The sequence below is a fragment of the Mercenaria mercenaria genome, chromosome 10 (genome assembly GCF_021730395.1).
Source record: "Mercenaria mercenaria strain notata chromosome 10, MADL_Memer_1, whole genome shotgun sequence".
NCBI classification, from domain to species: domain Eukaryota; kingdom Metazoa; phylum Mollusca; class Bivalvia; order Venerida; family Veneridae; genus Mercenaria; species Mercenaria mercenaria.
Genome location: NC_069370.1, coordinates 46726120 through 46798208, shown reverse-complemented (window position 1 = coordinate 46798208; position 72089 = coordinate 46726120). Strand labels below are relative to the sequence as shown.

The 72089-nt window shown below is 33.5% G+C and overlaps 1 protein-coding gene and 1 long non-coding RNA gene across 2 annotated transcripts; one reads left to right on the top strand and one right to left on the bottom strand.

The window, feature by feature from the left end:
• Positions 1–23036: 23036 nt before the first annotated feature.
• Positions 23037–71884, bottom strand: LOC123561701 (protein quiver-like). The gene is made up of 4 exons (XM_045354246.2): positions 70278–71884; positions 31652–31702; positions 26976–27125; positions 23037–26597 (listed from the first exon to the last, which is right to left on the bottom strand). Exons 1-4 carry the CDS (start codon positions 70333–70335, stop codon positions 26389–26391), a joined length of 468 nt encoding a protein of 155 aa, XP_045210181.1. The 5' UTR covers positions 70336–71884; the 3' UTR covers positions 23037–26388.
• On the top strand, positions 37166–42689 carry LOC123561702 (uncharacterized). The gene is made up of 3 exons (XR_006688490.2): positions 37166–37228; positions 38399–38447; positions 39266–42689. It is a non-coding gene; the product is annotated as an uncharacterized LOC123561702 (long non-coding RNA).
• Positions 71885–72089: the final 205 nt, after the last annotated feature.

The window sequence follows — 72089 nt, the reverse complement described above, 5'->3', positions numbered from 1 at the left end:
GTTGATATCCTCATTTAATCGATTAATTGATGTCATATGATGGTCATTGTATGTTTGTAGGTTTTCTCTGCCTATCTATTTTCTCTGTCTGATCTATTTTGTAATAATGTATGACTCGACATCTAACACTCACTGAACCTCAGGATTTGCATTTTACTTTCACATTGGCCCAAATATACCAGAAAATCTCCTTAAATGGTACCACATGCCTGTATCATTTCAATTCTTTCTTAATACATTTAATTTTATATTTTTATTGGGTTTAATGTCGCACCGACACAATTGTAGGTCATATGGCGACTTTCCAGCTTTAATGGTGGAGGAAGGCCACAGGTACCCCGCTGTGCATCATGTTTCCACGGGTGTGCACCCGGGTAAAACCACCGACCTTCTGTAAACTAGCTAGAACATGTATAATTCGACTCGAATCCACATCGGTGAGGGGCAAGTGATTTGAAATCAGCAACATTGATCATTTGGCCCTGAGGCCCCCTTGACACATTTATAAATCATAAATATTGAAGTTATGTAATGATAAAGGAACTTTTATATCTGATCTGAAATGCACGCTCTTTGAATGCCAGGAAAAAATAGGACTATCCTAGTGAATTTAAAGGTAGATACATGTAATATATATCAAGCAAAAATAAATACATTCTGACAATAAAGTAAAGAAGTTGTTTTACATATTCTTTACAAAGTTGTATTTTACAAACACCATTTATATATTTTTTTTTCAATCACTTAATTCATTTTTCATGACTTTCTAAACTTAACATTCGCATGTCCTATTAATGCTATAAGGTTAAATTTTATATTTTCAATGCCATAATCAAGCGTTTAATTGTCAATATCTACATTCTCTATGTGATTTGTATGAAAAGAAATGACTGTTTATTTCCGTAAAAACAACATTCAGTTTGGTGCAATAGTATCAAGAGCGGTCCTTTCCATTCAAAAAAATAAACATTACCAATATGGAGACACCAAAATTCTGATCATAAAGTATCTCATATGACACGTTATGTACACATCAGTTATCATCCATAGTCATAATTATAGTCTCTATCATATGGAGATTAGACTACGCAGACGGCCAGAGTGATAATCGGTTGTTATTCTGCCCAATTCATATAAATATGTAGAGAAATATCTCATAAATATAGTAGCCAGCAGAAACGTCTTTGAATTTATATTGCATTTAGAATCCCGAAAAGATTTATACGACAGTAGAGCTATATACCAATGGAGTTATCTTCATGAGTTCATAAATATATCAGTATACTGGTTCGAGTCGTAAATTCGGCCAGGTCGTAAATATTCGGCCACCCACTTTAAAGCTTTTATACGAGACAGATGCTTGAGAACGCATCTGTGTCATCACAAGCACTTGCGTTAGCAACAAAGTCGGCAAGAAACAACAAGTTCAGGTGAGTAGAAAAAAACTTGTCTTGTCTGTGTACTCCAAATAGCAAATATTTTGTCTCGCGGGTCGCGTGACGTCGTTGCACGCGCTCGATTATGCTGAGGCCCGGCAAGAGTTAATTCAAATCTAAACTTTATAACACAAAAAGAACATGCGCTAACTACCATAAAACGCGTTAAAACCAAGAAAATGAATATATTGTCCCTCACAGTCATTGAATTTCCATGTCTTCGTTGTTTTTCACGTTGACGTCTTTTCCTTTTGAATTATCCGTTTTGGAGCCGTAAGACGTTTATACTTAACCACGGAACGCGCATATATAAAAAGGTGTTATAATATCACGTGAGCGAGAGATTCTCTTTACTCTCCTGTTTAAACACCCCCGAAAAATGACGAGAACAGCTGTCTGTAGAATGTGTGGTAAACAGTGACGTAAAAATTAAACTACGTCATGCTGGTGTGAAAAGGATGACAGGCACTTTTTAAATCTCTGTTGGCAAATATTTCCAACGAAGTATGCTATTGAAAATTGATTGCAGTTTGTTGAAAAAAGAACAATTTTGGCTGTGGCATCGATTTATTTCCAAGAAAATGTTGAAAATGCATCCAACTTTATGTTAAAAATGTGGCCGAATATTTACAACCTCTAGAAGGTAAAATGTTGATGCTAAACCGGTCTTTTATTTTAAACGCGGTTGTATTGTTTACCATACTGTAACGGCCATTAATGATAACAATCAATGTTGCTTGTCTTAAAGCACATATGGTAGAAACTTTGTACACATCAAATGTAAAACGAAAGAAATATTTATGAAAAACTGCAAAAATGACCGAATTTACGACTCGAACCAGTATGTCTGTCGTGTCAAAATCCACTGCAACAAACACAACGTTAGGAAAATTTTGCTTAAATCACGTTTTACTAGATAACAATGAACGAGTGGTTTTAGATACGGGCATAATAATAGTAATACTTTCACCTCATGCAGTCTCTGACACCCATTCCCCACTTCAAGCGTCATCATGGACGCTGTAAATAAACAAATGAAATAGTAAATTGTTTTCGCAGAATATGTTCTAAGGTCTATAGTTGGATTTTATACCAATATATTTGACCAAATATACAGCTTAATATGTTTAAACATTATTTAGCGAGGACAAAAATTCAAAAGGTACGACCACGTCCAAAGAATTCAATCTCATTCAATGCAGCCATGTAGCATTGCATGTATGTCTATGTACAAGATGTATATGTGTATGCAAAAATAAATAGACTAGTAGACAAGCGGACTGTTAATGCATGCTATAACAAAACTCGATGGTAAAAGAAATGTACATGTACTTGGAAATAATTTATGGTTACATATATTTGAATTACTTAGAAATATTACCTTGACATCTGTTAGTAACTATTGACTGGAAACTGGTCCTCTTCCTTTGTATTTTGCATTAATTGTTCCATATCTTCATTTAACAGTTTTAAGTAGTTTAAGTGAAGTGGCATTATTTATATAGCATGATCTAAATGTTTACGCATTTATTATTATGTTCATAGTTCCTCAATATGATATATGTTCGTCTTTTAAGAAAGACATTTTTTTGACATACTATAGAATCTGGTAAATAAGCGCATATTCGAATATAAGCGCATATCAAAAGTAAGAGCATACGGCCTTACCGTTATTCCATATGGGATAATAAGCGCATGTAATGCCCTTACCATAATTTTGTCTCGAAAGTAGGCGCATATCCGATTACTTGTAAACAAAAAACAGATGCAGTAAAAAGACGTTATTAACGGTATTATACCGCGATAATTGTTTATGATGAATAGAGGTGACAAGTGTTCTTACCTGTTGAATAGCCGATGGGCGTTAAAAGATTTTAACGTCTATTGTCTGATAAAACGATAATTGTTTACGATAATCATGCTTTTAGAATAGGAAATGTTTTCAGTAAATGAAAGTAAAAGTTTGAATACCAGAAAAGTTGTTTGCGTTGTAATAACAGTTTGTCATTCTTTTGTAAATCTGTGAAAAGAATATGGATAAAATGCTACAATCTTAGTGTTGAACAATTATTGAATGGTCCGAGAGATTGAACATTATTTGCAAATTATTTAATTCATTATGTATAAATACTGTACACCTATGCAATAAAAGGAAGTAGTTCACTGCGCACGTCCATGGCCATGTTTTACTTTCGTTTTTTCAACCAAGGTAAGCACTGTTAATGTTCCTAATATATTAAAAACAGGCGCACACGGCGTGTCTATAAGCGCATATCAAAAATAAGCGCATAGTTTTGGCTTAAGTATAAGCGAATATCAAAATTAGGCGCATAAAAGAGTCACTAAAATTATTATAAGCGTATACGTTTATTTACCAGATTTTACAGTATAATACTTTCAATATCATTTTTGATAATAACTAGTTATGTCCATCATTTAGTTCAGTACAGAGAGCGCGGTTACTGTGGGATCATGAGTACGATACCTTGGCGATCGTTTGTATTCTGTGACGATTTGATACAAGACAGTGCGTCTGACATCATTCAACTCCACCTCTTATTCATGTATAGTTAGTATCGGTACAGGATCTAGGAACACTGCTTAGGTTAACTTAGACTACTGCCGTTACATAAATGAAATACGACGCTATGCCACAGTCCTCCAGGGTCTACTATGTTTACGTTAAGACATAACAATAGTTCTATCGTAAGGAAAATTGTTTTCCCCAGTTTGTGAATTAGGTACTTCAGCAGAACCCTGAAGCGAAGTAATTGTAATTATGCCAAACTGTTTCTTGAAGTATGCTTGTGGAAACATAGTAAATTACAAAACATCTTCTAATATTGTGTAGGCTTTTGATAAAACGCATGTGGAGATACCCGATATACAACCGTCAAGTAGTGTTTGTTAGCATTTCAAACTGTTGTTATACTTTTGTTTTATTTCTTGTCAGATATACTGATTGTAATTTAACAGAAACAGTCTACGTGCCTGTGATTAAATGCTGACACTTATCATTGTGTATAGCTAGACGGAACGCCTACTTAACTTTCTCAATCAATTAATCAAACGTTTTCCGGCTAGGTTATTTGCGAATTTTAAATAATATTAAAGTATGTATCAAACGGTTGCTGTACTTTCGTGTAATTTCTTGCCAGACAGTCAGAGTGTTATATAACAGGAACATTCTGTGCGCTTGTCATTAAACATTGGCATTTATCATTGTGTATAGTTATGTGAAACACCTACTCAGCTTTCTCTCCAATCAGAAGTTTTTAGGATAGCAAATGATATACACAACAAATTTAAACTCAGTCGGACTTGACTCTATTCGTCAAAGGAACGTGTAGTGTTCTTTTTGAAAATTACTGTTAATACAGGAAGTGTACATAGTGACGTAATTTGTTTTGTGTTTTCTGTTAGAAATCAGTGCCGTAAATATTATATCTTTTGGAAGCATAGAACTCTGTTAAGCAAAATAATAGCAGACTCTGTTTGACTGAGTCTGTTCATAACAAATAAAGAAGTGTGCAACACTTCTCATCCTCTCCCTCTGTCGATGTTTGTCTGCATTTCTTATACTGACAAAGTTTCTCTTCTCAAACTTCTATATTGCCTTGAATTTATTAATTACTTGAATGCCAAACAAACGAAACTCTGCGTTAGTCTTGTTCAGTCGATTACTAAAGTGTAGGTAATAAACCTGAAGTGATATCTGTTGAAAAAGAACACCATATACATCACTGGCTTTTAATCGCTATAACTGTGCAGAGCCTTGTTCTTTTTCTTAAGTAGCTCAGCTAAAGACTTTTGTTTGCTGAATTTAAAATTGTTCTTTCCAAATCGTATTACCTATTTACAAACATATCTCCTAAGCACATGTAGTAAGCCCATCAATAAATGGTTTCATTTACCTTTCTTGTAGTGACAAACCTTTTGTTTACATATGTCATGTGAAAAGTTATGTCCAAATGCGTAGCTATTCATATTCGTCTATACTTCAAAAAATGTGTATGGCAGTGCTAAAATTTCATAAGATTCTGAAAACTTGATAGAACACTGTTTAAATGTACTACATAGTATGCCTTTAAGTCTAATTTCCGCGAGAGATTTCCCGAAAAAAAAACTAATTTTATCTTTTAAATATTTAACATAAAAATACATAACAAAAACTTCTTGAAAAATGCCAACTTCCACAGAGATTTTGCAGAATCTTATCGCTTGGTTTTGTGTGTGTGCAGATGGGTAAGTTATTTTTGTTAGCTAGGCATAACAATAAAGTAGCCAAACTCCTTTGTACATATATCGCTTTTCGTTGTGACATATATTTGGATTACGTGAACAATAGAATATGTAATTAGTGATAACCAAGACATACATAAGCTAGAATGACATTGACCTTCTTTCCCTGCTTTATACTGCCTAGTTAAAATAAATCTAATTATAACAATACACTATGTAATGTAGTGATAACCAAGACATGCATAAGCTAGAATGACATTGACCTTCTTGTTTTGTGTGTTTGTGTGTTTTTGTTGGGTTTTTTGGGGTTTTTTTTGGGGGGGGGGGGGTTGTTGTTGTTGTTTGTTTTTTTTTTTTTTTTTTGCTTTATACTACCTAGTTGGAATAAATATGATTACAACAATACAGTACGTAATGTAGCGATAACCAAGACATGCATAAGCTAGAATGACATTGACCTTCTTGTTTGTTTGGTTTTTTTGCTTTATACTACCTAGTTCAAATAAATATAATCATAACAATGCAGTATATAATGTAGTGATAACCAAGACATGCATAAGCTAGAATAGCATTGACCTTCTTTCTTTGCTTTATACTAGCTAGTTCAAAATCTAATCATAACAATACAGTACGTAATGTACAAACAGTCAAACCTGTGTAAAGACCACTTCTGAACAGAGACCAACTGGCTCTAAAGACCACATGTTTTGTTTCCCATTTTAACATTTACAGTGTATTTTAACTTGTGAATAAAGACCACATTTTGGCTCTCTCAAGGATGGTCTTTATAGACAGGTTTGTCTGTGGAATGACATTGACCTCCTTTCTTGGCTTTATACTACCTAGTTCAAATAAATCTAATTATAACAATACAATATGTAGTATAATGATAACGTAGACATTCATAAGCTAGAATGACATTGATATTCTGTTTTACTAAATACTACCTAGTTCATATAAACCTTATTATAGGTTACATTTGTCTACTCTGGTGGTAAATATTTGTTTCCCATTTTTATATTATATATTAAATTTAGACATAGTTTGTGGTTTAAGATCCCAGAAATTCCACATTGATTCCGCAATATCGTGGGAAAATTGTATAATACATTATATAAATAAGTTATGATACAAATAATTGGTAAAGTAAACAAATGTCGTAGCAATTTTTAGGCTGGCGATATTCGCCAGACTATTATAACCATATATCGAGTTTCTGTAAAGTTCAACAGGTGCTGAGACTGACAACATAAAATATAATTTCATGCGCAATTCAAATAGTCCGCCACGTTAATCAGTTTTGCCATAGAGTTGTATAAAGATTGTTAAACTTACCTATTTCAATAGATCTACTTGCGCAAACATGTTATTATAATGTTTTATTTTTCTAACGGTAAACACTTGAAAGATAACATTAGAAAACATTACATAATGATGGTAAATTAATTCGCCTCCATGAATGAAATTTCCGTATGAATGGAACTAACTCAACGTTGACCGCTTCGTTATGGATAATGACCTCCGTCTATAAGGAGCTAAGTAAACAAACGCTGGTTCCGAGAAACAATCATCGATATGAATTATACTGCGCATTATTCGACGACCTGACATAACGTGGAAAATAAGAAATATGAAATATCAATTAAAATGAACTTATAGTGATATGAGTTATGTCAGGTCTTATATTTAGGGCTTAAGTTTTAAGAAACTATTCTTTCAGATCATTTGCTGTAGGTACTAAGGGACGTAATCGCTGCGTGATTGCCCCAGTAACGTGATAAGAAACAAAGACCACATTATACCTGTTTTAGGCTATTTTTATACTAAATTCGTTTTAAACATTCTGACGAATACTGAAAGATATAATGTAAAAAGCGCTTTGTCACCAATTTGCTTTAAGGGTGGGGTGAAGATGTAGCGAGTTTTGTTTAAACACACGTTTTCAACTTTTTCAGGTTATATTAAGATAGTGGACCCGTATTGGTAATGTTTAACAATTGCACTAACTTGATACAGTTTCTGAAGTTAACATATTTCGCGCTGTGATTCATTTTTAAATGACTTTTACCGTGTCGTTGTTGTTTGCTTGTTCGTTTTTATTTGATAAGTTATGTCTTTTTTCCTCCAGCTGAAACAAAGACAAATTTCAAAGTGATAGCCATTGTGCAAAACGATCACAGAGAATTCATTTTACCAAATTTTTTCTAAATGAAACCTCAAAATATTGCGTAACAATTATAAAACACAAAATAAAATTGGCGATAACAATTTTTCTGGGAGCCTCGAGTAAAAGGATTTAATCGGAAAGAAATTAAGCTCCAACTTTTGAAAATTATGACCTTGCTCTATGCATAAAGAACCATAGGGCAGAATAAAACCTACCTATATACGTTTAGTCAAAACTTTGTAAAAATAAATGCAAAATCAAGAACTTTTACAAATGTAATTAAGTAATTTTTAAAGATGTCTAAACATTCACCTTTCAGGTCAAATTCATGTGAAACAGCAAGAATGACTAATCGAATAAAACATTTCCGCTTTTGTACGACAGATCAATGATAATATGTCTTAAAAAAACAACAGTTCATCTTACTCGAAAAAAAGTTTGGTCCTAGTAGGATTTGAACCTACGCCCTCCTGAAAAATAGTTAAAGTAATCTCATGGTAGGAATTGAATACTCTTTAAAAAAAATACATTATTACGGGTACGTCAATTTTCCTAACCATCGTATTAAGGAAGCAACATGACTAGACAATAATCATTAACAGTCTGATTTATAGCAGGGTTCGAGCCCAAAATTTCCCTCATACCGACAAGAAAACCGCCCCATTTAATCAATGTTCATACATTCACACATAATGTGTGTGTTGGGTGGGGGATTGCATATCGAAATATAGATGTTGTGTTTGTTACCTGTATATTTTATCTGATATTATGTCCCTCAATGTTGATTATCGCTTCGTAAGAAACATATATAAACGGTTATGGCACGCCAATTGTCCAATAATAACATTAACCCAGGTTTACAGTAAAAAAAAGTAGAATTAACAATTACAGATAAACAAAGGTTTTCGAACGTAAAACCAGGTTTTTCTAATACTTACCCATATTTTCGGGCGAAAACACGCTCGTGAACCCAGGTTTCAACTAGGTTTTTCAATTGAACTTTGAATTTCGGCCGTAATTTTAAGTTCACGAGCGTGAACCTATGTTTATGGGAGTAAACCAGGGTTCTCGGGTGTAAACCATAGCTTACTAACGTGAACATATGTTAACGATCAAGAACTCAGGTTTACGACCGTGAACATGGGTTTACAATCGTAAACATAGGTTAACGCTGGTGAACATAGGATAATGATCAAAAATCATAGTTTTGTTCGAGAAACCAAGTTTTTCGAACTTAAGCCTACGTTTACGTTCATAAACTATGGTTCACGCTCGTAAACCCAAGTTCATGGTCGTAAACATAGGTTCACGTCCGTATAAAATGGTTCTCGGCAATCAAATTATCCAACAATTTCATTCTTTGTCGAAAAATTATGATTATCGAATACTAACATAATTTTTCGAGCGAACACACAGTATAACGGGCTTAAACTATAGTTTACTCTCTTAGACCCATGTTTACGTCCGATAAACTAGGTTTCTCGATTGAACTTTAACTTGGATGCACAAGTTAATCAAGATCACAACAATAACCTATGCTCGCCTTAGTTTAAAATGGAAAACCCATAATATCTAAGATTTTGCAAACATCTTTCCCGCACAGTTTCCATTCAGTGTTTTGTGGTAGCCAGCCTTTCTGTACTTTCAGTACTTTGATTGGGTAATGGAAGATTGTACTTGTAACTTAAACAGTAAAAACTTATTTGTACCTTTAACTTAGAAATATATTTTGAATTTCAATTAAACTTTAATTTTCATCTATTTCTTTTAATGTTTTACAAGGTTTTGAACCTGAACGATTCACATGCATAAAAAATGACAAAGTGCTTAAGAAAATTGATTTTGTTCGTATGGCAAGTAGTAAAGGAATGAAGATAGAAAATGCATGTAGTTAAAGATAAGCTCGAGAAAACGGTGTTCCACATTTTAAGTTCTATAAAAGTTTTCTACAGAAATATATACACATGTATTTCGCTATCATTGCATGTAATAAAATAACCTAAACAATTATATATAGCCACAATGCCGTCTTTTAACATATTAAAAGGATTTAGATTAAAATGAATTCGATTGAGATTTCATTAATTTAATCCTACTGTTTGAAGTTTTAAATACCATTATATATAAATATTAATTTAACTATACAAATTGTGTTAATTTGTATCCTATTAAGTTGCTTACGCATTCTTAGTGTGCCATGAATGTGACATTTAAACACAAAGGGAAATAGCGGTTAGACTTGCTTATGCTATAAATATTCTCATCTGTCGTCGGAGCTAAGAATGTGGCCATATCATAGTAGATGTGGCTTTAAAACCATAAACACTCATGAAAAATGTAACGGGCGGCAGCTTTTATTCTGGTAAGACGCACGGACGTTCCATAAATCATGAGCTTTAAGACGTGTATGATATAATTACCAGCAACTTTTGTTCTGGTAAGACGCAAGGATGTTCCATAAACCATGATCTTTAAGACTTGTATGATACAATTACCAGCAACATTTGTTCTGGTAAGACACAAGGATATTCCATAAATCATTTATGATATAATTACCAGCAACTTTTGTTCTGGTAAGACGCAAGGATATTCCATAAACCATGATCTTTAAGACGTGTATGATATAATTACCAGCAAGTTTTGTTCTGGTAAGACGCAAGGATATTCCATAAACCATGATCTTTACGACGTGTATGATATAATTACCAGCAACTTTTGTTCTGGTAAGACGCAAGATATCCATAACCATGATCTTTAAGACTTGTATGATATAATTACCAGCAAGTTTTGTTCTGGTAAGACGCAAGGATGTTCCATAAACCATGATCTTCAAGACGTATGATGAAACAGAAACAAATTAACATTTGTTAATTAAATCACCGTAGAACGACAATGTTTACATATAATTTTATACAAGTAAACAGACGGACAACTTAGAATACATTATTGAAGTCCGAAAAAAAATATATTTAGGTTTTTAAACGTTTATTTCATATCAGCATTTCATTAGAAATCTTTCAGAAATCTGAAAGCTTTAAAAGTGTTAAAATATCACTTATTGTTACCATATTGAGCATTTTATAATATTAACATAATTTGACAACTTTAGACAACATATAATATGAAACAAGAAAAAATATTGTTGCTGTTACTGTCAGCAACAAAGTTGCTTTTTTTCTCGTCTTTGCTCATTCACATACATACCATTCTGGATCTATTTTTACAATCGCATGCCAGTAGACCTGCAGGAAAGCAATATTTACTGACAGTTAACGACAGCCATTTTTATTTGTAGTAAATACAACAAATAACTGCCAAGAAGCACTGTCTATTTCAATAAAGACTATCGTACTTACGTTTATCATAGCACTACTGTCTATTTTAATGAGTACCCTTTTAGTTTTGCATATTAAACAATGCAACATTAAATTAAAGTTGTTTTTTTTTCATATTTCCATGATATACTGATGGTCAGATCACGTCTATTTCTGATAGTTTATCACCAATGATGATCGTTATGATTTTTCGATGATAGAGAAATAAATTTTTACCTGAACACATAGATATTTAATGAATAACTAATCGCTAACAACATATAAGGAGGCTTCAACACCTTGCGTTTTGCTCAACTGATGTTGTACACATTACAAGAGATACTGAGAAAGCAGATTATCGATGGTTATTTTTTATATACCCGTTTTGAAATTCGAAAATCTACTTATATATAACAATTAAAAACATTGGATTTGCATACAGCAATGGGTTTATTACCGATATCGTGGAGTACAGTACCTGCACGCATTGATTTAATTTGGTATGATTAATTTTTATTTCCTCGCTCCGTCAAGGAAATTAATAGTTAATATCTAAGTGTTAGAATACACCAACTATACATTTGAACTAAAGACTGAAATAATTGAAATTAAGTTGTTAAATTGGTATGTTTGTCTTTGATGACCCAGAGGTAAAGGATAACACATATTTAGACACTGTGGTATAACGTTTTATGAGCATGTATTGGTCGTTCTGTGACAGACAAAAAAAAAGACAAAATTGAGATAACAAATTAGTTACGAAGAACATTCTTTTGCCGTTCAAATCTGAAAATGGTTTTCCCATGGAACGGCCCATATGATAGTTTACATTTATAACCTAAGCTTGTGATACATGAATACATGTATCTAATTGCCTTTAAGGGTCTTCGTTCAAAACTCCCCGCTGTACCTCCGTTTGGCGCTTGTTCGATTAAATAATTTTGCATTAAATATAAAATATTTCCCCATTGAGCATTAGAATAGGGTGTAGGGCAAGTTATATGATAAAAACATATGAGCCGTGCCATGGGAAAACCAACATAGTGGGTTTGCGACCAGCATGGATCCAGACCAGCCTGCGCATCCGCGCAGTCTGGTCAGGCTCCATGCTGTTCGCTTTTAAAGCCTATTGGAGTTGGAGAAACTGTTAGCGAACAGCATGGATCCTGACCAGACTGCGCGGATGCGCAGGCTGGTCTGGATCCATGCTGGTCGCACACCCACTATGTTGGTTTTCCCATGGCACGGCTCATATCATTTACCATATGTTTGTATAATCTTAATGTGAAAGTTGGCAATATATCAGAATAGTGAGGTATTTTTTATTTTCTTATTAAGATAAATGAAAAGAAGGATCGAAATTTTTTCAACCAAATTCATTTTTATATTAATCTAGATAAAATAAAATTTCATCCAAAAAATATCTCATGTGGTGGAATCATCAAAAATACTTATAGAATTTGTTTGTTTGCTACGGTGAAATATTGAAATATAGTTCACTGAGCGAAAACAAGAGGCAATAAAATGTTACATATACAGTGTTCACGAGCTAAAGATATTTTTTTATCTCACATGTAAAATAGGAACTTTCCTTTTATAGATATTAATAGTAACTTGATTTGGGTTTTACAAGTTTAATATATTTGTACTCTTGATGATTCAGAAGTTTTTGTACCAAACTTATTTAAACAAGTTAAAACACAAAGAATGAAAGACGAAGTTTTAACAAAATAAGTCATTTTCTGCAAAGTACGCGTATTGTCGCCTAGTTATTATAATAAGCTATATCCTGGTTTTGATTTTAGGAAAACATCAGTGATAACATTAATAATTTCGGTTATAGTTTTTCTTTTCAAAAATTGAAAAAAAAAAAACGCTGAAGGGTCTCATTATTCTTTTTTGTCAATTAAATCACTGCAGTTTACTGTTTTGTTTTTGCGACAGCTGAAAGATGAAAAATACCATTTTTCAGTATTATAGCGAACTATCTTTCACCTTTTTTTTATTTAACTGTGCTTTGGCAATTTTCAATTCAATTCAAATTTATTGGCATAATCAGCAAACAAGTTGCCTTTGGCCATTTACAACACAAAAAAAAAACTATGGCAAAGACAAAAATAAATACAAGTACAATGTAGTAATGAATATTAAATATACCTATATATATACTCACATTATCATACAACATACATTTAAGAAACAGTTAAAATTTCCAAGGCATTTTTCCTAATTGACATACATTCTTTAATATATTTAGCTACTTTTACTTGCAGACGTTTACTTTTTGTCGACATAAGCGTGAAAAATTTCTGTACACAAGGCCAAGAAATATTGTTAAAATATGTTCTTCTTACTGTTCTATATGTGTCACAACATAGCATAAAATGATATTCTGATTCAACTGTATCTTGACTACATAGCTTACACAGTCTGTTTTCTCTTTCAATACCTCTATATCTACCAAATTCAATCTCTAAGTTGTGAGAAGACAATCTTAAACTAGAAAAATGTTTTCTCAGATCATCGTTTGTGATATTAGATAGATAATCTTCGAATACAAAATCTGTTTTATATTTACAATAGTAATCCAATTTTGGCATGGTGTTAATAGTTCCTCTCCATTCTTGAATGTACTGGTCACGAATTCTACGTTGTATAATCGGGTAATAATTTACATTTACATCATAATCACGCCTTATATTACCAAAACCAAGATGATCAATGACTGAATTTATTCTAGTTGCCCAACAATTTGCTTGTACATTTTGACAGAGATCATTATACATTTTAAACATAGGTGAATCATTATTTTTCATAATTTTTAACCAATATTTTATTGATCTTTCTCTACAGATGATTGATAATGGGAACCTTCCCAGCTCTCCAAGTACTGCAATATTTGGAGTTTGATATTTGACTCCAAGGATATATTTGCAAAATCTTATATGTAGTTTATCAACATATTTGTAACTAGTATTATTATAGATTCCCCACACTTCAGCACCATACAGTAATATTGGTACCACCATTTTGTCAAACAATGAGAGTTTGGTTTTAATATCAAAATTTACTTTATCGAACAATGATAAAAGATTATGATAAGCTCTAAGCGCTTGATCATGTAGGGATTTTATAGCTCCTGACATATTACCAGTGTATGTAAATTTTACACCTAAGTAAGTAAAATTATCCACTATTTCAATTTTTTCTCCATTTAGGATAAAGTCAGGGTAAACGTTCTGTTTACGCTTTTCAAATACACATATTTTAGTTTTGCTAACGTTAATTTTCAAGCCCCATGTTTCTGAATACTGGTAAATACTATCAATTTGTGCCTGCAGGCTTTTCGGATCAGTAGTGAACAAGACCATATCATCGGCAAATAATATCATATACATTGTTAGCAAATCAAGATCTCTATCAGTTAACGAATTAATATCCAAATTTCCAATAACATCATTTATAAATAGTATAAATAAAAGGGGAGACAAAGGTTCTCCCTGTTTAAGACCGATTGTAACTTCAAAGAATTTTGACAACTCCATAGTACTTGACAACTTAACACAAGATTGAACAACATTATAAATACATTTAATCATATTGACCATTTTACAGCTGATACCAGTTTCGAGTAACTTTACCCACAATGCATCACGATTAACGGTATCAAAGGCTCTCTGATAATCGATGAAAATGCACCACAGCTTAGAACGTTTTGATAAAACTTTTTGAATAATAGTATGTAAAAGAAAAATAGCATCAGCTGTAGAACGCCCGTCACGAAAACCAAATTGTGTATCAGTAAAAACATTTTCTGATTCACACCATTTATTTATCCGATTTCTCAATAAAAGTGAGAAGATTTTACCAATGACATTTACTAATGTGATTCCTCTATAATTAGAGGGGTTACTCGTATCACCCTTCTTAAAAATGGGTACAATAACTCCCTTTACCCATGACTTTGGGTAAACACAGTTCTCAAATATATGATTAAACATACTACATAAATAAGGTGATATAAACGATTTTGTATCAATGAAAAAATCAGATACATTATTTTCATAATCACTGCTCTTATAACGGTTTAACGTAGAAATTGTTTTTTCTATTTCTTCTACAGTTATTGATCTATCTAATTGATCAATATTTATAGTTTCATCACGTGACACATTGTGATCATTTATATTAAATCGGCCTTGAAATTCATTAGAAATATTCGAAAAATGAGTGACAAATTCTTCCAGATTCACGTTATTAGCAGTAGTACTATTGGTTTTAAATTTCTTAATATACTTCCAAAATTTACGTGGAGACGTCTTGCTCATCTCTGACAATTTAATTTTCTCTTTATAATAAAAGCTTGACTTGGCTTTACGTTTTATTTCATTAAAAACCCGCTTCGCGTTTAAAAAGTGTAATTTATTTTCATCACACCTATCAAACATATATCGCCGTTTGGCTGCAAAAAAGTTATGCTTTGCCGCTCTACAATTTTCATCAAACCAAGGAGATTTTTTCTTTTTAAATTTCGGACGACTATTTACTGTCCTGGCAAAACAATTATAAGAAATGTCATGAACTAAATTAGAAAACTCGTTCATACACTGATCTATATCATATTCTCCCGATAACAATTTGCTATTAATACTGTCAAATAATAAACAATTGCTATTTACTTCTTCTAGAAAAGAGTCTTTTTTGGATATATCCCAAAAAATCTTATCATATTCCACAGAATCATTTTGTGGTAAATCAATACAATAATTCAATGCAAATACAATAGGACAATGATCCGAGAACTCTGTTATATCAAGAACATAAAAATCTGTTATATCTTGATAACCCTCATATCCCGTAATAATATAGTCAACTAAACTAGAAACTGGTTTATTTTTTAAAGTAGAATGAAAAGTACACCTTCCGTCATCATGACGGCCATTTATTATACACATGTCATTTTCTTTACAAATATTTAACAGGTTGATCCCAAAATTGTTGACCTGTTGATCTTGATTACGTCTCACAGGCAAATTGATCGTCTGCGCATCAGACTGTGGTATATCAACATAACGGTCAAGGTTAAGGTTAGGTATATAATCGACTAATTCACCTGTGCGAGAATTTAGGTCACCTACCCAGTAAACAACCCCACGGTCACTGTAATTACGTATTTCAGTATTAATATGCTCAAAAAAGTCAAATTCGTATAGTGTAGAATTATTATTTCTATACAAAGCTGAATTTTCAGGCGGTATATAGCTCACACAAAAATAAGAATCATATTTGGCACAAGTAAAATGCTTATCAAGTTTAAACCAAATTATACCTCTGGCATCTAAACTAATAAGCTCTAAATAATTTTTATAGCATTTTTTATAGTATACAATAACTCCCCCACTTTCACGTTTAGCCCTTTTATTTGACTTTGGACGAGGGCAGTTAAAATTATCAAAATCTTCAATTTTAATATTAGTTTTGTTAGAATTCCATGATTCTACAAATAGCAAAATGTCAAAATCATTTACAAAGTTAATAAAGTCACCATCGTTTAGTTTCGAATTTATACCTTGTACGTTCCATAATAGAAACGATAACTGCTTCTCAGAAACTTCCTAGCTGTAGCCGGAAGTGGCTATATTCTCCACCGTAAACATTTTATTGTTTATGAACAGTTTGTCATACGATAAGTATGCTGACTTTCCATCATTTTTGGCTTTAACCATTGCCGGTATCAAAACACGGCGCCGCTCCTGTATGATTTTTGGGAACTGTTCGCTCACGCGTATTTTGGGCTGGATTGGTTGGCTATGTACATTTGGTTGGGAACCCGTACCAACGCCAGTTTGTAACGATTTCGTATAATCTGAAGCCTTTTGTTTGATCATGAGTTTATCTGGAAAATGACTGAACTTTACAACAATGGGCCTCTTTTTCGCACTATCGTATTTATTGCCTAGTCTATGGGCCCGCTCAATTTTAATGCTAGTTTCTGCATCCGTGATTTTCAATGTATTTTTGCAGTATTCAAGCACAGTATTGGCACAATTTTCAGATCGCCTGCTTTCAACAGTACCGAGTTCATCAAAACCAAAGAAAAGTAGGTTGTCACGCATTGAACGAGACTGTAAATCCGTGATTTCTTCAGGAACCGATTTAAGATTGTCATATTGCTGCTGCAGCTGGGTAATATGGCATAATATACTGTAATACTTGAATTAAAAAGGTGATAAATAACCAAGTGATAAAACAAACAAGAGTTAATAGCTTAGTAGGTGATGAAACAAGAAGATTAAAATGTAAAGGTAAAAAACATTAATTTACATTATAATCTGTAAAGTCGGGGACATACGGCAGTGTAATATGTAAACAGGTCTGCGGAATGTGGAGATAGCGTAAGAGTTGCCTTAAAGTCTTACTTTCAAGGACATTGGTCCGAGACGAACACAGTGGTATGATGATCTCAAAGTTTTAAAAATGGCATATTTGTACACTATATTTGTACACTAGGAAAGCGTCTTAGCTCTCTCGACCAATGCGTCCACAAAGATGCAATTCAATAAGTTCTTAGAAACGATAAAATCTTATTCGCTTAAACATTTTATATTCAAACTGACTTATTCCCTTATATACGCAGTGACAGAAGGAGAGGTAAAATGTTTACAAAACTGAAACAAACAATTCTGGACATAAAAATGTAGGACGAGAGGAAGTCTTAGAAAAAGGTAGCAAAAGGTCAGTTTTCTCTAGTTCAAGCTTCCCTGTCTGTAACACATGCGAAATAAAAAAGGAAATGAACACAGATGTAAAAGATTAAGTATTGATAGTTTATACTTGTAAAACATATTAATATGTCAAGAATGTGTAATAAATAGGAATCTGATCATACTTTCAATGTCTTTATCATAAGTTCAGGTATGCTATCTTTAATTAGGCCCACCTGTACCCTGTAATGAACAATGTTTGATGCCACCTGTAAAATAGAATAACATATAATTAGCAGTGAATGCATGCATGTATGGGTGAAGAGGTTGGGAATGTTAGTATTAATCAGACCTGTATCAATAAACCATAAGTCAGATATGCTTAAAATAACCACTGTAAATCACTTGATTTTATGGCATTTAATGTCATTTATGGACTTCAATTATTAGAGACAAAAGAAATGAGTTGTATTAATGAAACCATGAAGTCCACGGAAACAAGTCCAAAACGTAATTGTTTCACGAGATGTGGAAGTTGCCTGACTGATAGCAGTTAACGCTGAGGTTGCGTTTCTTTGGCACAAAAATAGAACATCCAAAATGCATTTCTTCCGCTTAAAGTTTTATGTACATGTATTACATCTTAGATTTAACTAAACTGGTTAGGTTATAAAGTAAGCATTCTGGTAGATTTTTTGCAATACCATCATTAAACCTTGTATGGCTGGTATTCCCGGTAAAAATAGAAGGTAAATCGTAATGTATAATTTTTAAAATTCATTCATGCTCTATAAAGTAAACTATCAGAAATCAAAACTTTAAATTCTGTTAACAGTTCATTTAATACATTTAAAAGAGATTTACAAAAAGAACCTGAAACAATGTTTTGATCAAAGACGACAATGTAACAGAATATAGAATTCTCTGCTTACCGTAATGTTCTGTAGTAAGTGAATGCTGTTCTTAAAAGCCTTCAGTTAATTTATACAATTATTAAGTACATTCTCTCATGGTATCCATAAAATGATCAATTTATAAATGTTCCAGTAGTTGGTCATTATTATACGGTAACACCAGAGACGCCTTCGTTGTGTTCTTAGCTAATACATTTAGTCGTTTTCCGTGTTATTGTTATTTGTATATATTCGGGTTTGACAGTAAAAGTCCCCAGGAAATAATTATTTAGGTGTACATGTCCAACGTTTATAAGACATAAAAAAGAAAGGTCAGTCCTAGTGCCAGTGTGATAGGATTGTGTGACATTTTGGTCTTGAAACAAACCTGAAGTGTCAAAAATCAGTCAAAACTGGCACTCTCACCCATCCATTTAGATTCAGTTCAGATTTGCAAAAGGTAAGTGGCTGTGAGACGCTTTTTTTTTGCCACCATTGTTTACGATTAGCCTCCTACAATACAATATGTACGTATACCCTTTAGCTCAGTCATTGGCAAAAAATACGGGACAAGTCTCACCATATGTGTAATTAGGGCCACTTTCGCCTCATAATTTAGTGTCCTAAAACCGATATGTATACCGTTCTCATCGTTAAAAGGACTTAATTGTTATGCTGAAAATACAATACGGAAACCTTCGCTCACGCTCTCCTGACATTTCTCAACATTGTATTTTTCAGGATTTTTTTCTCGCACTGGTATCAACGCACATCTACGGAATTTTTACTCCAAGATTAATCAAGTTCCAAATGTATTGTAGATTGGTAATGTGGCTAACAGCTTTTTTCGTGTTTGTGTTTTAGAAAAATAGCGGGAAAAAAAAGCCTTGAATATTATCCAATCCACAGCATATAATAAAAATGATATAATTTGTTTGCATAATATGTATCTTAAAGATATACTATACTTATTTTTCATTTAAATAGTTTATTTCTAGATAAAACCGTTAAATATAGAAAATCGCCATCAAATATAAATTAACTGTATTTGTAGAACTACATTCACATTTAAGTGTGATGTATAGCAGTCATTTGTTATAAAAACTGCCAGTTTTTTAGTGGTAGTACATATATTTACACTATGTGTAAGCTAAACATGTATTAGGTGTGTACTGTTTAAATCTAACACACAGTACTGTGTATACACACAATTATTTTAATTTTATGTTTGCATAGATACTACGAAGTAATTGTTCATATTTTCATGTATGAATTGGAGTCTTATATATATTTAAATAGTTTAAAAATAATAATCTTGTAAGAACTGATTCTTAAATTCCTTAAAGACATAGTCTCATTAACACAAATCCAGAAACCATTTAATAGTTTTCACATTCTACTTTGTCAATATTTACCTTAAACAATACGATAGCATAATTGTAAAATTACGGTAAGTACACGTTTCAAATATAAATATAATAAATATAGATATAAATAAATAAATAATATTATGCTAAATAGCTAAGGCCAGAGTGGTTACTGGTTCATTTAACATCATATAAGAAGCAATCCAATCTACAAAGAGATTCTTTTGGAAGCTAGGTCAAAATCCAAAATAGTAGTAGACTGTTTGATTGGGTCTCTTTGCGAGAGGTTATGAAATGTCCAACACTTCACTTCTCACACTTTCTAGCACCGGCATAAGCGGAACTCTGTTAAGCGGAAACATTGACTGCACTCCATGATCCTAGGAGCCAGAAATAACAACACTGACTTAAAGTGCGGAGCAACAATTTATGGCAATGTGATAGTTAATGAATGTTTGAGGAGATCACTTGGAAGCACAAGACGCAACCAATAACAATAATAGCTAACTCTGTCCATGCACTATTTACAATTGAACTGTAAGAGCTTATAACATGATCAACATCAATGATAGGCTTACAGCCAACCCTTCGGGAAACACTATGACATACTTATTCAAAGACGAAACAAGTGAGAAATAATAGTTTGGAGGGCACAATCCAGAACGCTAGCTAATATTTGGATCGATTAATGTTAATTGATAGCTGATAGCCAAGACGGACCTGTAATTATCTACCTGTCAAACTGACGTTAATTAATACTGCATTGTAAGAGTAGCAGAAGACTGTTTATTATTAAATTTACACAGGGGAAAAGGTACGACCTTATGCCTGTTTAATAAGACGCATTAATGATAAAATGAATCTGTCAGTCATTCAAACAGGAGTGCTATGATGGACCTAGATCACCCTACTGTTTTTCACAAATTGCTCGAACAATTGTGGTAAAGGATCATGCGTAGATATAATATAATATCTGTGAAATTATTTTGAAATTTGCCAGTGTTTTCTGACAAGAAGAATTTTTAAAGTATCCACTTATGTTTATATGCAATACTGTAAACATATATAATAAGTGACTACAGCCTCTGGTGGTCATGTTTCGAAAAACAGGAATAAGTTGAAAAAACCTGGTTTAGGGTCACTGGAGGAACATTTCTGTGATGTTATTTAAATTTCATAGAGAAAAACATTTTAGCCATGTTTTATGTAATTCAGACATGCCATTAACGAAGTTTTTTTAATAGTTTGACCTAGTGACCTTGTTTTCGACCAAGTGTTTAAGTTGCAAAAGTATCCTAGATTTCAAATATACAAACATTCTGACCAAGTATCATGACGATGAGGTAGAAGATATGGCCTTTAAAGTATGTACTAGGTCTTTCTATGATTTGACCAAGTGATCTAGTTTTTGAGCTGGATAATCCTGTTTCAAAAATGACCTAGATGTCATAGAGAAAAGCATTTTGACAAAGTTTTATAAAGATCAAATACAAATCGATACCTCCATAATTTTAACAAGGTTTTCCTGTGACTAAACCTAGTGATCTAGTTTCTGACCTAGACTCTAAAGAGATGAGCATTCTGATAAAGATTTCTAATTATCATATAGAAAATGGTGCCTCTTTACTGTAAACAAGGTTTTTATATGATTTCACACAGTGCACTAGTTTAAAACGTCACATAACCAAGATATGACCCTAACCTAAATTTCATTGAGACTAACATTCTGTTAAAATCTTTTTGAAGTAGAAAATGGGGCCTCTAGAGTGTAAACAATGTTTTATTCTATGATTTTACCTAATGGCCTGGTTCAAACGTCCCCTACATTCTATAGAAACAAACATTCTGACAAAGTTTTATGAAGATTAGGTAGAAATGTGGCCTCTAGATTGATAACAAGGTTTTCCTATTAACTTACAGTTATCTCATTTTTGATCTCAGATGACGTGATAACGAACTCGTTCGAGATGTTATTCAGGATTACATTCTGTCCAAATTTCTTTCAGATTGGGTCAGAATTGTGACGACTTGGCGTTTACAGTCTAATTGTTGACGACAGAAGACGACGCATTAAGACGACGACGGCAGGTGACGGTGAGCTAAATATTCTTGTTGCATGAAACTAGTAATGGGAATAGGGTCCAAAATATACGAGTTGATTAATTGGTGTTTAAAAGCCTAACTGATGAACGATTAATAATCGTTAAATTTAAAAAGGTTTTATTTCTTGTTGTTCGTTATATTTTCTTACTGATTTGTAAGTAATTGACGGGAGATTATTATGCATTAATCATCCGTAAGTCATACATCTTATGATAAATGAAAGCTGTATTTAAATGCAGTTTTCTATTACATTCGAAGTCAGCGTTCATATATTTTATATTACGATAGTGAAATAATACAAGTAGTTCTTTTATTTTCCGAACTTTCGAAGAGAAGGCGTGACTTGTAATGCACATCTCATTGCCTGTCATGAACATATTAAATCAAACCGAGGTTGCTATTATCTTACTATTTTGCATTCTACGATTACCAACGATTTCTTCTTAGATTTCATTATTTATACATCCGAGCGTTCATATGATTTAAACTACATATATATTAATAACAGGAAATAGGATGCGTGCTTTCATTTACAAAACTTTCAGACACAACGGCAGTTATGCTCTATACAATTGGTTATTAGAAACAAAGTTGTCAAATGATGTTTGCTCTATTTCTATCTCGAACGATTTATCATACATTTATTTACTTAATCAATAACGAATACAAAATCATCGTTGACGATAAATAACGACTGGTTTCGTTAGTTATTAGTCGACAAAATGGTTAATGACAGACGACTATTATGAAATTTACACTTCCAAGTAATACTCTTACATTGCAGGGTAAAATGCATAGACGAAAACAAAGTTTTAAGTGATCATTTTCTGTTTTATTTAATATTATTATCTGGTGAGTTATCAATATTATCAAATACAAGTTTCAATAAAGATGCTAACATAATCCAATTCTATCTAATCTACACTATACGACCTTTGGAATAAAGGTCAAATAAATGACTGCATAGAAGAAAATGGTTTTATATGGTGTGATAACAATTTCAACTTTTCATGTTAACAAAAAACATGTAACTATGATCTCAGTCAATTCTACACAAAGGTGATGAAAAACGCGTATTCTGCACATTTCTTAAATAATGCAATATTACTGTTTACTCATATCATTCTAAGCATAAAGTTTATTATTCATGTATAACCCTTCCCGCGGAACTAGAGCCTTTTGCAGTATTTTTCTTAAGATAATCATGGTGCTGTACTTCTACTTTACTGCTTATCTTATTTAACATGGGGAGAAATATGAAAGACTACATCAACAGGTCGTTTCCCTTTCTAAAGCATTGTCAGCATTCTGGGTGAACGTATGTGAATATATGTTGCAACTACCTAACGACGGAAATATGGTGTTTAAAGAAATATCTCAAAACATTTAGTAAATGAGTCCACACGAGATTTTCTGCCAGAAATCTGCTCCTCACAAAAAGCTACAATAACATGTAAGGAATTATTAATGAAAACATACGTTAGGTATTAAATGAAATACAGATTGTTATATAACGAAACTGTCTTGAAATGTATTTAAAAATCTGATGCAAAATTGCATAGAAAAAGAGAAAAATATACAGAGTGCTTTCAATTTAACGTGTATCAAAGTCGAATTTTGATAAATTTGTCAAACTTAGAAAATCATACGAGGTGCTATTTAGGTCTTAGCTTTATATATAGCTATATATCATTTCCCTAAAAATGTATTTCATGCAATTGAATGTTTAAAAAATGTGTTTACTTTGATACGAAAAAATCGAAACTCCATGAGATGAGTTCGTAGGTAAGAAGACTTAAAGGGTTGAAGTATATAATTAAACATATAGATTTATTTGAATATTTGACACAAAAGGTGCATAGAAAAGGGAAAAAGTATACAAGAGTGCTATAATATATAAAGGCTGTAAAGAGGTACCACAAAAGACTACATCAATTTTTCGCAAGGAATAGTGACGTTCACTATTTGATAAATTTGTAGAACAAAACAGAAATTCATAGGAGGTGCTAATTATGTTTTAGCTGTTTCTTCACATATAAATCATTTCCCTAAATATGTATTTGAGGTATCTGAAGGTTAAGAAATGTTTTGATTTAACATAAAAAAACAGGACTCCAATAGATCGTAGGGGTTGACGTATGTGAATAGATATACGAGGGTTGTCCCAGAAAATCGCGAACTTTTTATCATTTTAACTGATGTTATTTCAATGTATACTCGACGGGACTATAAGAGTTTAACATATTATTTGAGTATTTGTCAAATCATGGACGGCAGATATAAATTCTAATCCTGTGAGATGTATATCAGGTAAGTTACATGAATTTAAAAGGAAGCCGCTTCTTTTTGTAGGAGGAAAACTGAGCGTGCGCCGACTAGCACTGACTGCGTCAATTATTTAAAAAAATACTAAAACAATATGACAGATATTTAATTTTAAACTCTATAGTCCTGTCGAGTATACATTGAAATAACAACAGTTAAAATAATTATTTGATGCGTCGCTTCTTTTCGAAATAATAAAAATGTTCGCAATTTTCTGGAACAACCCTCGTGAAGTTAAGAAGTGTCTTCTTAAATCGCCAACTGTGAAACAATGACAAAATATGTTTGAACAAGCTTTATATCGTGCAGACTACAGAAAATTATAGATTTTAAACGAACTATTATTAAACAAAGACGGCACCATTGTTATATACTGACATACTAAAACTGACCAAGATATGACCCAACATTTGTGAAAACTGGTACAAAAATCCAGACTTCAAAATATTATTCAGTAATAGTATTGTCCAAATTGAATGATGAACCGGTCCATTTAAGACTTTAGCAGGCTAAGTGTAGTAAACTTCGTCAGAAACGAAGGACGTAAATGTCAAGAAATTAGAACTCTCAGTAACATAACAAATAATGATAAATGCACTTGAATATTTCAATCATATATAACAAACTAATCCTTGTAAATTCCCGGCTTAATTAACAGCCAAATATATATTTAACATTTACAATTCGTTGTGCTTGATTCTAACAATTTGTGAATACAACTGAATAAATAAACACTATTTACAAACAGATTACAACTGTTTACAAGATGCCAAACAAGAGTTGTTTTCCATCTAATAAACCGTGTAATGTCTTGCTAAACTACATCTCTAAAACGATAGTCTATCTTCATATATTTACAGTCGTTTTAATCGGTTACTGAGCTGATAATTCATTTGGGAACAGCAGCAAACAGCACAGAAAACAATGACACATTAGCATCTAACATTCAAAAGAAACATTTCCTTTCATATTTGTTATACTGCTTATACACCTGAATCTATTGCATAGTGAATTGCAATACAGTCCGTTTAAGCAGTTAAAAATATCACAATAACACGTATACATTCCTTTTTATAATACCAAATATCTTCTTTTTATTAATCTATAATGGTTTCTTATTTTACCTAACCCGGGCCGAGGCGATTGTCAGAAGTGAAAGTGAACATTTATCTATTAGCAACTGTCGGCATTGCCGTCAGCGCAAATAACATTTAGACAAAATAAAATCCTGAAAGGTATATTTTATCAAGTCAGGTCAGGTCAGGTAGCTTGTTTATTTGACTACTCGTATACTACCAGAGTTGCTTCTTCACGACAAAATATGAAAACATTGATCACTGCTGGTCCAGATGCTTCAGGGCCATTTCAAATGGAAAAAAATAGCATGCCTTTGACTTCAAGCAGTTTTAGACTTGTTTGGCAAATGGTTTTGTATGATCACACTTTTTTTCTTCGTATTCTTTTCACTTTGTTACTCTTTTCTTTTTTTTTCTTTTTAATCCATGGCAAACTGGATTGTTTGTTGTTTGTATTATACATTGATTCCATTGAATATTTTTCAAAGCTGTTTTCTGTGTCAGAGGAGAGTAAAGACTTATCATGTGGTAATACTCCGTGCTCAAAACTCTTTTGTTGACAAATTCGTTTTGTAGTTCCATGTTTACGTGTGCATGTGAAAACTGAATTAAACTAAACTAATCAACTAGTAGATAAACTGTATTAGTAACTTCTTAGACTGAACACACTGATATATATAGTTATTTCCCTTGGACTCTTGTAAATTTGCAAACCATTCTATTGAGCAAATTTAAAGCAATTTTATTTTCACTGGCCATTTTCACCGAACACCGAATAAAACAGTTACAAAGGCAAGAACAATAATAACGAGGAAGTTGTTGCCCGTTACTGAAAGAGCAGTATTACATTGATCTTCGTTACAAAAGCACAAGATGCCCTCTGAAGGACGCGACTCGTGTATACACACTGGGGTCTTTCGTAACTTTATATCTAGCCTACTTGAACAGGTTCTTTGAATTAAAATTTTCCCTGAAAATAATAAATAAAATAACATTATTTCGAATTTAAACAAAAGACATTAAAATAATACATTTATTACAACAAATAAAACGTGGCCGTTGGAGAAGCACAGCGCCGGTGCTGGTTACCAATGACAGAAAAAAAAACATACCAATAATGGAGTCATACTTTTCCGGATTCCTTTGCATTTGTTCAAACAATTCCATTTGATAACTAATCTAAATCTTCAGTATATTTAATACAATACCAATTTCATAATCGTGAGTGAAGCTATCCATACAGGTAAAAGTTCAATGTTAATATTGTACTAATGTCCATCGTTTCAGTTTTATTTCAGCAATTGCATGACTGTGTTTTAATCACATTTAATCACGGTCATATACATACCACTAAGCGTTTTTCTGGTCCATTTCACACAGTACTCTTTACATCTCTTGAGCTCATGCTGTGGGTGAGTCTCGTTAAAGGGGTCCCCGCAGTAATGGTCATCTGTCACAGACATACATTCGTAACATAGTATCGGCGCTTGGCCAGCAACTGAAATAATACATAATAGTTCAGCTACATCATTCATAAAGTTCTTGATCATTTGAAGCAAGTCATAAAGTTTCAGTTTGCAACTCACAATATTTCATCTTTTTCATTACACAATAAAAACTATTTGCTCTTAATTAAAAAGCAGATGACAAATTAATAAAATCTATAGCTCGTTTGCAGTAGTATGTATTTATACATGAAGAAATGAGGTAAAGCTGTTGTTAAGTACAACTAATTTATATGCATTAGGACCAGTTATTTATAAGCAGATACAATACAGTTCAATACGCGTAATGGACTTCTAGAGACAGTCTGTTCAGCATTCTAGCTGCAGACATTCTAATATCAGAAATCTGAATTGGCAGAGAACGTAATGTTGCAGAATTTGGACTAAATGTACATCGTTTCAATTTTTCTTCATCACATGTAACTAAAAGCTCGATTTTGAAATCGTGTTGTACAGCCATAAACAATCAATTTCAATTTTGAAGCCTGAAAGCTATACCAAACAATAATAAAATGATGTATATTCAAAACTGTTTAAACAGGAAACTTAGCATTTCACAGAGAATATTGATGATTTATCCAGTGTGGTTTAATCGGTGCATTGTCTGTGAAATCGATTGCATAAATTGCCGCTTCCCAAACCTCTAGTTCCAGATACTGGTGTGTTTACGAAAATATTATAAGTGCACAATGTATATGACTACACCGTATGTATTCTCTTAGGTGCATTATTTTACCATCAACCTTTAGTGTTCGCTTACCATAATAACACGGGGTGAACCTCGAAATAGCTAAAATTGGAATGAAAATAGTAAATACCAATAACTATGTTTTATACAATGTAATAATAATAATAATAATAATAATAATGATAATAATAATAATAATGATGATGATGATGATGATAATGATAATATAAAGACAGACTGCCTCAACTGCAAAATAATAATAATAATAATATTTGTTCAACATACAAGGCAAATTTGATGGAAAGCTTTCAAAACAATTAAATTAATATTCATATAAAGTTGCCTTTCAAGATTCCATTCTTGTTTTAATGAACTTTTATTCAATATTTATGTTTGGTAAGATTAACTGAAACAATGAGATAAATAAATACCGTGTTTGTAATTTTGTTCCACGATGTTATTTGTGCAATTTTTAAAGATAAGATCACATATCTTTAGAAAGATTTTGATCTATTGGCAATTATGAGACAAATAGTGCATTATAAACATAAATGTTTTAGAGTAAACTGAAATAAAAATGACATTGAAAGGGGTGTTTGTTAAAACAATTGTGTCCTGCACTCGCAATACCAACGGTATGGTATTTCATCACCCCACATCAGAAGAAAAGCAATAACTCTGAATCAAAATAGCCATTTTTGTTTGATTCCTTCTTTGATGTTTATTCTTAAAGCCACGATCTACTCTGTGAACCGCTTTTACATGTCCGACTGAAAGTTCTTTGCCATTCATAGAGAATATCAATTATGATCAATTATATGTACATAATTAACCGTCGTAAATGTCAATGTGAGTAGTACGTTTGTTTATATTGAGCTTACATATATAACTAACAACGAAAACAGTCAATAATATCACAACTCTTAGATTCTGACAGCCTGCCTCTTTTGAATTATAAATGACGGTAATGAATTGCCACTGGCAATTAAGTCTAAATGTAAAGCTATAGTTTGTGAAATAGAAGCAACCAAGCAGTCTGAATGACCAGCAGAATGTTATTTTACAATTAAACAACCAATGCAAATGCAAAGGGAGCATTATATGAGCCGCGCCATGAGAAAACCAACATAGTGGGTTTGCGACCAGCATGGATCCAGACCAGCCTGCGCATCCGCGCAGTCTGGTCAGGATCCATGCTGTTCGCTAATAGTTTCTCCAATTCCAATAGGCTTTAAAAGCGAACAGCATGGAGCCTGACCAGACTGCGCGGATGCGCAGGCTGGTCTGGATCCATGCTGGTCGCATACCCACTATGTTGGTTTTCTCATGGCAGGGCTCATATTTGTTTTTTATTGTGTTGATACTAGTTTTATAGGTAATCCATTTTAAACACAGAAACTGCTACTTTTATTTAAGCCTTACAACTGATACTCAAGCTATGGTTAATTGATATTGAACTTTATACTTTTTGTTTCAATGGTTAGCTCGCTATAATTTTCCTTAATCATGGCAAAAGTTAAAAATGATAAGAAGAATGTGTTTAAAAAACAAACTCTATTTTATGTACATTTGTAGTAGGACCTTATGCAGAATATTTATCAGCAGACGGTGCTTGCATAAATCGAAGTACAAATTCATTTTTAGTTATAACTATTGACAGATATATAATATATAAGTATGTTTTGTTCATATATTGCTGATGGTTTGATCATATTGCTGGTGATTTGTTCATATTATAGAGAGACACCTTAACAGACCTGTCTAAAGCACATACCAATCAGGAGCAAAGATGAACTTCAAAAAGTTTGCAGGATTGGAAACATAAGTGACTCCTGTAATCGAAGGTGAAGTTATCCACATCACCAATAAATGAAAATCTGCTAACTGAGCAGAGCCATCAACTGTCTACATACCATATCTATCGGGAGATCTTCATATATTCACATTATCCTTACTCGTACAAGAGATTCTTATGAAATGGTATTTCGATTCTCCATCATATCTATTCTATCACATTAAGTATTACGTTCAGTCTTATAATTATGTTTTACTGGAGGTTCCGTGATTAAAAGTGTAGACCAATTTAGAATTGATTGGCACAGATACATTAGCTTCTATTATTATAATTGTTATATTCCTGTTTTGCGTATCAATGTCGCGGTGCTTCAAGGTAAACGAGCCTTCTTGGAAGCAGAATTACAACATAAGTTTTATGCCATGCAAACTGTAGGAGTCGACCATCCAAACATAACAGAAAATTAGATGTAAATACTTCTGTTTTGCAGTCCAAGTAAAACTGACTTCAGCCGAATTCCTATAAACGCTTTTGAATACATGTTCCATATGATGTTAATAGTTTACTTCAAACAATTCATGAACAAGTAAATTAGAAGTTAAAATGCTTTAGAAACTTTAGAAGCATAGGTGTGTGTTACTTAGAGGAACAGCCATGTGATTTATGTATCAAAGAATTCATGTATTGCTATGTAAATGTCGTTCCTCATTATGCTTGACTGTATTTCTTTCTATTTATTTTAAATTATGATGACTCATTCCTTACTGTAAAGCCTGTCTTAGTTTTGAGGCATCATGTATGTCAAAAAAAAATACTTACGTTCTATGGTTTTCCAGAAACAAACATAAATGCTGTTAAATTGGATGTTAACATTATTTTAAAGTCTTGGTTTTTCTCGGTTTTCAAGAATTTTCCTTTTGTTCTTGGTGTTACATGAAAGTGCTGAAATCTCCCATGATGCTTTAGATAGGGAGCTGTTTGAATACAAAAAGATCTTATGGGAAAAGTTTCCTGTATTTCTTAAAAACAAAATATTACCAGTTTTAAACGGAAATGTGCATGGATTTTTCGTATTGGAATTGTTCATATATTTATAAAGAAATGGGTTTATTAGTCAATTAATTTGTATGTCTAAAGCAACTTTTACAAATGCAAATTTTGCACAATTTTGTGGTAATATCCCCAATCCATAGAACAAATCTGTATATCAGTAGATTCATATACCAGTAAATTTTATACACAGATGATTATATGTGACCAAGCTAAAACCTAAATGTGAAATCATTTGCTGTGATATATCGGCACTTCTGATAAAGTCAGGAGACATTAATTACGGGGAGACGTGTTCATTGCCGTTGGTTGATAACATTTGATTTCCGCTATTAGACTGGAGTACTATGTGGAGGGTCGCTGTTTTCATACTATTCTAGGCGATGGAATTGGTTTTTTTCTGAATGAAGGGGCTCTTTGATCTGTTAATCTGAATCAGGAAATGTGTTGACTTGATTGCGGACGAGTACCAGATTGCACTTTGACAAGTTGTCTGCCCGAGCTTTTCTTCTTCGAATGTAATATGGACTAAAAATCAAGGCGAAGTTTACATTCACGAATCTTAAGAAATAGAAAATGTATCTGACAGACCCTGATGTTGTTGACATTAATGATTTAATACGGTATTGCTTTAAATATTAGTTACCTGATAAAAATAAGTCATTAAATTAGGTGATTTCATATTGGCCTTACCATTTGTCATCAGATATTCGTAGCGCCAAAATTACAAAGCTAATATGAAATCTACTCTAATATACAACAATTAATTATTTATATGCCAATGGATTGATTTATATATATGTAAAAGAAGTATGTGACACCTGATTTATACATCAATAGATTTATATGTTAACAATTATACCGGTATGTCAAAAGGCACTTTAACAACTCGAGTTTTGAACAACTTTGTGAAAATCTCATCTCACAAAACAACATTAATGAACAAATGGTTTTAAGTACACGTATATTACATTAATAATACTTACAGCCGATACAGTCCTCTTCTCCGTCCCCTACTCCAAGGGTCATCACGAGCGCTGTAAATATACAAAAATAAAGGTACAGTGTTATTTCCGTTTTCATACCAGGACAAGAAAAACGAGAAGTAGGTCTAGTTTAATGTTTGTTGCTTTTTCATCAAAGACTGTATAGATTTTTTCCCCAAATAACAATTACCAAATTGGTTGATTCACAATCCAAAACACAATGAAAAACATCTAGCTCACATACAGAAATATATGGTAAACGAACAACATCTTTACCAACATGAGCTTGATGCCACACAGTAGTAAGCACTTAAAAAGACGTTAGAAAACAGTCAAATAACACATATCTTTGCATAGACGTTTTAGAAAATCTATTCACAGACATGAAGCATTACAGTCTCTTGAAACATTAATCTCATTTGAATAATGGAAAACAAAGTACAAGAACAGAAATCTGACTACAGTAAGAAGCTTTAGTTACTTTAAATTCCTCTATGTTAATAGAAAAGCAGTCGTCTAAACAGAGAATATGTATCATAACGTGTTTAGAAAAACTACATTTACTCATACTATCAGAGCACTTAATAATAATTCAATAATACCGTATACTGCGCTAATCAAATATTCAAACAAATATATGTCAATGGTTTTAATTACTGACTTTATTAAGAGATACAAACATTACCAAAATCTAAAATCTCTTACTCACAGCTTAGTTTAAAATTCATAATCATCCTATTATTATTATACCAGATTTATATAGCGCCCTTTTCGTGATCAATTTCACGTTCAAAGGCGCTTCACATAGTTCAAATGCAGCCACACAGGGCGCATAATTCACCCTCTTCCAGTACAGACACAGAGCGATCTGACCAGAGGGACAGAGTGAGACAAAGCCCCCACGACAGAGAGATTAGAAATCAGATACAGGCTTGTCCGGCTAACTTAGCCTAGCTCGTTGCGAATAGACAGCTTTGTTCTTTAACGTGCCCAGTGTATAGCACTGATACACGCAAGGATTGCCTGGGTTCCTGACCAGTACACCTCTACTTGGGTGAGAAACACTGAAAAGCGTTTCTGAAAATTCCCGAGTAGCTGTCGGGGATCGAACCCCCGACCTCAGCATTGGAAGGCCAGTATGCAAACCACTGAGCTATCCGTCCACCTATGAATGATATTTAAAAGTTTTAGGGTTGTATGTGGCCAAGTGTTAAGGTCGATGACACGAATCACTTGACCCTCATCAACGTGGATTCGAAATCTCGAAATTCTTCGTATACGAGGAATCCATGTATATGGCTTACGGAAAATCGTATGTTTTACCTAGGGTCCCGTCCAGGATAAAATATCGACCGAAGGGATACCTAGGGTCTTCTTCCACTACGAAAAACTGACAAAGTCGCCAAGTGACCTAAATTGTGTCGGTTTGACTCTACACCCAGCAAAACAAACACAGAATTAGAAGTTTTGTAGTTTAAAATCGGGTTCATAACTAAATATGGATTATTCGGAACATGGTGTTAAAACACCATTAATGAACTGAAACTACCCAGTGGTGTTTTTGCCAGTTGAATAACATAGTATCATATAAATATTCTTTAAATACAACCAGAATAAATATATGTATAAACGTATATGGCATCAAGAAATGATGTGATAAAGGTGTGCATGATAGTCCTCATTGAAACAGACCTTGTTTCTTGACAATTATTTGTTTTATATACTACAAATACAAGTGGCTGTGTTTAAACGTAGTTAACATTCTGTACTTGCAGGTATACTGGAATGCGATGGTTAGTATTAGCTCCAGGATAATGTATGTGAATTGGAAAAGAAAGAAAAAACTGTCTTTGTTGACGACAGTCAAATAACTATAGAAGCCCTGGAGGGACAATTGATTTCCGTACTTCCCACTTCTGACTTCTAACTTTTGCACTTCTCACTTCCAACTTCTTGACTTCCTACTTCTAACTTCCACACTTCTGACTTCTAACTTCCGCACTTCAGACTTCCAACTTCCTAACTTTCTACTTCTGATTTCCAACTTCCATACTTCTTACTTCCGACTTCTTGACTTCTTACTTCCTTCTTCTAACCTCCGCACTTTTGACTTCTAACTTCCGCACTTCTGACTTCCAACTTCCTGACTTCTTACTTCCGACTTCCAACTTCCACACTTCTTACTTCCGACTTCCAAAGAGGGAAATTTGGAAGTCAGAAGTGCGGAAGTTGGAAGTCGGAAGTCAGGAAGTTAGAAGTCAGAAGTGTGGAAGTCAGAAGTACGGAAGTTAGAAGAGGGAAGTAAGAAGTCAAGAAGTCGGAAGTAAGAAGTGTGGAAGTTGGAAATCAGAAGCCGAAAGTCAGGAAGTTGGAAGTCAGAAGTGCGGAAGTTAGAAGTCAGAAGTGTGGAAGTTAGAAGCAGGAAGTAGGAAGTCAAGAAGTTGGAAGTAAGAAGTGTGGAAGTTGGAAATCAGAAGTCGAAAGTCAGGAAGTTGGAAGTCAGAAGTGTGGAAGTTAGAAGTCAGAAGTGCCGAAGTTAGAAGTAGGAAGCAGGAAGTCAAGAAATTGGAAGTGAAAAGTGCAAAAGTTAGAAGTCAAAAGTGGGAAGTACGGAAACCAATTGTCCCTCCAGGGCTTCCATAAATAACAGCAGCCAATGTTTTGGTGCATGCTATATTTTATCTCAAGCTGATTAGTGTTTACCTTCCGGCAGCAATAGATACATTTGAAAAGAATAAGATAAATTTTAGTTATATGAACAAACAATAATTTACAAACATGTTCGGTCAATCAACATTAAGAAGTGACTTAATAATAATGGCTGACTGTTGAAATTTGCATATTGTTTCAAGGACAAAGCTTCCTCACTGATCACAAAACTTGAACTGAGTAAAAATCAAGCGATTGCTTTTAAATCTTTTTAACTTTCTTATCTTCTTCAAAACAAGATTATTTACACAGAATACATTTATTCTCTAGTCCTATAAGTAATTTAAATATTTTGTTTATATAAAAAATTGCTAGATATGGTAAACAATAAGTGATCTTTTAACACCTTTTAAGCGTTTAGATTTCTAACAGAGTTCCATTGAATATAGAAATATTTTCGTTTTTAAATAAATATTGAAAAACTATATTGAATTCCTCCTACTTTTGTGAAGTCTTTTTAGATATCAATCCGTTTATTTGTATACAATTATGTGTAAACATTTCTGTTCTTTGGTCTTTTTGTTAATATTGCGTTAAGTGTCTAAACGATCATGGTTTAGACAAAACCTAACCATTAACCTTAAGAGGAAACATGCGGGCTATTACAATTTCCTGTTCTATGGTTTCAATAAGATGTTTTGATGGCTTTCAAGTTTCAACGTTTGAGGTAGACGCCAACTAAAACTCCAAGCATTAGCTTAAAATGGTATAGAGTGCCCGACCAATGATATTTTGTCCATCGAACTTATTGCTGTGTACTTGAATCTCTGAACAGTAAAGTCAGACGTGCAAAAAGTATAATATGCAAGTCTAAACTCTTTTTCCCTTTGCTCTTACACTGGCTATTTTGAGGTCACATATATAGGCATACTTAGATTAAAAAAACCGTTTAATCAGAAGGTATATTGTTAACTTAATATTTACATTATGGAATAAAAAAAAGCTGAAGTATCTTGTTGAGAATTCAAAAATGAGGATTAAATTTATGAAGACTTAATCAAATACTTTTTAATCCAAATCCTTTTAAAACGTTAATAATGGTTTTCTGCTTATATATAATTTACTATATTATTCCTTCGTAAGCAATAATAAGGAAACACATGTATGCTTTTCTGCAGAAAAGTTTATTAGAAACTGTGATACGACGCTTTTAGCAAGAGCATTTTAAACTTTTTCAATCCATGCGGAACGTTCCAAATTACGTGGAACATTAAAATTTGTACGTAAAACTAAATTTTCGCTGCTGAAGTCAAGTACAATCTTCTACCTCCCACAAATTACAATGGCATTTCCATTCTTTCTAGCAGTATTCGTTTTATCGATAGGTTATATCACAATATGTCTTGAGCAACGAAATTGTGCAACCAATGGGGGTATTTCTGGGACCTTAAACCCCAAGATAAGTAGTATAATTTTTCATATACGACAAAAATTTTAATATATATTTTCAATTATACGAGACATATGCAAACAATGTGCTATTCGGCGAAGACTTTTATAGATTCACTATTATTCACGTGAAAATGTCGCCTTATAATATGCCATAACGAAACATGATGAGTATTTACAAACATAGAGAAAGGTTGAAACTCAACAGATCGCCAACACGACAAAAAATGAAAAAGTTGCAGGCTCGGTTTGATTTAGTCTCTTCACGGTAGTGGAAAATGCAAAGCTACTTTCCACGCCCTCCAGTCCCTCAATATTTGAATACTTCCTTTAATGCTACTACCGCAAATATCAGCAATTACACCTGACATACGTAAGAAACACACCCAAGAGATAATTTTACAATAACTTCTCAGTGAAAGTTGGCAGTTTTTCAGAAACCACTGTGTTTAAGTGAAATAAATGAAATTCGTTCCTTTGAAGAATCTCAAGTATGTTAAATCGATCAAATTAGACCCTTTAGGCATAATCTTAAAGCGATAAAATGCGTCCGATGAAATCACATTTGCTGGAGCCTCCAACGTGTTGTATTCTTACTGTCGTGTTTTAAAAGGTCTTTAAACATTAATCCAATAAACATATGTTCATTAAGATATTTTTGATTAAAATATTTGATTGAAAAAAGGCTTAGCAGACAGGGTTTATAGCTAGGCGTAACCCCACCCCACCCCCGATACTCAAACGTTTTACCGTATCTTAAACTCGAAGAAAAGAACCTTCGATAATATGGCATGCGCAGTCGTTACGTTGATGCAAAACGTTAGATATCTAATCTGATGTTTAGACTAATGAGAAACAGGGTAACTATTTATATTCTTTTAGCAAAACAAAATACTGTAAACAACACTAAGTGCGAAGAATCGGTCCGTGATATATTATCATAGTTTAGACTAATACAATCTATCTAAACATCCAATGAGTAGATTTTCAAGATTTTACGTCAGTTATCTGTAAGCTAAGTCATTCGGTTTCTGAACGAATTTATAAAGTATTAAATGAGCCATGCCATGAGAAAATCAACATAGTGGGTTTGCGACCAGCATGGATCCAGACCAGCCTGCGCATCCGCGCAGTCTGGTCAGGATCCATGCTGTTCGCTAATAGTTTCTCCAATTCCAATAGGCTTTAAAAGCGAACAGCATGGAGCCTGACCAGACTGCGCGGATGCGCAGGCTGGTCTGGATCCATGCTGGTCGCATACCCACTATGTTGGTTTTCCTATGGCACGGCTCATTTCATTTATTTTGTCAATATGACGGTTGAAAAAGACTTGATAAACTCTACGTTGGTTATTAAGTTCACATATTAGAATTATTACCTGTTAAGTTCGTTTCGGTTAGATATAATTTGTTAATAATTTCAATAAAATATTTATAACCTAAACAAATCGGAAGCAACTGTATTATTCTCACTTTGGAGGTAAGTTTTCCTCGATCGATTTAATCTTCCATACTTCTGCATTAATTTTATGTTGTATTGCAAACGCTGGAAAATTAGATTTTTTTTGGTAAATCTCTAAGTCGTAACAGGTTTAATATTACTTTTTAATATTACTTTTTACCTTACAATCTTTATACTAAAAGCAGCTTTCAAAATAAAAGACAATACAAGTTCATTTCATGATTAGATTATCCACCTTACAGTGTAGTTAAAAAAAGTACGTGTAGTTAAAAAAAAGTACGTTTTAGCTCTCTAGTTGATTTTCTAGACGTAAAAACATTTGATTGATTGGGAAAGTTAAGCAGACATTTTACGTAACTATACACAATGATAAATGCCAATGTTAAATGACAGGCAAAACGGAATATTCCTGTTGTATAACAATCGGGCTGTCTGGCAACAAATTACACAAGCCTGTAGGGAAAGTTTGATCAACTTTAATGTTATTTGAAACTGGAATACTAAACCAACATGCGCGTTTCGTAACTCACTTTGAAGTTGTGTAGAGAGACTTTGAAAAAAAAATGTTTTCGTAATATACTTTGATTTCACAAAATTTTAATACATATTTATCAAACACTTTGGCATCACTGCCGTTTGGTTCTACAGAATGTAATAGAACTGTACAATGAAGATATGATACAATTTTGATGATAAAGAGGCAGACACAAAAATGAATTTCAATTCAAAAGTTACTGAAATAGGTTACAGCATTGGACATTTCTAAAATAGGCAAATTACTCCAAATTATTGCCAAACGTTATTTCCCATGAGCATTGATTATTGAGCATTCTTTCCGTTTAATTTGTTTTCCGCAAAACATTACAGGTGGTTGTTGTCACTTGCCAGCTTTTTCGAAGAAACTCAAATAAGATAAATACTTTATCATAAGGCAGGGAAATTCTACGGTTCTATTAAATCTAAATCTTAGATCAAATACGTTCTAATAAGAAATAAAACACTGAATACATAAAGTACAATGACTGAATGAACTACTGTTTGAAGTTTATGTACAATTTTTTTTATGGATTATTCAAGGAGTATTGCACTACTGTATCGTTAACAAGCTCTATCATATTGTTTGCTGTGGCATTTTTACTACATGTGTCCGTGATAGGCATCTCCTAAAAGTTGTTTGTATCTCCATAGATGAGCGGATCAAGCGAGAGACAGATGGCTTCACCTGGTAATGGCAACGGTAAATGGTAGTTCATCGGAAATAACAAATGAATGACATTTAAAAACATGGTTGTCTTAAACAAAGGCACATCCAGCGTATCACTTACACTTTGGAAAGTTTTCTTTTTTAATCAATACACTGATAAAACAAGAGTTATTAAAACCCCTACGATTATAAAAACATAAAGGTCACGAAAGGGAATAAAACGTCTTACCTATAATCAATAGCTTACAGCTAGGGGTGACCTCAATATCAATATGTTTTACTGCATTGTATACAGCATATTCCTGCTCGAAAATACATTGTCATAGATTTTCAAAGCAAAAAGAATTTATTTCAATTTGAAAACATTTTTGCGTGGTTTAGTGGGTATCACCCTCAGTCATTGCATAAAGCATAGAATCTATCTAAAGAGAAACACACAAGGAAGCATGAAATTATTGGCGTCTCTGTTGTTGTAATTTTGTCTGAAAGAAGCGGTGGAATATATTACTTTATGCAATGGCCTCCTTAGGGAATACGCTCAAAACATTCCTTAGAGTGCTTAGAGTGGTAGAAAGCATTGAATTAGACTCTTGTTCGATTAAATACTTTGCACTAAAGATAAAAATTGATTTTTTTGTATCTTTCTCCTTCCCTGAATAATACATAAGGGAATAGTGCTGCAGTATTACAATGGAAGTAAAGTCGACATACTGACTTTTTATCATAAGTTTTATAACCGTTATGGGAAGGTTGGCATTCTATCTGAAAGTGTAATGTGTTTTTATATGAACATAAACCAAGACCAAAATGATTTCTATAAAAAGTTATTTTCATGTTAAATCTCATTGCAGATTGAAGTAATTTCTTCGAGGGAAATATTCCAGGAAACAGGATCATCAAATTAGAATACAGAAGCACAGATGCACACTTTTCATGAATTTATGATTTGCATATCAATTGCAGTCTTTAAAGAGTACATTGTATTAATACTTACATATAGACAACTTCAACATCAAAATAGATTAGACGCGTATCTCCAGTGACATAATTGTACAAAACAAACAAACTTTACAACCAGAAGTGTTGGAGGACAGCAACGCAAATGTGTTGAAATTAATTGTCACAAAAAAATGAATAAATAAATACATTAACATAAACAAGTATAAAAAGCAAGCAAAAGTAAGAGATTTGATTCTAAACGACATAAAAGCTGACATACAATTGCTATATCAAAAGAAAGGGCATACCGTTGTGACAATTCACAAAACAATCATACAAACATTGCAAAGTACTGCAAGTAGTCACTGTCAATATGCGTGTACAATTTTAATTCATTCCCTAAAGCGGTTACCAAGATACCAATTTACATATACAAACTTAACAAAAAATTGAAAAGTCGAGAATGTTCGATGATTTTTAAACGTATTGCGAGTGTTCAATCGACTGTCGCTGTAAGCAGGAAGACGTTTAGGTGACACTAGACAGATGAATGTCAAGACAAGTAAAGGATGACATCTTTTAGAGCAGCTTCTTTACAATCACATTTCGAAATTTATAAAACACTTGGCAATTTTTAAGCTTTTGATGGAGAGGAAGATCCAAGAAGCCATTTCGGGCAATATTTCAGGCACGACTGGACACCTGAGTAGAACCACCGACCTTCCTTAAGCCGACAGATGGCTTCCTCACATAGAAGAATTCTATATGCCAGTGGAAGTCTGCGACCTTAACTACAAATACTTAAAATTCAATTATATTAACGTTAGATATCAAATGAAACTAAAAAAATTTTTTTAATAAAAACTGTCTGAATACGTGTTAAAAAGAATGGAATCAGATATCCCTTTCGCCAAAAACTATCAAACGATGAAGACAGTAACAAGCTAGACACGCAGACACTCTGTGTTATGAAGATACATGGCTGAAGATTAGGGTGCAAGAAATCATTAGCCCTCCTGAGACATCACAGAAATAAAAACTGTCTGAATAAATGTTATAAAGAATGGAATCAGATATCTCTATTGCCCAAAACTATCAAACGATGAAGACAGTAACAAGCTAGACACGCTGACACTCTGTGTTATGAAGATACAACAAATGTACATGGCTGACGTTGAGGGTGCAAGAAATCATTAGCCCTCCTGAGATATCACAGAAATAAAAACATTACTCGAATTTACTGAACATTTTTGTTTTGTATAAACTTGAAAGCGCAATACCAATTAATAACACGCAAACAGACGAGTTACCCTGCTTTAGTCAGACATGTTTTGCAACAAAAACCATCCGAGACATATCAATTGCAATTATAACACTTCTTAAGAAATGTGACAATGAACTCGCTATTACTTGGAAGAATGCATTATTGACAGATAGATAACATCGCTTTGTCAAACAAACACATCTTTGACACTTGTATTATTTGAAGCATCCTCTAAATGTAGCTCTGTTCTAGTTATACTCCATAGGTAATCGAAGTTGTGAATTCTAGTACAAGATGGTTAAACTTCATAGGTAATATAAGTTATGAATTCTAGCGTAAAATGAATACACTTAACAGGTAATATAGTGGTGGATTTTTCGTTTTCAGTAACAGAGATGTTTGAAGGGTAATATTATTTTGTTATGGCTTCTTAAGTTAACCCTTACCATGCTGGACTTGATTGATTCTGCCTTTGCAACCAGTGTAGATCATGATCAGCCTGCACATCCGTGCAGTCTCATCATTATCTGCACTGTTTGCTATTCAGCCAGTATCTTTTTGGTAAGCACCCCTTCTAAACGTATATTCATCGAACGTATGTCATTACCTTGATGACAAATAGCTATGTCAAATGCATGTAATATTTCATGCAATATATTTGATCATATCAAGATGCATCCATATCCTATTTGCTGAAGACTATTTATATCGACCAAGTTCTACACGTATATACTAATATTTTCGACAAAAGGTACTTTCATTGCCTAATTTTTAATTCACACTATTTCTCGGTACATACAAACTGTAGGAGTTATAACAAAAACTCTGAAAATTAGAAAACGTCAGTTTTTTCTGTTACCAATTTTATAACGTCCGTGAAATGAAAAGGAAAATACTTCTGGAATAGTCTTTGGAACTGATAGTTAATAACTATAAAACACATTAATAAGTCAAGAATCTTTAAAGATATATTAGATCCGAATTTCATATTTAAAAACATGAACAATTACTACATATAGTTTAAGTAAACATAAAATTAACAAATTAACGTTTATTAACAGTACTATGCATTAGGTTTAAAATAGTATACACTGTATACATGTATAGATAAACATAGCATAAATGTGTACTAGTTGCCTTTAAAAAACTGGCTGTTTTAACAGTCAGTTGTTACTGCATGACATTAAATTATGAATGTAGTTCTATATGCAAACTTATTTATATGTTTAGTAAATCTAAAAACATTTAATGAGGGTTTTATATGTTTGAAGTAAATATCTAAAGATAAAATATTTTATTGAAAGATGGCCGCCGGACACCTCTAATAAACTAGCATCTGTTCATACTACCATTGCCTTTATGCTTGGTGTAAGTATGTTACGTTTAATTAGACCCACCTATAACCTATATCAGGCGGTGTCAATCTATCCAAGTACATGGTACCTATAAAATTCCATTCAAGTATTTCCTAGTTGAATATGATTAGCAACGACGGCGTGCTTGTATGAGTGAAAAGGTCGAGAATGTCTGTGTTATCCATACCTGCATCAATTATCCAGACGAAAGCCAGACAATTTTAAAATAACATACATGAATTCGTTGTCTGTTCAGGCCAATAGCAGTTAAATCTTTTGGCATAAGATTGCATCTGCTTCCCGCCGTTTAAAGTTGTATATATTTTACTAAACAATTTGTAAAGGAAGCGTTTGCAATACAATTCTTTAATCAATTAAACCTTGCCTGGGCAGGCATTCCAGATAGAAATTATTAAATAGAACGAAATTCGTGATGCGTAATTTTCCTCAGTACATTTGAAAAGTCATGCTTCCTCCAGAAAATAAACTTTCAGAAATATCAAAACCTGAAATTATGTAAGTTATCAAATGATTCAAATAAACCTACGTCGACGTGTACAATCATAAACATCTGGTTGAAATAGCAGTATGAATTAAATACACATATATTATGAATACACAAAGTCATATATTTTATTAAATCTTTATGTTTCTTATGTAACACGTATGGTTATTAGATATTTGGAAATAAAGAAAGTAATATGGGATATACAACAGTCAAATTTGTGTTAAAGGCCAACTGTCAATACAGAATTTATTATATCATCTAAATATAAAGGTCAAGAGCTTCCACTTTTAACATTGCAATGCATTTTAAACCACAGCACATCAAAGACCACGTGCAAATAAAGACAACTTCGGCTGTAAACCTCGACTATGATATCAGGCATATGCATAGTATGTACATGAATCACCTTGTAACAAAAGTGACTATCTTGACAACATATTTTGAAGCAAAAGTAGGGTTGTGTTTGATGGACGCTTTCTATGTTTCTCATAAGAACGCAACAACGATTCTGAAAATGCTTCTATAGAGATATAGTCTAACCTATGTCCACAATATCCCTGAAAAACGAATACACTCTGTACCAAGATAGATATTAAAATTCCCCTGAACAAATTTTTAATCACCATCTTCATAGCGCAATAACACCTGTGTAATCAAAAACAAATTTTCAGTGTGTAAACAAATTAGAGTCTTAACACCTGGTTGCTCTGAAGAGGGTGCACTATATATAAAACATAATTTGAGTATTTACCTGGATACTCTGACACGTGTCAACCTTAGAACTGGGTTAAGATAGAAATCCGGTATCATCAAGGAACCATTTTCAGAATGACAGAATCAGATTTGACTCGTTTAGCAACATTCCGACATACACACAAGTACTGTTAGCTGACATATTAACGTTGTAATACATCGTTGTCATCTAAAGAATATACTATTATGCTTGCTCAGAGTTACTGACTGTAAGGGAATCTTGTTCTCAAAGATCTTAAGTTAATTTCATAGTGACACTCGTCGTCTGAATTATTAACCAGTCTCCCATGATAGCTTTATAAATATGCAAATAGTTGACGTCATTATTACATACGTCTCAAACGTTAATAAATGGTAATTGTTTGGCAGTAAAAGTCTCTGGAGACAATCAGAATTACTTTTCAAGTTTTCGTAAAATGTCAGGTTAAGATACAGAGACTTTAACATTTTCCCAGCTTTCATACTATATCGTGCACCTACAAAAGTATGACTATATATTAGTTGTTAATATCGGTCTCGTTGTGGTGTTGGAATAGTATAAAACAACTTATCATTTAGACTATGTAACTGGTAGATACCCTAATTGCACAAATCTCAGTGATATTTAAATTGTCCACGCATGTGTGCAATTTGTAATAATGCGACAAGAAACAGAAGAGACCAAGATTTGGTGTGAAAGTCAATTCTACTCTATAAAATTAATTTGGGGAACAATCTCAAGATATGAGTTTGTAATATTCGGCATTCACGCCAATAACCTTCAAATGAGAGCTGATGTAGAAACTTCCAAATGCTTAGTATGCCTTTCAGTAAAATACACTGACCTTGGAAGAGAATTGCTGATAGAAGTCTGTTATACAGACACAAGGGTGACGATGATGATGAAATACATTATTCATCTCTGAGACAAACTTACAGCAAAAGCTAATTACATTGTTTTCCATTTCTCGATATGGCTTAACATTGGCTTTTGTGCTATAACTGAAATACCGATTTCATAGAAAACGTTAATTGCCTTGGCATAATCAAAAAGATGCTGCAACAAACATCTAAGACACATTCATTGTCACTGCAACCGTGTTTTAAAATTATGTCAACGAGCCCGCTATCACTGTAAAATGCACCACTGACGAACGGAAAGTATCGCTTTGTCAACATTCGGCCGAGTGTAAAATGTTTAAATACCACACGAAATACAAGCAGTCAGTTCTCGCTTTTTCAATAAAACTTTTTTGGTGCTTAAATATTTATTTAAAGTCGTTTAAATGTTTTGAAACAAACACTACAGTACTTTCATTCAAATGGATAAGCTTATTATATTCTAGAAAATTCTTGGAAATTTACTATAATGTCAACTAGTAGTAAATATTTATGTTTTTTGTTTATCTTTATTTTCTTTCCTGCACTTTTGTCAAAAGATAAAACCACATGGAAATGAACTGAGTCAATATTACATACTTACATGTAATATTGGAAACAATTTTATAATAGCGTGTCGCGATGTACTGGAATGCACCTATTATCGAGGTCTATATAGGTACTGACATAATTCTATACATACGATTGTTGTTTGTTTTGTAGAGATTTACTGTCATGTCATATTTCGGGAGAACTCCGTTTTCTTTTACTCAGTTTTCTTGTTATATTACAATTTCCCGGCAAACATATTGCGAGACGAAACATTCTTAGAAACATTGAAACCCATCTGTTTGCTCTGTTGTACGAAATGGACCTGTTCATAATTTGATAAGTTATACCTGTAAATCGCAATTATACGTCAATGGTTATTAATAAAGATTCATCGGATTGTCTTCATCATTGGTATAGGTATGTTGCCTGCTATCATTAATCCGGCCCACATGTAACCTATAATGAGCAATATCAGTCTATCAAGCTTGATATGCTACCTATAAAATCGCATTCAAGAATTTTCTAGTAGTATGTAATTAGCAGTGACAGCGTGCATGTATGAGTGAAGAGGTCGAGAATGTTTGTATTATGCAGGCCTACATCAATTACTCAGACAAAAACCAGAAAAGCTTAAATAAAATAACTATCATAAAGTTGTTCTCTTTCCAGACCGATAGCAACTTCAGCTGATGTTTGTGGTTCCTTGGCTCAAAATTAAAAAAAATACCAATTGCACCTGGATTTTCTTCGTTAAAAGTTATATGTATTCTTATTTTATGTCTTGCAAAACTACTTGTAGACTAAGCATCCTGGCAGATTGTTTGGAATACATATCAATCTAACCTTGCTTGAATAGGTACTCCCAGGAAAAATCGTGGAACTTGCCAAGACTCATTTGAAAATTCACGCCTGTTTCAGGAATTTGATCATATTATTAATTATGTTTGTTTGTTTTGGGTTTAACGCCGTTTTTCAACAGCATTTCAGTCATGTAACGGCGGGTTATTAATTAAAACATCACAAAGTTCCCATTTCAGTATTATCTAAAACAAAATATAAACAAGAACGTGTATATGAAGAAGCATTTAATCAAGCACCTCGTATTTATTATACTAGATTTGAGATTATTTTATGTAAATTTCAAGTCTGTAAAGCATGGAATTATGGAATTTATTATAACATACTGAATACGTAGGTATTTATTTGACATGTTATTCTACAAAAAATAATGGTGCATCCATCTGCGCGGTATGTACATGATCATTTTCTAACCTTAAACTTTGCACAACATTTTTTAGAAATATCTCCCGAAGTGTTTGTCTCATTAGCCGAAAGGTAAAGAATGATATCACATTATGACGAATTACTTAGACCCTGGAGAGGTGTTTGGAGGACGTCTTCATATGTTCCACATTAATTGCCGGCATGTCAGACAGGTTATTGCTCCAAATATATTTGAAAGCAGTGCTTAATCTACAGACAATGTAATGTTTATTGATTGATTTGAGATTTACGGCGCACCAAAACAGCACAGGCTAAATATTTTGTTTCGCATCTCTTTTACATCGGAATAAAAACATGAGTAATTGAATCAAAACGTTTTCGTTTATTAATTACGGCTTAACTTCTGCACATTTGTTTTAATAACATGTATATATAGCTGCACTTAATTATGAATGAATGTCGATCTGTTCTGAAACGACATAAACAAACCTCTTAACGTTACTATTGTTACTAGTTCTCTTAAAGTCGTCACAAATGTTCATATCCATTGCTTTGAACATGCTAATGAATGTTGTACCAGTACCAAGTTTGTGATCTTTTAATAACTGTGCCTTTTTAAAAGCAACACCAATTTAAATTGTATATCTTCACCGCATATCTTCCGGAAGTCATATCGTAGTAAAATGTACAATACAGATATGGAACCCCCTGAGTTCTGTAGATTACAGTGTATTTCAAATATGAATGTGTAATTTCACTCTGATTAAATAACGCAAAACTGCATACCGCACACGAACACAATCTGAGCTATATGACTGGAATTCGGACAATGACTTTCTCACAATCTAATAAAATACGTTAAAGATACACGAAGCAGAAATGGCGTACGATACACGCAAGCGAAGTGAGAGGAGCTCACGCTAACACCATCTTATATACAAAGTTGGAAAACAGTAGCGTACTGAATACTTTATAAACAGATTTGGCGTTATAAATCTCTGCAGGTTATACTAAAAGAAACTGTGGCTGAAAATATGTCTTTTTACCTGCTTATTGTTTGTATTTGATTCAAGATTGAAATCATGTACTCATGTTTATACATCCGCAGAATGCTGTTTTATCATTATCCATAGAACAATATTACTGTCTATGAGAACATGTTGTTCTTAAGAGCCTTACGTTGACTCGTCTGAAGTATTAACAATAGTCCCTCCTGATATCCCTATGATGATAATTTTATAAATATGCAAATAGTTGACGTCTTTGTTATAACTTAACACCAGAGTCGTTTTCGTGTATTGATCTAATGTAGATTATTCGCTCTCTGCACTGTTTAAAGCGTTAATCGATGCTTAAATGAGCTCCAGTTTGACTATAGACGTCTCTGGAGATCATAAGGATTCCTTCATAAAGACTTAACAGTATTTTAATTAATGCCGGAGGTTCTCTGAAAACTACTAATGTGCTTTGATCAATAATGTATGTAGTACTATAGATAGTACATATGTATATGGGAAAAAAACATGCTATTTAGACAAAATAGCAAGATGATAGTCTATAATTGTACTCTAGACTGCAATCATGTCATTGTTCATTTTCCAAACTGCTTTCAAAATCAGTTAGTCATCTACTGTTGTTAATGAAAAAATGTCAGTTGGACCCTAGACATTCACAAGCTGGTGTTCAATTTGGGATAAGGTCTTAATCACAATGTCTATATTCGTGATATGCATTCTAAGTTTACGACTGTGTGGAAACCAGTATAATCTGATAATCCAACTTTTGATGAGTATAATGTTTAAGGAAAAATATATCCAAAACAGTGATTTGTCATTGAATAAAATCATTGTCTGGAGATTATCAGATGAGAAGGAATTATATCAATAGGGCGCAGGCCGAGTGATATAAAAATACGCATCTGAACGACAAATAGTCATTTTATTCAAGAGCAAATCACTGTTTTAGATATATTGTTTCGACTCTAACACGTAATCAAGGATTTTTATCTACATCCTTGAAGATATCCATCAAATATTTAGAATTACTTTTTCGATTGGTTTTCTTTTCCACCGCGCCGCTATGACTTTTGACGCTAAAGACAGTGTGTTGCATAATAATACACAGTTTCAATCTTCTTTGTTATAGAGGAAAATAAATCGGGTCGTGTTATAAGTATCATTTTCATGTTCATAACCTGTATAAATGTGATTGCTAAATCCTTCGCTATACATTTCTTATAAAATATCATGCGTGATTTTCTGTCTGTTGCCGATTCAGATAACTGAAAAGTAAGGTTTAAAACACCAACCAGAATAAGATGGTAAAAACACTAGCTCTGTAATGAAAACCATGTGGTATTTATTCGATGGAATATGTTCAAGCAATTTTCATCTCAAATACATCGCATAATTTGTAATTCATGACATATATTTATTAAAGTACTGCTTTGATATTTGGAAATGTTCCATTAAAACACTTTCAATTCCGTTAAACTTTTAAAAAAAAATACCAAGAAACGGTGTTTGCTTTATTTATCCAGTCAGTTGCACCAACTTGCATATCAAAACATAAATATGCTTTTAGAAAGTCATTAATAACTGTTTATTTGTCATGGCTAGAGTACATTGTACTTCTGGAGGTATGTACATGTTGCATGTAAGCAATAAATTACAAAAAAAAATCTACCTAGAGGTACATTAGCGTATACTGAGTCTAACATTTTACAGGTAATTTTATCAGCGTGAGAAAAGTTTCTGTAAGTAAAATCTTTTCTATAAGGATAATGCATAACAACAAACTTATAGTTTACAATGGGTTTTATGTGAAGACAGAAATATCTACAATAAAGGATTTAAGAACATGCAATCAGACTTCTGTGACCAGTAAAAGATCAATGTATACTAATGGCGCATCGATCGTATCCTAGGTTTAAATAAAGGGTAGCGAATTCTCGAGCAATGGTTTACCTCGGATTTAAGGAAGGATGACAGTGTAAGGGAAAGTGGTTCATTCTCGGTCAAGAAGCTTGATTTTGGAAAGATATGCAATCTGATGTCACTTATTCTTCTCCTTACTCGTTTGCAAAAACAAATGTTATTAACTGGTAGTTACTGAATGCCTGCTATGTGGTAAATGACCTATGTATTGTACGTCACATGAACGTTTTAGTCAAATCGTCTTCCAGGGTACGGAACTCGTAATTCCTTGGTCATGCTTCGTCTACTTGAAGAACAATTACAGATGTACCAAGAAAATGAAAATTAACTACATAGGTATTAATAATGTGCTCAATGTATCTTATGTAACAATTAACACCACTTGATATTATTAAAGCTCGGGAAATGCATCATATTATTGTTATAGTGGTTGATGTCAATGAATAGTTAACACTGTACATTTCTTATATAACTGTTGTTGACATTACACCGAAAATTTACAAGATGTTAAAATTCTCGTTTCATCACCTCTCAATCATAACATAAGCTCATTTTCTTTGTATTTTCATACTGATTTATTACCAATCCCAACTACGCTGTAGTACAATTTTTGACCTCATATATATTCTGATATCCAATTTTAGGAAAGGTCTTGATCATATATTTAAAACTTGAGATTCCATTTTAATTTTATCAGCCAACTTTTGATGAATATCTTTAATTGTACCCAAATATGATAAAAGCAAACTAGGGCTCTCATATCGTTTTGAATGTTATTGTCTCTTGATAAAGTAAAATTTTGCAGTCGAATTAAAGATTCTTAAGAGTACCAACGTAATATCTAAGAGCGTCGATTACGTGAGGGTTTATTAACGAACTAACAGAGATGAAGAGGAACTTGTTATTTACTTGCATTAAAGTTAAAATGCCACCAGAAACACCATTATACCAACAGAAAAAGCAAGCCTCGGAAACTATATGCACATAAAAGTACGGTTAAGTTCATTCTGAGGCAATATGCAATTTAAGAGTGTGATGGGAAGAAGATCTTATTTATTTATTTATTTATTTGGGTTTTACGGCGCACCAACACAGTATAGGTTATATGGCGCCAAACAGGACTACACATTTTGGTTTCACATCTCATTTACATCGAAATAAAAAGGGAAGAAGATCTATTGTAAAACTAAGGATACATGTTTCTTGGTTATAAGGCTAAGAATTTGCAAGGTTTTTAGTGGAACCCTTTCAAATATCAAAACTACACTACCAGTTATAAGATTAACTTAAGACCATTAAGAACAAGTTTCATTAACAGGAAACATCACCGAGGTAAGTATAATAATACTATCATGCGGGTGGCAAATAACCTGTTTTAAGGTGTGCTTGAAACAGAGTCTTCCCGCAAATACTCTGTGGCCGAGTGGCCGACTTCGAATCACTTGCAACTCACCGCTGCGGGTTCGAAACCTTGTTAGGTGGTCGAAATCTCGTTTTGGGGTATAATTCTATCATATGAGGAAGCCACACAGCTGCCTTAGGGAAGGTCGGTGCTTCTTCACAGGTGTCAGCCTATGCCTGAAATAAAGACTTGAAGGGTACCTATTTTTTTTTTCACCACCATGAAAATTGAAAAGTTACCATATGACATATGGTTGCGTCGATGTTAAACCAAACGATAAAGAAAAAAAATCTTGAAAGCGATTTGATAGTTGAAATTAACCTTAATAGTCTGACAGTATCCGCTATAAGTTGCAGGTGGGTCTGAGTAAAGATAATGTTCCAAAGATGAAGGCAAAGTTTGATCGGATGCATGCTTGACATTATCGAGTCATTAACTGTTTACTCTCGTGAAAATATGTCGTACAAAGGGAAAGGGGAAGGCTTATTTTGCTCCAAAGTGCCCTTAAAACTGAAAGTCTCTAAATGGAGTAAAGTTTTCTTCATTAAGAAGTAATGTTTTATCAAACTGCATGCAAAATTTTACAATTTATTCATTACCAAAAACATCTTACGTAAATTAAAATACTTATAATATTATCATGGGAAACGTTCAGTTTTTAATCGAATTTTTAAACAGATCAGAAATTTTCAATACGAGCACAGCTCTCGGACACGGTCAAAATCTACCATAGAGTGTATGAAAGAAGCTAGACCTAGGGTCAAAATATTTTATGGTCCTCGAGTGTGCTCACTACTAAAACATTCTTATGGGACCTAAATATTGGCAAAAACTGCTCATTTTGTGATTTCAGCAATTTTAAGCAACATGTTTTGAACAAAATAATAAATCTGTTTCTCAAAAACTAAATTCACTATAGAAGATAAACATTCTGGTAGCAAACATTGTATACTTTTTCCAGTTATAACCAATTTGAAAAGTTTCCAAATTGTGTAGGCCATATAAGGCTTAAGTGCATCTTATCATTGAAACAAGAAATTTTGTAAATTTCGAAATGGATTCTTCTTAGCATTCCCCGTCTTACATTTGTTATGTCGAGAGTATATAAAACTCATCGAATCTTAGAAATAAAAAGCAAGTTTTATGGCAGTGTAGAACTTTGTCACTTTACCTTCGTTTCTCGGCAAATTAAATAGATTATGTCTAGACATGCTCTTACCTGCATGATCAAATATGTTATATCTAGCACTTGGTCACCATACATATACTTTTTGGTGTTCGTGTAATAAAAAATATAATTTTTATAGTAAAATTGTTTTAATTTCACATAAGGTTATGTCATATATATTTGAAAATAAGACTTTACATCAACATATATTTGTGCAAAAATGTAAGCAGTCAGTTTTCTTGTTTCAGAATATTATACAGTGACGTTAATAAATTAAACACTAGCTTACTATGAATAAATAACTAATTACTGAAGAACTGCATCAACTGGACTTGCTTCAACGCGACTGATCCTTTAATGTGTTCCAAAATAAAGAAGTTCTTATAACAACCAATATGATATCCACGTCTACTCATTAATGAATTGAGTACAAAGCCGCCGAAATAGCCATTGAGTACAACCATACAAATCTTGGATGAGAAACCCAATAAAGCTACTATGACATGAAACATATGTCCTGCACTGGTATGAAAGTTACAAAAAGCGGACATTTCAGACCCCACAAGTGTCTAAGTAGTATGTGACTGACAGTTTGACGTTGTCTTTCTGTCAATAGTGTATTCTACAAAGTCTAAAATGAAGTAGCGAGTCTTAAGCACGGTTGCAATAACAATGAATGTGTCTCGAATGTTTTTGCTGCAAAATATGTCTGATTATAGCACGGTAGCTCGTTTGTTTGTGTATTATTAATTCGGTATTGCGCTTTTTATTGCAGTTATATAAAAAATGCAACGTTAACAGCCCTACGAGTAATAGAATTATTTCTTTCTCTAAGTTGATGTCTCAGAAAGATAAATGATACTTGGCACAATCATTGCCAGCCATATGTCTACATAACAGACTTCTGTCAACGATTCTCTTCTAAAGTCAGGTCTTAGAGCTGACTGCCATGATTACCGTTAGCACGTATCTTCATCACTACCGGATAGATATGTTTGGCTTAAATACCATGTATTACCAATTTTGCTGTCAGCCGTCTCGACAAAAGCTTTGGAAGCGCGGATCCAGTATCTATTGTACAGCTAAACACAACGAAAACTCTGTTAAATCTGCTTTGGTTACTGACAAAATTATTATTTCCCCGAGAAACCCACATGTTAAGGATAACATGGTGTAATAGGCCTCAATTTCACCAAAAGCGTACATACAACTTGATAATTTAAGCTTTAAAAATGTCTAACGATAGAAATAAAGTGCATATTGACAAGTTATATAGTGACAGAAATTCTCAAAAATCTCCTTTAGATTACCTCCCCTAATAATTTTGGTTTTTCATGAGTTATCTCCCCTGAAAACTAGAAAAAAATATTTTCGCCTTTTCCCTACGTGGAATTTTAGATTTATTTTTGATATTTGTATCAGAATCATATAATGCAGCTTTCTACCGCAAAATTTTCTCGAAACTCATGTTCAGATTCTTATAATCAAAGAAATTGTATATTTCCCATAGGCATCAATGTTAACTTCAATACCGATTATCTCCCCCAAAAATGATAAAATTTGAAAAATCTCTCGGTGAAAAGTTTTTAATTTTGAATGTCTTTAAAGTGACCAAATTTCATATAAATATTACCATCCAGTTACAAGATACGAAATATGGCTATTACACCATGTTATCCTTAAGTTTGGCTTAATGACGTGAACAAACATGAGTTTTTGATATATTTGTGGGCTCATTTGAATTTGGTTACCATCGCTACTTGTACCTGTATATATAGAGAGAGAATAGAGTTCGGTCTATTTAAACAATTACGATAACGAATCCAAAAGAAAGAAAACGAAAACTGCACTAAAATAACACCAGACACCGAGTGAAAGAGCATATGGTATCAGTACGTATTCCTAGTTACCTCCCCAGACTGTCCGTGCGGGTTGGACTAAGCGGTAAAATGGTTTTGCTTGGAAAATAAACGTTTTTCTTCTATATAGTGGTTAACACATTTTCATACTAATTTTTTGTTGTAATTTTATAAAGGTACCATTCATACTTCTCAAGTACCTTGATAATGTTTTATTTCATGTACACTTCTTATACCGTTCGTCATGTCTACTGTATGTAGTAATTAAGCTTTCAGGAAGATTTTTTTCTTGTGATATTTCTTTATCAGACAGAAAAAGCCATGAAATTAAGTTTAAAGGTAACACTGAATCAGCTAGCACCGAAACTAAATGAAGGTAATAACTACATAAAATATGAAAGAATAGGAATTTGCCACATACAGGTGTTACTTAGAAACACCATGATATCATAATTAAGAGCAAGCCCTGAACATTTTCACACGTGGATATTATATCTTAGCTTAGAACCTTCCTTTAATTTGTTACAAAACACCCATACTTTAACAAAAATATGCATCATAGGGTATACATGTTTACTTGTTTGTAAGACTTTCGTGAAAGTGTACGAAATTACAAATTTAATGGACCCTTTATTAAAATGCATCTTAATTACAATATATCTATGAAAATGTTAGTATATATGAAAATTGTGCCGTTCCTGAAACAAGTTCTTTCTGTTTTACGAGTGGTCTGATATCTTGTTGGTAGGTATCCCAATTTTAAATAATCATTTTCCGGATGGAAGCATAAATGTTAATTACTGGGAAGTACGTCAGGAGAATTATCGTGTAACTGTCATTTGTGGTGAATATTTATGATATTTATTTTTACGTTTATAACATAGTCAAGATTTCTTTGTGCGAGTTTATTGTGCTGAGTGACTAGAAATGATTCAGAATGCCTCATTCAGTTTGAGTTTGTTCCTTTTTAATCAAGCGGACACATTTTTATGTGATATTACGATTTTTCATCAATACCACCTGGAAATTATTTAAGTCACTGGTGTGGACCTGGATAATGTCATCAACCTTCCACAAGCCCACTGGATACCCACACGTGAAATAATTATACATTCCAAAGGGAGTTTTGAGCCTGCAGCCCTGAGGGGCAAGAGATTAAAAGTCAGCGCCCTTATGTAATTGACCACTGATGTCCATTACACATGTAAGATTGAGCATTGAATCATATCATATAACGCTGCAGAATTACTTGACAGTTTATAGTTCAGACTGATCCTTTTCTGTTGATTAAACATATTACTTTTATTGATGTCTTCTTGACTGTCTGAGACAGAAATATTATGAAAAGCGTTATTCCTGAACGCTAAATTATTACATATAGTTTCTTATCGAGATTTATGAGGCTGTGTATAGATGGTGCATGTGAAATAGAACATTTATTAACATATTTGTGACATGGCAATTTTATTTGTCCTTTGAAATAAATTGCTCTGCAAATTTATGATGGTCTTCTGATATATCTTTCAACTTTCTATTAACTTTTTATTTAAACGGTATTCCTAGTCGGGTCTCAAAAGTCAGTGAAAACAGGAACGGTCCTCCATCCATGTATATTCAGCTCAAATTTGCGAGGAAGTTATGAAATATTTTCTCAATGTTATGACTTGCGTCCAACTTCATGCTATCAAAGTATGTACCCGCTTTAAGTCAATCACTCGCAAATAACCTAGGACGGAATCCAGAAGTATAGTACAAAAAATCTCAAGTAAAGGTATGTTCGGGTTATTTAGTCTTGTTCAACAGCGTGAAAAATATCTATCAGCGCTTATTTGTAAGGGCAAATGCATATAGTAACTTAAATAATTATACCAAAATAATCTAAACAATTAAAAGGAAAAGAAACTTCCATGAGCCGCGCTTTTAGCAAGGCTTGTATGACATAACGAACCCCAAGGTTCATACCTACTTGTATTTGGCAAACAAGTAAAGGCTGGTCCGACATTTAAAAATAGGCTATCAAAACCTACATGTGCCTACAGATAAAATACCTTTTTTCTTCATAATGCTAACTAATCTGTTTTCAGCATCAAATGTTTACTTTTTGATAAAACAAAATAATATAGGTATTGAATTTGCATAAAGTAGTCATTTATTATGATTACATTATTTATTTTTGACAGATAAGACTTGAATAGATTCGATTATATGTAAATATATCGCAACATCTCAATGACTTTCCTTTCTGACTGTTCAATTTTTCTACGTATCGGAAAGATTTTACTCGTATATGTTGGTTAGATAAAGAGTACCGTAAACATGTACAAACGGACGCTCTTTTGTCTAGTCTAGTCAGTTGCACGTCATATGCACGTTAAGTCTGATAAATCCTCACGGGGAACGACCGTTTTCCCAGGCATGGATCTCACCACTCCTTGCAGTCTTTGTACCTCTCTATGTCAAAAAAAAATGAATGGGCGGAGCCGGAATACAATAATAAACAAATAGTTAAAAAGCGTTAAAATATTTTTTGTAAAAAAACGTAACCTGTTTATTATTCAAGCTCGGAAATATACCGCATTATAAAGTCATTTGATACTAAACATAATATATTATTCATCATGTATTACCGATGGTGTTAATGAGTTTTCGTCTATAAATATTTAACAATATACTTTTCTGATATCACTTCTGTTGACGTTACATGCAAAATATAAAAGGGGGTTAACATGTAGTCATGCTGTCTTATCTTATTTCCATTTTTATTTCAGTTTAGCATCAATCTCAATATGAGCCACGCCATGAGAAAACCAACATAGTGGCTTTGCGAACAGCATGGATCCAGACCAGCCTGCGCATCCGCGCAGTCTGGTCAGGATCCATGCTGTTCGCTAACAGTTTCTCCAATTGCAATAGGCTTTGAAAGCGAACAACATGGATCCTGACCAGACTGCGCAGGCTGGTCTGGATCCATGCTGGTCGCAAAGCCATTATGTTGGTTTTCTCATGGCGCGGCTCATATGTCATCGCCGCTTCCATTACGACGTTGCTCTCGCTACGATCTGTTTCTATTCCAACCCTGGCGGCCCATATACGTAAACGATTTCAATGGTGTTCTATTTTTTGTCTGCATAACAATTTAAACACAATTTTTTAATAGAGTTACCAACATCAATGCCAATGGAAATTTTTAATTAGTCTACTGTATAACGAGACAGTATCGACTTGAGTAATACATTGAATACAATGGTAGCGACTGTCAGAAACAGACCGTGTTTACTTGGTAAAAGATGTCAACTTGTTATTTTATATATATAAAAAAACAACATTGAACTCGTTTTAGATCATAGCAAAAGAATAAGGAGCACTAATATGTCACCTACTCTTTGTAACCAGTAGATGTTTGTTCTGAACAGAAACTCAGTTTTCTTGCCAATGCGTGTTATTTGCATAAAAACGTAGTCTAACTCGTGACGTAATTGTCACTTTTATTTCATGTTAGTATTGACGGACCATCAGGGGAGGTAACTAGAGTCACGGATTAGGACTAGTAAAAACGCTACAAGCAACCACCCAAAATAAGGGAGGATATAAAAGGAGTTAAGAGGGCAATCTTAGAACGCAGTCATGCAATTAAGCAGTTTCGAGATAGTGTTCCGAAACAGTCAGTCTAATGGTGGTGTTTGAGACAGGTCTTTGAATACATGCTGTTCACTACGGGAGAAGTTCTTAGATTGTATTGTATAAACTGCTTTTCTTACGAGTGGAAACTAGTATGGGCTTACACTCCAAGTCCAACTCGTGGCATAATTTTCATAATTGTCACTTTCATTTCATTTCAGTCTGATATTACAAAAGTTTTATGTATCTCGATTACGCCGATTTTTATACTGGTTGCTTGTTACAATATGGATGGACTATCATGTGAGGTATTTGTCTTGCATGCCATATTTGAACAAGTATCTTGTATTATTTATCATTTTTCATGCTCAGAAGTTAGTCTACCAAAATATTAACTACAAAAAAGAAACTTGTCATAGTACTTTTCTGAAGGTTACCATGGTTACTGTGTCATTTATTGTTGCCTTTTAAGGTAATTATTATGCGATGTAAGCTTATTACCGTGGTTACGTTTAAGGTCAAATATGATTATATCTATAAAGAAAGGCAAAATTGCTGTTAAACACGACCTGAAGGAAGCGAATTATGCGCTTCAATGACTACAAGAAAGATACATTCAACAGACATAGCTGAGGCTGACCTACCAGCTGCCATAAAAAGAAATTCTGACATGTACATTCGGGACTCCTTGGTGAAATGCTTAAAGGTTGCGGACTTCGAATCACTTGCCCCTCACCGCTGCGGTTTCAAAGTAGAATTCTTTAGTGAGAGGCTGTCTAGTATGCTTGTGGAGATCGGCTGTTACACCCAGGTGCACAAACGTCTCTTAAATTATATCTAGATGGACATGTGTGTTATTGTTACAAAAGCGCTAGACTTTGCCAGTTTGACTTAATAGCCTGCTGGCGGCAAGTGATTCTGCCTTTGCGACCAGTGCAGACCAAGATCAGCCTGAACAGAAGTGCAGACTGATCATGGTCTGCTCTGTTCGCTATTCAGTCAGTAAATCCCTTCGAATAATAAATGGTTCTGCACAAACTGAATGATGGACCAGTCCAGTTTAGAAATTTAGAAGGCTAAAGGTTAAAATAATTAAGCATAAATGTGACTTCTTATTATTAGAACACAGTAAAGAATTCACATAGGAATTTTGGCTGATTTATAAACGTAAGTAAAAATATCATAGGTTAACATAATTTATTGATCTTCTGAAGAAATTAAGTTTTAATTAAGTCTAGGGAAATGAAAACAAAAGCATAATTCAGTAAAAAAGACAATAAAATAGCTGTAACCTGCAATAATTAAGCATAGGGAAATAAAAACAATAACTCATTTCATTTAAAAGACAATAAATGAGCTATAACATATTTATAGTTTAATAATTAAAACTGTAGGTAACCATTAGCAACCTCTATATTTGCCAACTACATGATCTATTTACAGATATCACTTGACCTAGCATAATAAACCAATAAGTCAAAAGGTTGCTTATTTAATGTTTAGGCTAGTTAAATCATGATCGTTATTATTCTTTATTAATTAGAGTTACACGATAATATTTCTGACTTACTTCTCAGTAATTAACATTTTTGCTTCCATCCGGAAAATGATTATTTCAAACTTGGATGCCTACCAACACATATTAAAACACTCATAAAACATGGCGCAACCTATTCCAGAAATGATACACGAAATATTTTGACAGACATGATGTAATTAAAGTGTATTTTATTAAGGTACGGCTTTCAAAGACGATTCAGTAAAACACGTGCATTTACGTATACATTTTCACCATGTATTTAAAGGTCCATAATGCTTTACATTTTTATTTTAAAAACTGTTTATAAATAAACAGCTTTCCAAATTGATGTTACGCGTAATTACATGGTTAGAAAAGCAGTACTTTTGATATTGCACTTTAACTGTTCTGGCTAGAGCAATAAAGGGAGGTAATTAAAAACAACAGAATCAATAAAACATTCTAGTATATTCAGCAATATTCAAACCTTCGACAAATGTTAAAGAAAGCATTTATCGAAAATAGGATTTAACAAGACATTAATGTATTTTATGTTCATAACGGAAAATCTGGCAGCCACATTTTATACAAAGGCATTATATGAGCCGTGCCATGGGAAAACCAACATAGTGGCTTTGCGACCAGCATGGATCCAGACCAGCCTGCGCATCCGCGCAGTCTGGTCAGGATCCATACTGTTCGCTTTTAAAGCCTACTGAAATTGGAGAAACTGTTAGCGAACAGCATGGATCCTGACCAGACTGCGCGGATGCGCAGGCTGGTCTGGATCCATGCTGGTCGCAAAGCAACTATGTTGGTTTTCCCATGGCACGGCTCATATGAGCCTTTAACGTAATTGTGTGTAATACTACGTCCGCTTTCAAGCCAAATGCACCAGATTAATTACACCATGCACATCAACCTATAAAATGAACTTGCATACATTCTACGCTTGTGGTAAAATTCAAAATGTTTTCCTGTTTCTATATCACAACTATTTACTTAATTCCTCTATCATTTTAGTTACATATTTGTACTCTTCAAAAGTTGTCGGTCTCTGCCGGAGACATATTATTATTATAACACAAAAGCATTAACTTCCTGAAAAATAAACCATTATTTATAGAATTTTATCAGGTTGATGAGGGTAGGGTGGTTGTAGAGAGTATTCGAAATTCGAAATACAACAGCAGCTGTGTATACAACAATACGCAGAAAAATATTACTATGAATATATTTTCGAAACAAAAAACCAGTCGTCTCTTGCTCTTTCTTTCGAAGAAACAGAACAGAACAGAACTGAACAGATATTTTATTAACGTATACAATACATGTATCTTGTTAATACAGCATGAGATCATACATATTAGACAATACACGTACACTGTTTCGGTGTTGTTTGAAAAATCGTTTTTCTTTGTTCTAATAATTCATAATTTTGAACGTAAATCTCGAGTATCATAATTATGTATTCTACAATAATATTATTTCACTAGAGGACCAAGATGGCCTAGGTCGCTCACCTAAGAAACACACCATAACAGTGTAAACAAGTTTTACCTATAGTGATTTCATTGAAACAAATATTCCAACCAGTTTTCATTAAGATTGGACCAAACATGTGGTCTCTTAAGTGTAAACAAGTATTTTCTTCAACTTGACCTAGTGACCTAGTTTTTGAGCCAAGATGACCTACATTTGAACTTGGTTTGATCAAGGCAATCATTCTGACCAAATTTCATCAACCTCAATTGAAAAATACAGCCTTTATCGCATACAAAACATTTTTTTTCTTTGATTTGTCCTAGCGACCTAGTTTCTGACCCCAGATGACCCATATTCAAACTTGACCTTAATTTCATCAACGTTATCATTCTGACCAAATTTCATGAAGATCAATTGAAAAATACAGTCTCTATTGCATACACAAGGATTTTCTTTGATTTGACCTAGTGACCTAGTTTTTGATCACAGATGACCCATATTCTAACTTGACCTAGATTTCATCAAGGCAATTATTCTGACCACATTTTATGAATATCGTGTGTAAAATGCAGCCCCTATTGTGTACACAAGGTTTGTCTTTAATTTGACCGGGTGACCTAGTTTTTTTACCCTAGATAACTCATATTCATTTCCACCTAGATTTTATCCATACAAACATTATGATTAAATTTCATGAAGATCCAGTGTAAAATGCAGCCCCTATTGAATACAAAAGGTTTTTCTTTGATTTGACATAGTGACCTAGTTTTTGACCCCAGATAATCCATATTCAAACTTGACCTAGATTTCATCAAGGCAATCATTCTAACCAAAATTCATGAAGATCAATTGAAAAATACAGCCTCTATCGCATACACAATGTTTTTCTTTGATTTGACCTAGTGACCTAGTTTTTGACTCCAGATAACCCATTTTCAAATTTGACCTAGATTTCATCAAGATTATCATTCTGACCAAATTTCATGAAGATCAGCTAAAAATACAGCCTCTATCGCATACACAGATTTTATCTTTGATTTGACCTAGTGACCTAGTTTTTGACTCCAGATAACCCATTTTCAAAATCGGCCTAGATTTGATCAAGGTAATAATTCTGATCAAATTTCATGAAGATCAGTTGAAAAATACAGCCTCTATCGCATACACAAGGTTTTTCTTTGATTTGACGTAGTGATCTAGTTTTTGACCCCAGATAAACCATTTTCAAATTCAGCCTAGATTTCATCAAGGTAATCATTTTGACCAAATTTCATTAAGATCAGTTGAAAATACAGCCTCTATCGCATACACAAGGTTTTTCTTTGATTTGACCTAGTGACCTAGTTTTAATCCCAGATGACCCATTTTCGAACTCGGCCTAGACTTTTTCAAGGTAATCATTCTGACAAAATTTTATGAAGATCTGTTGAAAAATACAGCCTCTATCGCATACACAAACTAAATGTTGACAGACGACAGACAGACAGACAGACGCCGGACATCCAGCGATCATACGCATTGCTCAGGTGAGCTAAAAATCAACTCCTCTAGCTCTTTTTAAACACATTTGCGTTTTTCACTATTATCAGTTGCTTTCACGTGCATTTCTAAAAGTGCATTTACTATATATATTTGCATAAACATTAATCACTCTTCATAGCTGTCGAGTATGAACGTGTTGCATATATGTCTTAAGATGCATTACAAACATCCAAGTACGTGCCATCTGGCTTCCAGCAGCTTAAATTCATTTGTGTCAGTTAGAGCAATGCAATTGTAAATCGGAGTTCACCTAGTGTTTTGAGCTATAAACAAAACCTGTAACATTCTTCTGTGATCCTATGCTTAACTGGAGGAGTTGTGATTTCTAAGTCTTAAACTTCCCCACCCCTATCAATTTATTCATTAAGGTTTTATTACACGAGTCCTTATATCGTCGGTTCATAGTTTGAGCTATTGACCGCTATATCATGTTGAAAAACTCTTACTGAATGGCTTGCCAGTCAATATTCGGATCTCGGGCAAATGTTTGACTATTGACCGGCAAGTCATTTAATAAGTGTATACTATATAATCGCCGTAAATGAATAAATTAACCTCGATCAAAAATCATGTACGCTAACTAAAATTCTGCAATGTTTACCTTCTTATAAAATAATACGATAGACATTACATGAACAGAACAGAACATAGTTTATCCAACTTGTACACATATACACTTACCTCGTTGTACAAAACATTCAAATAATATTCATAATATACATGGTCATTTCAAAATAGATGTGTTATGTGTAAAGTCTTTACAAACAATACTTTCTATATTACATACATTCATGATCTTTCACCATTTCAGTACTTGTTTAAATAGTTAATGCCTCTTGTTGTAACAAGCACAGTTGAAAGATCAAATGCCTGAATTGCCTGAGTCGGCTAATGATTGATGTACTGACAGTATAGTCTACCAGTTTCAGTTTGTTTTTAGTTTTTTTTCTTAAAATTTCATAACACAGCTCGATATTTACCCGAAATATTATATCCGGATGCGATTACACTTTTCTCCAGTTTGAACAATATATTTTACAAATTGTGATGATACGAAGACATTTAGCAGCAATTGGCAGTATCTGACATTGAAGTTTACGGTTAAATTACCTCTTATTTAAATCTTTTCATAAAAAAGTTGTTTCGTTTCGCCAAACATAGACGATCTACTTTCGATTTCAAAAACTACAAGAAAATACAATTTAATGTTTCGCCGATTTGTTTATTTCTCGAAAAATAAGAATTAAAATCATTTTTAATATCGGTAGTAACTAAACAAACCAGTAAGAGCTTCTTCTTCCGATAATTTATCCGTTTACTGACTGCAAAATTCAACCCACGCAAAGTTTATAGAAATCATACGATGCGTGTTTACGTTCAATGTGGGAGGATTAAGGCTGATCGGCTATGTTACCTAACGCATCCAGACGATTCAGATTTTGTTTTTAAAAAAGCATTGTGTGCGTTTCTGTAATTTTATATACGTTTTTATACGCTTAGAAATTATTAGACATGCGTATTTGCATTATTTCTATACGTAATTTACGCTAATACGCATCTTATCTGGAGCCCTGCAGTGGAACTATTTTTTGTCTTTCGCTGGATGTTACCCAAGCTTTGTAAGCCTGCGCAATTCTTAAAATGCACATTTATGTTTAATGAGTTACATTCGAGAATTGCACAATTACAAGTCATAAATATGACAGATTACATCGTATATTGGTCATAGCAAAGGGAATTGACACAACTTAACTTCATTCATGCAGTGAACTGTTTGAAATTTGAGAAATCTAATGGAACTACATCCCTTCACATGTTATTCGGTCCATTTAGAGAATCGTTGGATAGCAAGGACTCGTCAAAAGGCTTTCAGCCTTTAGCCGACTCAAAAAATAATAAATAATTAATTTGCAAACTAAAAGTAAAATTGTTAGGATTTAGAGAATGAACAGAAGCTGACATGATTCAGCAGTTACGCGCTATAATTAAACTATTTATTTTAGAATAAGACTTGAAAGAAGTTCCATTCAATGTATTCATACTGCATATTATCAACAGCTTTATTTGCTGACTATTCAATTTTTCAACCCTTTTATCGTATCATTAAAAAAAAAAAAAAAGATTTTAGTCGTACATGCTACTGGTTCAACTGAGTGAGACAGACTTTTAAGAGAGATTTTCATGTTCCTGCCATTCCTAGGAAACCAATTTAGATAAGCAAATTATAAAAAGATGTTCAATTTAAAATCATCCGTCCTCCTTAACTTGATGTCGGGTTGCGCCTTCGTGATATCTGAACTCCAAACAAGGATTTTATTCAATGAAAAATCACTGCAAAAATTTTGGATATACCATTTCTTAAATAATAAATGTAATATACTATTGCTAATTCATATGTTTACTAATCAACAGTGAAAGATTACAGTAATTATGTCTTAGGCCATAATATGTAATTATATTCAATGATTTGTGGTTAAAGAAAACCGATCTGACAGAGGCATAATTTGCGCTCTAATGACTACATTGAGGAAGACTTTCAGGCCGAACAACTAACTGCCACGTGAAAAAAAGAGTGCTCAACATAAACGTTTACAGTATATAATTATGTGTTAAAATCCTTGAATTGAATTTTCTTTTTATATCACAACCATCCGGATGTTTCTAAATACATTTTACTACACAACAATATACCAAGTGCCAATTCTTCTCTTTTATTACAGTCTCATCATTTCTTATAAATCCTTAGTTAATTAAAAGGCTCTGCTAGTAAGACAGTATACTCTTAAAAACTGAATAAGAGAGACGGGAAGAGAGTTTCACGGTCCTGCTATAGGGAATCTACTGAGATAAGCAAATGTGTAATCAATTTATAAAACGATGTTCAATTAAATCCAGCCGTCCTCCTTCTCTTGATGTCGGTTTGCGCCCTCGTGATATAATTTCTTCGCATCTGAACAGTCTTAAAAACTGTTTTTATTCAATGAGAAATCACTGTTTTTGGATATACCATTTCTTAATAAAATGTAATATACGATTGATAATTTATATGTTTACTAATTAACGGGGAAATATTACAATAATTATGTCTTAGGCCATATATAATTATATTCAATGATTTGTGGTTAAAGAAAACTGATCTGACAGAGGCATAATTTGCGCTCTAATGACTACATTGAGGAAAAGTTTCAGGCCAAACAACTAACAGCCACGTGAAGAAAAGAATGCTCAACGTAAATGTTTGCATATATATAAGTTAAAATCGCTGAGTTGCTTTTCTTTTTGATATCAGAACCATCCGAATGTTTCTACATACATTTTACTATAACACAACAATATACCAAGTGCCAATCTTCTCTTTTATTATTCTCATTATCTGATATATAAATCCTTAGTTAATTAACAAGCTCTGTTAGTATGACAGTACTCTTAAAAACTTTATTTATGTCTTTTTGTCTGTCTGAGATAGAAACTGCACAAAAGCATTTTTCTGAACACTTGATTGTTACATACAGTTTCTTAATGAGGCAGACATGATGTATAGAGGGTGCAGGTGAAACAGAGCATGTATAGGGCATTTGATTTATACTTGAATATGTTCATCTGAATATTGGCAAATTTACTTCATGAAATTGTACAAATATTGTATAAACAACAATACAGAAAATATGTAATTACGATTATTTTCTAAAAGAATTACAGCATACCAAAAACCGCACTGACCATCCAGACTCTCTCTCTCTCTCTCTCTCTTTAATTCAAGACCTCAGTGTTCATACTGCATACAAGCCCCGACAGTGTTGGTAATACCTGGGTCTAAAAATAACGGGCATCTGGTGTGAAGATTTATAAAAAAAAACAACCCTCTTTACTCAAGGGAGACAACCTTCAAATCTTTCTATCCGTACTTTAAAAACTGTGGGAGAGTAACTGTGGTAGAGTATAGCACAATCAAGCTTCTTACAGTTCTTATATTGTTTTGTTGATTTTGTGTTTGTGTTTTATTTGTTTTGGGTTTAACGCCATTTTTTCAACAGTATTTCAGTCATGTAACGGCGGGCAGTTAACCTAACCGATGTTCCTTGATTCTGTACCAGTACAAACCTGTTCTCCGCAAGTAACTGCCAACTTCCCCACATGAATTACCAGAGGTTGAGGACGAGTGATTTCAGACACAATGTCTTTTATCAAATCTTTGATTGTCTCATATTTTTAGATATCATTGTTGCAAGAACTTTAAGACATTTAAACAGAGGTTAAACATAAATACTGTGGGATTTCATAAAATCTTTGTCTGTTTATTGACAAATTTAAGAACCTGTAAAAATGTGTGTGTTCGGGTTTAACGTCTTTAACGTCAAGAATTTTTTTCAGTCATATAAACGAGGGTAGGTTTCTTCTTGTAGCAGTGGGCACAATGTCCAACTTTATAGTGCTGTCTCACTGGAATATCACGCCGTAGACACATGGCATGATACCCCACCCAGTCACATTATATTGACACCGGGCTGACCAGTCCTAGTACTGTTAAAAAGAATTATGAAAACTTTTCTATGTGCAGAGGTACAATAATACACGGTTAGTAGCTAGATTAAAACTACCCCACATAGTTTTAGCGGAGCTGACTCCATCTCCCCACCACTACCCCCACCCCACCACCACCTCCACATACACCAACAATAATTTGTTAGCTCTAATAAACGATTATGCACATCATTTTATTTTCGACTATATGTTCAAGAGATATTTGATGCAGTGCACATATGTTTAGTATCTTTGATAAGAGTGCTAATCTGGTAAACCTATTTTATTTGTTTCATTTTCAAGGAAAACAAACAACGGGAATTTCTCACGTTCTCATAAGCTTCATATTGGTCATGTACTCGCAGAAAGATTATGTTGTTTACTGAATGTTTGCAGGTAGATTTATTTATCAGTTTATATACAGTAAAATATTACGTTCCTTTTCACCGCAAATACATCAATCAAATTTCGATCAATAATTTTGAAAGCTTACTACACTGCCGTAAGTATTAAATGTTAACTGATTAATTAAAGAATAAGATAGGTCAGAAATTTGCATAAAGCAATGGTTATTTCTTATGATTAAATTCTTTGTGTGAAAAGGTTTATTCAATGTGTAGTTGGGTTCAGCGTTGTTGGCTAGTTGCTGACTTATTTAAATGCCCAAAATCGTATCAAAGACGAAATATAGGATGAATTTAGTCTCAAATACAGGCGACTCATTAGAGAAAGGCTTTTTACTACCACTCGAAGGGACGCTGGTCACTTGCATATGATTAACATACGTACTCAATGAACACTGTAAGTTAAATGACGTAAGTAATGTACGTCATATGGACGTCTTTGTTCGTAAGGTAAGTGTCACACACATAATGGACATGTACTTCGCGTGAACGTCTTTAATTGTTCGTAAGGTAAGACTTAGTGACACACATAATATACATGTATGTCACATAACGTCTTTGTTCGTAAGGTAAGTGTCACATACATAATATACATGTACGTCACGTAACGTCTTTGTTCGTAAGGTAAGTGTCACACACATAATGAACATGTACGTCACGTAACGTCTTTGTTCGTAAGGTAAGTGTCAGACACATAATGAACATGTACGTCACGTAACGTCTTTGTTCGTAAGGTAAGTGTCACACACATAATGAACATGTACGTCACGTAACGTCTTTGTTCGTAAGGTAAGTGTCACACACATAATGAACATGTACGACACGTAACGTCTTTGTTCGTAAGGTAAGTGTCACACACATAATGAACATGTACGTCACATAACGTCTTCGTTCGTAAGGTAAGTGTCACACACAAAATAAACATGCACGCCACGGGGACGTCTTTGTTCGTAAGGTAAGTGTCACACACATAATGAACATGTAAGTCACATAACGTCTTTGTTCGTAAGGTAAGTGTCACACACAAATGAACATGTACGTCACATAACGTCTTCGTTCGTAAGGTAAGTGTCACACACAAATAACATGACGCACGGAGTCTTTTTCGTAAGTAAGTGTCACACACATAATAAACATGTACGTCACATAACGTCTTGTTCGTAAGGTAAGTGTCACACACATAATGAACATGTACGTCACATAACGTCTTTGTTCGTAAGGTAAGTGTCACACACATAATAAACATGTACGTCACATAACGTCTTTGTTCGTAAGGTAAGTGTCACACACATAATAAACATGTACGTCACATAACGTCTTTGTTCGTAAGGTAAGTGTCACACACATAATAAACATGCACGCCACGTGGACGTCTTTGTTCTTAAGGTAAGTGTCACACACATAATGAACATGTACGTCACATGGCGTCTTTGTTCGTAAGGTAGGTGTCACACACATAATGAACATGTACGTCACGTAACGTCTTTGTTCGTAAGGTAAGTGTCACACACATAATAAACATGTACGTCACATAACGTCTTTGTTCGTAAGGTAAGTGTCACACACATAATAAACATGCACGCCACGTGGACGTCTTTGTTCGTAAGGGTAGTGTCACACACATAATGAACATGTACGTCACGTAACGTCTTTGTTCGTAAGATAAGTGTCACACACATAATGAACACGTACGTCACATAACGTCTTTGTTCGTAAGGTAAGTGTCACACACATAATGAACACGTACCTCACGTAACGTCTTTGTTCGTAAGGTAAGTGTCACACACATAATGAACACGTACGACACGTAACGTCTTTGTTCGTAAGGTAAGTGTCACACACATAATGAACACGTACGTCTATTAACGTCTTTGTTCGTAAGGTAAGTGTCAACCACATAATGAACACGCACGCCACGTGGACGTCTTTGTTCGTAAGGTAAGTGTCATACACATAATAAACATGCACGCCAAGTGGACGTCTTTGTTCGTAAGGTAAGTATCACACACATAATGAACATGTACGTCACGTGGACGTCTTTGTTCGTAAGGTAAGTGTCACATACATAATGAACATGTACGTCACGTGGACGTGTTTGTTCGTAAGGTAAGTGTCACACACATAATGAACATGTACGTCACGTGGACGTCTTTGATCATAATGTACGTGTCAAACACATAATGTACATGTACTTCACCTGGACGTCTGTGTTCGTAAGGTAAGTGACACACACATAATGTACATGTACGTCACGTCTTTGATCGTAATGTACGTGTCAAATACATAATGACAAGCAGACACCGTCGTTTTTATGACTAAAAAATTGTTGAAAAAGACGTTAAACCCGAACACACACACACACATAATGAGCATGTACGTCACGTGGACGTCTTTATTCGTCATGAAAACATTCGCTTTCCTTGCGTACCCTCTCTACCTTAAGTACTAACTTGGAGAAAGTACTAACTTGATGGAGCAAAATACAATAGTTTAATTAGTATCGAGCCATTTGGTTATATGCACAAACACACATGTGGTTTGTACAAATTAACAAGTTTACAGTGCTGTCGCTTGGGAATGTACCACAGTAAAATGCCATTAATAACAAACATTATATAGTATTAACTATATTCTAGAGGCTATGTCATTAGAGCGATGTGAATAAATAATAAGCATTACACTTTTATTATTTAAATGTGTTATTGTTATTGATAATTTATCTAAAATATACAAGGTGTTAAAATTTCTTCTTAAATATACAACGGGTTAAGCTGTCGGGTTGAATAATAAATAAGTTGCTATCTTAAGTTTAACATTCACTATTCTAACCTCTTACATTTTAACTATCAATGCCTTTTTGTCATAACATAAAAATGTAATTAAAAAGAAAAAGGTCTTATATTAAGGACTGTTTTGGTCACCTGTTAGTGACACCATGAACTCGTTGTCTTTCCATATATTTCTTCTGTTCGCACATACTAAATTTCATTTTTAATTCATAGATGGCTAATATTCCAGGAAATATTTTTGTACACATTTTATCGAAGTAGATAAATATATACGTAACTCTATAAGATAGATATATACGTAACACTATACTGACATTATCATCCGCTGTCTTACAGATTGATCTCTGCAACCACTGACTACCACAAATACTCTCCTTTCACCCAGGACTATAGTCCCCCACCTGACATCCCCTTCCTTCCAACCTTTGAGCAGTTCAATGAACATGCTTTACCATAATCTTGCTTTTCACCCCTGTTTTTATTTTTTAAATCACAACACATTTTACTTTCGTTATTTTTTTTTTGTCCCAATTTCTTTTTATTTCAGCGACAATCTTTGTAGCTTGACGCGCACGAAAGTAAAGGGTTAAACAGTGAAGGAAGATTTTATAATAGACATGAGACTACGGAGCACACTGCTTTTCATGTAGTCATACATTCTAACGCATCTTTCTAAACACCAATTACTGTTGGAAACCGGCGCTTTACTCAAAACAAACAGACAAATCTAGGCATCAGCATCAGCATGACAACTATCTTTCAAGTTTTTAAATATTTTGATTTTATACTTTACATTTCCAACACTACCAAGTTTTGTGTGTTTTCTTTGTTTTTGTTTTTGTTGGGTTTATAACGTCACACTGACACAATCATAGGTCATACTTTTGATGGTGGAGGACGACCCCCAGGTGCTCCTTCGTGCATCAATTCAACAAAGGCCGGCACCTGGTTAGAATACCGATCTTCCGTAAGCCAGCTGGATGGCGTCCTCACATGAAGAATTACACGCCCCGAGCGAAGCTCGAACCAACATCGGTAGTTGGCAAGAAACTTCAAGTTTGAGACCTTAAGAACTCGGCCACGGAAGGCCCTACTACCTAAATAGAACATGTTTATAAAACCTTACCTTGGAGCATGTTTAAATATATATTTTTAAAACATACATACCTTGGAATAGTAGAGCTGTAAAGAACAGGTATCGGAAACAATACATCCCACAATCCATTCATACATCGCCATCTACATGTATAATATCACAGTAAAACACACATGGTAATCCACTTTCAACTTTTGTTTCTATTTTAATATTCCCATTTGGTTATGCTGAAAGCCTTTTTAAAACAGTTTCAATTGGTTGTCGGTTACTGTGTCACTTCTATGGGGCCTTACATGCTTCTTTTTAATAATTTAATTTTTCATTAGAATTTAATACACATTCATTTATTACACGTTTCTTCACTTCTCAAATATCGCACTTTTTTCTAGATTAGATCCACAAATATACACAAAAATTCCAGAGAGTTACCACCGTCGGGCGTTTAGAACAACTTCTTTCCAAGATACAGCATCAGTTAACACGTTATTGTTGATTAAGTTTGGCTTTTGACGCATATTGTTTCTCTCCCTGATCAACTATTAATGAGCAAAATCAATGAGCTAAATTCGGGTAAAAAAGTGCGTGACAAAACCGGCTGTCTGTCTAAATTTTAAATCAAATATCCATTATACGGTTCAGTATTAGAACCAACATACACCGAGATATCGTTAGCCAGCTATCGCTAAAAAAAAACTTTGAAAAAACAGCTTCCGTAAATTCTCTTAACCAGCTTCTTGGCAGCGAAAACGCTAGATTCCAGAGATAAAAAACATTATCAATTCTTAAAATAGTTCCAAGTTTTACATGAAGCAAACGTCTGGTGAATGTTTAACACAACTTCTATAAGATCTAGCGTCTATGAGAATCAATAAGTCTACCCTATGAGAACAGGCTTCCCTTAACGAGCGTTTGATATGTGTAAATTATATTACCAGAGTATGATGTTAATGATTTTTGCTTGGCAATACTTCCAGTTGTTGTATTTAATTACAAAGTGAAATAAATTATTCATCTAAAAGTCACACGCATTCAGCCCGTTAGTGTTTGCCGACGCACGGAAGCGGCAAACGACTATTCTTTATAACGTCTATTCTATAACAAATGTGTTTCATGCGATTTCATATATCTTTAAAGAGAATAATTTTTACATCTATTGTTTAACACTGCTTTGGTGAAGAAAAACAAATCGATCTAATCGTATTAAATTAATTATTGCCATATGAATAATTAAATTTCTTTTTAACACTATTCTTTAATGTTGCTTTTGTCTATATATCCGTTTATTATTGTTCCGTGAAGAAATATTTTGTGTTCCGTGCACACCGTGTTATTTACCGTAAAACATGTACAGTTTACCCGTCAGCTGTTCGGTGTAAATCATGCGCTGCCAACGTTATCTTTCTCTGCAGATAAGTATCAGCAACTCTTAGCTTCCGCAAAATCTTCCTCTGATGTACTAATTACTAATCTATTGATAATATATCCGATTGCACATTGCCGCATGCATGTAACACTTCTGTTCCTGGGAATGGACTAAATTCCGTTTATGTAAAGCTGTATTTTAAGAAGTCAAAATCCATTTTGTTTTGTTTTGCACACTGCAACAAAATTTCTCAGTGGGATTTAAATATTATACTTAAGAAAGTTGAAATCTGTTTAAAGGTTTCAACTTTCCGCTCATTGATCTTTATATAAATTACGCACCCGGGTCTTGATAATATGGCAAAATTTTAATACGGTCACAAATGTATTGAAAAGTTGTCGATACGCTTAATTTTTATTTGGATAATGAAAATTGTTATAGAAAAACGATTTGTACGCTATTTGGCTTTAGTCCATAGTATAATCGGCAATTGTGGGTAGATCGATACGTAAATTGGTTT

Coding starts and splice junctions, on each gene's coding strand:
- LOC123561701 (XM_045354246.2), bottom strand. CDS start 70,335: ATGGATTGTGGGATGTATTGTTTCCGATACCTGTTCTTTACAGCTCTA. Junction 31,703..70,277: donor TACAGCTCTACTATTCCAAG/GTATGTATGTTT, acceptor GTATATTTACAG/CGCTCGTGATGACCCTTGGA. Junction 27,126..31,651: donor AGAAGAGGACTGTATCGGCT/GTAAGTATTATT, acceptor GTATTATTTCAG/TTGCTGGCCAAGCGCCGATA.